We start from the raw sequence: 72,089 nt of genomic DNA, 5'->3' as shown, positions 1-72,089 counted from the left end.
TAATTATATATTTAATCTACAATGAAAACATCTTGTACTCATATTAAAAATATATATATCATGATATTAAATAATATTTACAATTAGTTCTTTAATTTACAATTTGAAAATGAAAGTTTACATGAAATTTAAAAAGACCCCCTGGCCCTTACCCCTCATGGGGGTTGTCTTCATGTCCCTCTAAATTAGGTTCACCCTGTTGTTGCTATCGTCTACGACGAATACGTCTTCGATCGGTGTCAGCAACATCGAGTCGTCTTGTTTGTTGAATCATACCTTATACGTTGACCAATGTTTGCTGACACATTGAACGTAAGTTGTTTTGCACTTGTTGAACATCGCCAATAAAATTATTCTGTAAAATAAAAAAAAATATTAAACAATATTCATATCATATATATGAGAAATGTCTGATTTTAAATCTCTTACCATGCAGTAATAGTAAGCGTCGTCAGGTGTGATAAATCGCCTCGTGATCGAATTGTGCCAGGGAAAGTAGTTGTCTGATACAGCTGGCCCATTAATTCTCCCTGTGCACAACGATCATGTCGTCCATGCCAGTAGGATTAATATTCCACATGGATTCGGCGCCAGTCTTGATCGTGCTTATCTCTCAAATCGATTTGGTGTAGTGCTGGGAGTGTATAGGACAACGAAGATATCGTTTATCGCAGACCGAACTATCTTTACACACGATTTGGATGATGCCACTCTACTATATGGAAGCATATAAGAGGGCTAACAGTCAACCAGATGTCTTCACCATCACGATAATAATCAGATAAGGATGACCAAATCTGTGTGTATGGCGTCCAAATAATCTAACCCCAAAAAAAAAGTATACATATAAAATGTTTTAAATATTCATTTATATACCCATTTACTACCTGATTGTGCATCAGCATGTCAAATATTTTTCTATACACGAGCAACATATTTGCTGACTGTTCAGAGGTAACTAATACACCACTATATCTAAAATTATAAAAAAAAATACAATTAATTTATATTTTTACATAAAATGGTAACAAAATAAATATATAAATGAAATAATACTTGGCACTAAGTGGACGATGATCTGGGGCCTGTAGTTGGACTTATGGTACTATAATTAGAAATCGATCATAAGCTCATACTTGTAATAGTATCAGTGGTCCTGCTATTTCCAACGCTTGTGCATTGGAAGCCCGACAAAGTTCTTTATATAACCATGCAAGACATGCACCACCGCACGAGTACGTACCAGCGTGCTTGAAATCAGACAATAGTGGGAGGAACATGAGATGCACCAGAGTATTTGACTTGTCAGCAAGTAAAAGTCCTCCAATAAGCTGTAAGATGTATGCTCGTGCGTACCTACATACGCTAATGTCGCCGGCATCGAGAGGTAATTCTGTAAACCGGGATGCCAACCAAGGGATACTCAAGCTTGATACCTTCAGATCCTCTGGTAGAACGCTTAAGAGCTCTTCACAAACATTCTTCCAGTCATACTGTAGTGAACCTGATAATGATTGCCCGTCTACTTATAACCCAAATTGTATGGCAAGCAGTGTAATCGTACATTCCCCACAAGGCAGGTGAAATGTGTGGGTTTCTAGTCTGTAACGCTTAACTAGAGCAGTAATAAAGTGCCAATCAAGCTGGATAAAACCAATTTGTGCAAATCCAAGAAAACTTGCCTGCTGAACATATGGAATAATGCGGTGATCAAATGAGATAGTATGTTGTGTAGTCGCCTCCTTTCTCCGATAACTCAACACTACAGTGGAAGAACTACCCCATACTATCTGTGAACGATGCGTATTTTGTTGGTATAATTGTACATGATTAGAAGGACCAGACTCCATTACCTAAAAAGTTCAAATTACATTACATAATAAAATCCATGACATCAAAGATACATAAAAAGGACATAAAAAGATATAATTACATAAAATAAATTTATTACATAAATTCATTATAAGTACATAAAGAATACGAGTACATAAAATATAAAATTATATGAAAAATATAAATATATAAAATATACAATTACATGAAAAATATAAGTACATAAAGAATACAAGTAAAAAAAAAAATACACCTAATGACCCAAAGACGACGAAGCACCCAGTGTACGTTGTGGACAAGTGCGTCTGTTATGTCATTCTCTCTTGCAAATTGTACATCACACTTTTTGGCTTGCTTCTCTCCAATCCATTTCATTATGAATGCGCGTACTTTTTAGCCGACCTTGTTCTCTTAGTAAGTCCGCATTTGCACAAACTTCTGTAAATGATAATTCTAGTCAATAATCTGGGTGTTGAATTGGATGGAAGCGGCCTTCATAACAACGCTTGAAATTGGACAATTTGTAGCATTCATCAATAAGTGGTAGGTATGTCATACGCATGTAATTACAAACTGTAATTATATGAGAGCATGGAATCTTGAATGATTGCCACTTATTGCAAGAACATGTTCCTTTTTTCAAGCTCAAAACTTAGGTGTATTTTTCTTTATAGGGAGAAATCATACTTATGCCAGTTTGTACTTTGAAAGTTTGACTTTCCCTGTCAATGGATGTCACCGTATGTGCCGATGCTCGTTTTTCCCACCTCTTCAGTTTTTTTGGGCATATTCTGTATATATATCCCCACGATTGAGTGCTTCACTGATTTCTTATCTCCGACATTCAAAATACAGTATTGTGCGATAGAATGTTAGCCTAACCAAAGAAGTAATTGGCAACATTCTAACACCTTTGAAAACACTGTTCATGCATTCAGCTACATTGCTTTTCATCCACCCATAGCGGTACCCACCGTCATGTGACTGTGTCCATTTTTCCAAGTCAATGTCTGAAAAAAAATTCAAGACATTCAGGGTGCAATTGTTTCAATTCTTTCATGCATCGAATGAACTTACGCCTTTAGTATTGATTTCCGGCCTTAAACACCAAATGTTTTAGTTTCTTTGATTTGTATTTTGTATTGAAATTACTGGCAACATGGCGAAGACAATATCGATGGTACGTGATGCGTTGATTTTTGTTGAATGGAAATATGGATGATATTCGTTGATGGATTGCATTGTGCACTCAAGTTTTCCCAACAAAATTCAAGTGTAAATTCCCCTGAGTTTCCTGGTAAGTCCAGGGTCGAACATAGGGACTTGTGAAAATAGTTGAGTTGGTGATTTTTATGAAAACTTGTGATAGCAAGTTAAACAAATAAATTGTGGGTTGTTGTTTGCATTGACGAAAATAAATAACGAATGTGGCAGAGTTTGAAAAGAGTTGGTAAACAGGAAATACGATGAATATGCGGTGAACGGGTTGAGAAAAGTTTTGGCTAACACTCCTTAGAATGCGTTCATGCTTTGCGATCATGCAACATGCATACAATAGTAAACCACCTCTCGGCATGAATGCTACGGCTTCTAAGGCTAGAATGCATGCGATAAATATGCGATAAGTCTACAGGGTTTACACATAAACCTCTATCTCTATTTATGCGATGACAACATGACATTCACACAAATATGCGACCACATAATATCACTTCCATTCCTAGGGTGCATGCGATGCAAGTTACAAACAGAGCTTATCTCTAAGTCCCTATCTCTTGTTTATGCAAGCCTAATCTTGCTCTTTCGAGACCAGATTCTAACCTAGCTCTCTTGAGACATTAGGTTCTTTCTTTAGATTCTCTCGAGTAACTCTAAAGAGTATTTTGCACAACATAAAATAAGACAATCGCAAGCAATGAACTTCCTAGGTCATGCTAGCTTAGTTCTTTTCAACCCATTCAACTAGTTTAGTTACTCATGCATATTAAGAGAGTGAGCATATGTAGAAATAGAACTTCCATTGAATAGATATAAGATGAAGTACAAAATAACAATGCAAGTATAGTAAAGGGCTTGGAGCAATCTCTTGTTGCCAGGCGGTTACACTGTTTCTACTCGTACTCTAAAGATATTTTCGTTCTCGTGAGAGTCGGCCGCTCTCTGCTCTTACGCCCCAAGGTTCTTTCTCGAGCTGCCCTGGGCAATCTCTAGCGTCACCACTCTTCTCTTGCTCCGCCGTAAAATGGAAAAGAAAACTATAAACTGAGGCGTGAACTTGTAATAGCGATGAAGTAAACGACTGCTTAACCCATTCTCTGAAGAATGCACTTGGTATTTATAGGGCATTAAAGGTGAAAGACGGCTTCTCTCTCCCGGTTGTACAAATGGGATAACTTTAATTCCTGACAAATGTGCCGGATAATTGTCACCGATAAAGCTGGATGTACTTTGTGACCGTTATCAGTTGTCAACTTAATTTGGATCCGACTGCCGTCAGCTTTCTGTCCCATCGATCTTAATTGTCCTTTCACCTGGATGCGCACACCATATTGCGTTGACCAAGTTACAGTGATTCTTCTTCGGAGAATTTGCGAGCACGATCAAAGCAAAGTCTTGCGGTGAAGTTGCGCTCGACCAATGTATTCCTATGATCGCAATATTCTGCACAAAAAATATAAAGATCAACTACTCTAATGCGTTGGACGCATGTGACCGTAATACATGGAGTTTATGCTTAATGGACGCAATTTAATATATTTCATCAACGCAATCCAACATTGTTTAAGAACTTACACTATGATAACGTGCATTTCTGCCCGTTATCAGTACGCTCTGGGTTCACTCCAACCAATTTTTTCATTATTAATTGCAGCAAGAATGCCCTTATGTCTATCAGAAATCAAGCAAATACCCTCTATTTGGATAACATATTCACGCCATGCCCACAAAAACCATGACCAACTGGACGAATTCTCACCTTCGACGATAGCAAAAGCAAGGGGAAATATATGTCCGTTTGCTTCAATAGATAAGGCTGTCAATAATTTCCCCTTATACTTTCCGTAGAGATGAGTTCCATCAATCTGGATTAATGGCCTACAATGGTTGAACCCTTCTCTTGCAGGACCAAAAGACCAAAAAACTCGTCCAAAAATAGTAGTACCTGTAATGAACAAGAGCACTCAACCAATAAGGAAACTCTGAATATGATTTCTCCCAATCACCAAACACAGCAATCAACGTTTTTCTCTTAGCTTGCCACACCAATCTATAATTGACATTATATGATAGCATAAATACTCTATATCTATATTGAATAGATAAACCTTAGAGTCATTCATGTCAAATTGTCAAGAATATATACATACCGGATTCCGTTGAAAGATTGATAATGACTTTAAAGTGGCGGCTATTTTCTTCCTCAACCAAAGCTCCAAATGCCCTAAGTAGGATCTCTCTCTAGATGGGATTTAAGAAAGTCTGAGTGCTTATTACTTTGGTATATTGGGGACCATAGCCTAAGGTCTCTTTATATACTAGTTCAATTAAGGTTCCCATTAAACCCTAATTAACTAGGAATGGATTTCTACCCATTAAGTTCATACTCAATAAGGAATCTAGGGCCTTAATTAATTAGATCACATAATAGGGCCCAATCTAATAAAATAACTCAATGTGATAAATTATTAATCCACATACATAGCCCATAATTTAATTAAACATATTATTATTTAAATATGTCTAACAATCTCCCACTTGGGCTATGTTTGTGTGCCTGATATAATTAGATCACATAAACCTTAAGCGCGCATAAATAGGTTATTTCAATAATAGAATTCCCCTGTCCATCTCCTATATTAGCACGGAATCAAGGCGGTTTTCGTCACTACCCTTGTAACTAAACCTTCCTTGATCACCAATTCCAATCATTTAATGACATAGATCAAGTATGGATGGATAGCATGGAAATTGCATGCAAAGTGATCTAGATCATGCCTGTTTCCAACTGGTCCAAATTCCTTAATGAGATCATTCTATAAAAAAAAACTTTATATTAAACTTCATACATGATAAACGAGTTCAGATAATAAAATATAAACCATCAACTTTATCCTATATAGAAAATAAACAAAATAAGGTCAAAGAACATCCTCAATAACAAACTCCCACTAAACCATGGAATCAGAAAAGTGGCTAACACCCATGTGAGCAACATGCTCATGAAAAAACTTAGGTGGTAAACCTTTAGTCAATGGATCTGCTACCATAGAGTTTGTTTCTATGTGTTCTATCGAAATTTGACCATTCTGAACTCTTTCTTTAACAACCAAAAACTTCACGTCTACATGCTTTGACTTCGTATTGCTTCTATTGTTGTTGGAATACATGATAGCCGACTTATTGTCACAAAATAATTTAGTGGTCTTTCTATGCCAACCACTATCCGCAACCCAGTGAAAAATTTTCGCAACCATATTCTATGATTGGATGCCTCATAACATGCTATAAACTCTGCAGCCATAGTAGAAGAAGCCATAAGTGTTTGTTTAACACTTTTCCAGGATACAACTCCTTCAGCCAACATGAAGATATAGCCTGAAGTGGATCGCAAAGTGTCTTGACATCCAGCATAATCAGAATCAGAATACCCAATGATCTTTAAAACATCTGATCTCCGATAAGTGAGCATATAATCTTTTGTTCTCTGTAAATACCTCATAACCCATTTGGCTGCTTTCCAATGATCCATCCCCGGGTTACTCAAATATCTGCCTAATACTCCAACTATGAACGCAATATCTGGACGCGTACATACTTGGGCATACATTAGACTTCCAATGGCCGATGCATAGGGAACCTTCTGCATCTTCTTAGTCTCGAGTGTGGTTTTGGGGCATTGACCTAAATGAAATTTATCATATTTAGCGATCGGGGTATCTCCTGGTGCACCATCTTTCATGCCAAATCTACTCAAGATCTTTTCAATGTAGTTCTTTTGTGACAATCTCAAAATACCTTGAGAACGATCTCGCAGTATTTCAATTCCTAATACAAAATAAGCATCACCAAGATCCTTCATCTCAAAATTTCTTTTGAGAAATCTCTTAGTGTCATGCAATAAACCTACATCATTACTAGCTATGAGTATGTCATCGACATATAACACCAAAAAGATTGATTTACTCCCACTGAACTTGTGATATAAACAATCTTCCACAATGTTCACCTCAAAACCAAATAAGGTTATCACTTCATAGAATTTGTGATACCATTGACGAGAGGCTTGCTTGAGACCGTAGATGGATTTCTTTAATTTGCGTACCATAGACTTTGAATTACCAGACACAAAGTTTTCTGGTTGCACCATATAAATCGTCTCATCAATGTTCCCATTAAGAAACGCAGTTTTTACATCCATCTAGTGTAGCTCTAAATCAAAGTGAGCTATTAGTGCCATAATTACCCAAAAAGAGTCTTTCGATGAAACCGGAGAGAAAGTCTGTAATCAATGCTTTCCTTTTGAGTAAAACCCTTTGTAACAAGACGAGCCTTATATCTTTCGAATTGCCATGTGAATCCTTTTTGGTTTAAATATCCATTTACAACCTATGGGTTTCACTCCTAATGGCAGTTCGACAAGTTCCCAAACGTCATCGTCTTTCATGGATTTTATTTCCTCTTCCATAGCACTTATCCACTTTTGAGAGTTAGAACTTTGTAAAGCTTGTTGGAAGTTAATTGGATCATCTTCCATTACGCCTACATCATCTTGATGTTCTTGAAGAAACACAATATAATCATCTGGAATTGCACTTCTTCTCTCTCTAGTAGATCTTTTTAATGGCACTACTTGAGGTTGTTGAGTTTGAACTTCAGGTTCAACAACGAGGACTTCGATGTTGTCTTGTTCTATAATTGGTTCAACAATGAAGTCAGGAATTGAAGCCTGAACATCATTTATAATCACATGAGGAAAAGAAACCAATTCCTATTCAAAGACAACTTTCCTTATATTATCTCCCCCCCTTCCAACTCAACATCCTCAAGGAATCTAGCATTTCCTGTCTCAAACAATGATCTAGAAGTGGGATCATAAAACTTGAAACCCCGAGAGTGCTCAGAATACCCAACAAAATAACAGCTAATAGCTCTTGAGTCCAATTTTCTTTCGTTAGGCCTATAAGGCCTAGCCTCAGCTGGACAACCCCAGATGTGAAGATGCTTAATACTAGGCTTCTTTCCTATCCATAGCTCATAAGGGGTTTTAACTACTGCTTTATTAGGTACCCTATTAAGGATATATGTTGCAGTCTTTAGTGCCTCACCCCAGAGGGATTCTAGTAGAGAAGAATGACTAATCATACTTCTTACCATATCGTTAAGTGTTCTATTTCGCCTCTCCGCTATACCATTCATGTTGGGTTTGCCCGGCATAGTGTATTGCGGGATGATTCCACATTCCTCTAGGTATTTGGCAAAGGGTCCTGGACGTTGTTCACCTGATCCATCATATCTACCGTAATATTCACCACCACGATCAGATTTGACAACTTTAATTTTCTTTCCAAGTTGAAGTTCGACTTCAGCTTTGAAAGACTTGAAAACGTCCAAGGATTTAGATTTCTCATGAATTAAATATAGGTACCCATATCTTGAATAGTCATCTATGAACGTAATAAAATATTGTTGTCCATTCCAAGAGGCCGTAGGGAATGGACCACAAATATCTGTATGTATTAGTTCTATGACGTTTGAGCATCTGTTGGCACCTAATTTTCTTATGTTTGTCTATTTTCCCTTAATACATTCCACACAAACGTTGAAGTTACTTAAATCAAGGGAATCGAGAATTCCATCTGCCACAAGTCTCTGAATTCTTTGTTTAGAGATGTGACCTAACGCTTGTGCCATAACATAGCAGAATTTTCATTTAAGTTACGCTTTGTACCACATGAATTAGATAACAGGATCTTGTTAAATAAAGCAAAAGAATCAAGCATATATAGATTATCAATTAAAGAACCGGTACCAATAAGCTTAGAATCTTGAAAAAGACTAATTTTATTATTTCCAAAAGAACAAAAAAAAAAAAACCAAATTTGTCCAAACTGGAAATAGAAACTAAATTCCGTCTAAATGACGGTACAACAAAAGTCTCATTCAGATCCAAATAACAACCAGTTTTTTAAAGTAGTCTAAAATTTCCAATAGCTTCAACTAGAACTACTTTGCCATCGCCCACATAGATGAATCTTTCAGCATCACTTGGCGGCCGGCTCCACAGGAAACCCTGCATTGATATACTTATGTGAGTAGTAGCACCAGAATCTACCCACCAAGTATCTGTAGGTACAAAAGCTAAATTAACATCAGAACAAACTAAAGTAAGAAGTTTACCCTTCTTTACACGCCACTTGGCGTATTTGGGACAATCTTTCTTGAAGTGACCTTTCCTTTTGCAGAAAAAACAAGGACTTTCAGTCGCTTGTTTCTTGTTTTTATTCTATTGAGATGTCCCTTCTGCAGCATCCACAATTTTTCTTTTCTTCTTATCACGAGAGCAAGTTGCCAAATGAGTACTTTCTGTCATTTCTCTCTTAATCCTATCTTTTTCTTACATACATTGTGAGATAAGCTCATTAATACTCCATTTATCCTTCTGAGTATTATAGCTTATCTTAAACTGAGTGAATTGTGTAGGAAGAGAGATAAGTACTAGATGCACGAGTAAATTTTCATTTATCTCGATATCAAGTGCCTTTAATTTACCTGCGAGATTGGACATTTCCATAATGTACTCCCTTATGTTTCCATTGCCTTTATACCTCATAAAAGTTAAAGAAGTCAAAAGACTACTTACTTCCCCTTTCTCATTTTTAGCAAAATATTTCTCAATTTGAGCAAGAAACTTATTGGCATTTTCACTTTATGTGATAGAGCCTCGAAAAGACTCCAGAATGGAGTGCTTAATGATCTTTAGACACATGCGATTTGACTATTCCCACTTCTCTATATTAGCCGTATTTGGCTGTTCCTCAGTAGAAGTAGGTTTATCGGTCCTTATTGCAAAGGTCCAAATCCATACACCCGAGAAGTATCTCTAAGCTTTCCTTCCAAATCTTGAAGTTCGATCCATTCAACTTAGGGATTGTACTCATATTTCCAGATATTTGAGTAAGACCAACTGAAACAATAAACAACAAAAGATATGCTCACAATTAAAATATAAAAAAATAATTTCATATATGTGGTGGGCCCCTTTAACAAGATACCTAACACAACATTGATGTCCAGCCTTTAGGCAAAAACACCAACGGTAAATGGTACTCTCAACGTAGTAATCAAAGTCTAACAATTAACTCTGTCAAAAAATAGCCTTTCTTTGGACTGACTATTTTTCACATGAGCAATCTTTATAATTGTCACATACTCATTACCACATGCATACTCACAATTTGGCCAAATAATTATCTTCCTTTGGGCCGATAATTATTCGCATAAATTCATGAATATGCACATCTTATATTTTAGAATTAAATTAATCTAGATAACATAGGCTACTTTGGTAACATATTATTTTGACTAACTCAATCTAAAATATAAGACACAATAATATAATAATATTATTGTACAAAAATAAAAGAGGAAGAACACCAAATAGTTTTTACCAATATTCACTTAATAATTGCATATACATAATACAATTAAAGCAACAAAACATGTGAATATCGATAAATATCATCAATCAAATTTAAAGTTAAATTCACCACATTATCAATCATATTTAAATTTAAACCATAGCATGATCAATTAATCTTGAATCCACAATATGATTATTCAAATCTTGACTTAAATGTAAAACTTTAGATTCAAATTCAAAAACCTTATTAATTTAAAAACTAGATTTAAATTCACTAAATTATCAATAATCAAGATCAAGAATTACCGTCAAAATCAAACAGGAAACGCCAACCAAAATTTCACAAAATTATTCTCTTTCTCTGCCGCAAATTTTAATCTCTAAACAACCGTCGACACGTATTCGTTTGCGGATTCCATTGACAATTAAATGATAAAGACTTACAAAAAAAATTGGTTGTTTCTACACTATGTGTTTTTTTTTTTTCTTTTGAAACCCACGAAATCAAAGAACACATGAACTTTAATTTTATTTTTCTTTATAGCCAATGAATCTTTATTACTTTTTTGAGAAAATCTACCAAATTCATTGAATGCTCCAACAATAACCCTTCGATTGCACATATGTCGCAATCTTCTGCCATCATAAAATTGCTGCTCAACCGGATTCCATTATTAACGAATTCAAAATCTTCAATCAAATTTAACCTTAAAACCCAGTTAATATCACAAAATTCATGCAATTAAAATCAAGTGAAATTCACCAAATTTATCCAATTAAGAATTAAAGAGAAAAGAGAGAAAATTTGAATGGGTTTTTAATGGTTCTCGACAGTTTTTGTATTTCAAAACTCATGAAACCATAGCCGACAATTGCTACAATGTCGATTGATCATGGGTTTTCGTGGTGTGAGGCTCGTGTCATGTGTTTCGGCACAATGAGGGATTCAATTTTTTTTTTAGAACTTTATTCTTTAATTCTTTAACCAAAATCAAAATTGAATCACGATCCTAATAGAAAACGAATATAAACCAACAATGTAACATGAAAAACATGCTCTGATACTACTTGATAGCATAAATACTCTATATCTATATTGAATAGATAAACCTTAGAATCATTCATGTCAAATTGTCAAGAATATATACATACCGGATTCCATTGAAGATTGATAATGACTTTAAAGTGGCGGCTATTGTCTTCCTCATCCAAAGCTTCAAATGCCCTAAGTAGGATCTCTCTCTAAATGGGATTGAAGACTGAGTGCTTATTACTTTGGTATATTGGGGACCATAGCCTAAGTCTCTTTATATACTAGTTCAATTAGGGTTCCCATTAAACCCTAATTAACTAGGAATGAGCTTCTACCCATTAAGTCCATACTCAATAAGGAATCTAGGGCCTTAATTAATTAGATCACAACCCAATCTAATAAAATAACCCAATGTGATAAATTATTAATCCACATACATAGCCCATACTTTAATTAAACATATTATTATTTAAATATTTCAATATGATTCAAATATTAATTATATGAATTTGATTCACATAGTTAAATTTAATATAAATGGGGTTTATATTAAATGTCTTTGATGAGAGAATTAAAACTATAGGTTATATTGTATATAATGCAATATTGACTATAGGTTGCATGTTATATGATATAATATATATATATATTGGTTTTTATTTATAAATTAAAATAATTTTTTGTTTTTTAAATTTTGATGGGAGGGAAACAACTTTATTCCCCTATTCTCTCTCAAATAACACGATGGTGGGCAGTTTCAAAGAGGTGGTTGTTTTTCTCTTTTTCTGTGTGTGAAAATATACATAGAAGATAAAGAGCTCTAAGTTTATGAAAATCATTCTTTTCCTCTCCTCTCTTCTCTCACAATTCCCTCTCAATCAAAATAGCCAGAATCCCACTCCACCTAGATTCTCATCCAAAGAATATCGAGGTAGCCATTAGTGGTGGTGTTCATCTGTTCAAGGGAATTTTACTTGAAGATCATATCTTCAAAGGTAATGATTCTGAACCATTCTATTTTCTTCTCTTTAATTAAGTTTATGCATGATGTAATTTTTAGATGCATAACGTATGTTTATTGTAAAATTTTAAATTATGTAAAATTTGGAAAAATTAGGATGACCTGCTTCTGCTGGGACCATTCACAGGGATCCTTCACACCCTTATATGGGAGAAGAATGGAAATGAGAAGAAAAGGGAATTATAGGAGAAACTAAAAAAAAGTAGCGACTGTCATTGGCAGTCATTAGTGGCGGTTAGTGGTCATTGGCCATGGTTGGTGGTAGTGACAATCATGAGAGGGATGTAGGGAGGAGGAAGGTTTGGAGGAGGGATGGAGAAACAAATATTAACCAGTTTTTCTTTTAATTATGATAATTTAAAAAATTAGGAAAAGGTATAATTTTTTTTCAATAAAAACATTTCAGTTTTCTGTTAGTGATTACCAAAAAACTCTTCCTTCAAAAAAAAAAATTGATGGAAGGACATAAGGTGCTACTAAAAAAAGTAAACTTTATGGGTATAATTGTTGAGTTTGTAAACTCAGTGATTATTTAAATGAACAAAAGGAGATATATCTTTTTCTTTTTAGAATTAGAGACACGATAAGGAAAAATTCATGTCATTATTTTTAGAATTTGGAGTTTTTTTTTAATTTATTTATATTGATTTGTAATATATGTTAGTACAATCTCTAATATATGTTCCTTTGATTCTTTCTCTCGAACATCACAAGAATTTTAAATCTTCTAAATCTCCTTGGAGCTTCAGCTTCGATGTCTTCAAAACTTTAGTTTAGATTATTTAGGCCAATAGATTTTATCTAAATCTTGCAAAATTTGGACTTAAAAGTAATTTAAACAAATTATTCAGCCAAAATAAAACAAAAATATTTTATTCAATCATCCATCTAGACTTATTTGAGAGATTAAATCCCAAATCTAATGAGATCTAAACTTACATCTCTAATTATTTGGATTCTGTATCTCAACTTACTTGCAGATTTTCTCAACTGATTCAAGGATTTTTCCTTATAAATAAAGGCCAATTTGACTTGGTTTGAAAACCAAATTTCAATAATTTTTTTCAAGGTTCCAAGTTTTAAATTTCTACATTTGCATTTTCTAATTAAATTTCGTTCTCTCAATCGACATCTCCTCTTTTTCATCTTTTTTTTTCTCCAATTGCAGGCTCACTTATTTTCTTCATTCATCAATTTCTTTTGGCCTTTTTTTTTTTTTTTTTGAAGCCCAGACTAGAGGTGTACACGGGTTGGGTTGGGTTAAGGGGATTATTTTGGACCAACCCAAATTGGCTACCCAAATGACCCGATCAAGGTCTCCAACCAACCCAACTTAAACCTTTCCCATACCTTATTTTCTCAGACATTCCCCTGTGCATCTTCTACAACCTCTCTTGTGGTTCCAAGACTAAAGACTATCTCCACAAACTAACACCAGTCCTGTCAAGATGCTTTGTCCTTACTTGCATGCATTCTAGTAAATTTCCCAGGAGGTCAACCAACTTTGGAGTTCCTATGATTGAGTCATCGAAAAGGAAGGAACAACATGTTGGTATAGATGGTAACTTTCAATTCTTTTAAACCTTTCTTAACTACACTTTCATGTCCTCAGGATCCCTCTCATTCGGATATGGTCTCGGTTCATTCATGTCCCCTTCCTAAACTCGGGTCATTATACTAACATTTTTTTCTTTCCCATTTTTCTTTCTTTCTTCCTTTGTTTTTTGCCTCCTTACTGCTACCTCCTATGCTATGAAACCATCAGAAGACGTTGCTTGAATCATCGGACATCGTTCATCAGAGATCGGAGACACCAACGGTGAAGCAATGGCAAGAACCGAAGGTGAATGGCCGACTTGCGAGGTTTTTCTAAGAGGATTGACGGTTCGCTGGTTCACTGATCAAGATTTGCCATCAGTGAGCATAGGTGTTGATTGCCATGATTGACGCCGTCCGTCACTGATGGTGACGGTGTGGAGTCGTTTGAGAAAAATAAAAGAGTCTGCCAGCATGAGAATAGGAGGGAGTGAGATGAGAGAGAGAGAATGTAAGGGAGAAATTTAAGAGGTGGCGACTGTGTGTAAAAGAAAGAAAGAAAGATGAAGAAAACTAGATTTGCTTTTTTTTTTTTTTTTTTCTTTTTTTCTTTTCTTTTATCGTTTTTATTTTTCTCCACATTTTTTTAAACCTACCTTTTTCCAATCTTTTCTTTTTTTTTTTTCTTTTTTACTTTCCTCCACGTTTTTTTAAAACCTACTTCTTTTTTTCCTTCTCTTTTTTTTTTCTTTTTTAATATGCCTCTTCTTTTTATTTTTTTCCTTCTCCCCTTTGTCTGAATTTATTCCAATAAAAAAATGTATACTAAAAAGATTTTTTTTTTTAACTTGCCCCCATTTTTTTACATTTTCAAAAATGCCTCGACGTCCACGCTAATACATATAAGATGATCATTTCTAATTAACCCTTATCATATCATGGCTTGGTTCACATAGGGATGCCTCCATAAAGGTCTAAACACCCTATTATGCCACTACTTAATCCTTATTATATCCTGGTTTGATTCACATAGGGACGACCCCCAAAAGGTCTAAACACCTTATTATGCCACTCCTTGATTCTTATTGTATTTTGGTTTAATTCACATAAGGATGACCCCAGAAAGGTCTAAACAACCCTATATATCATTCCTTAATCTTTGTTATCATGATTTAAGGATGGTGGTTAATTATAAGATCAACGCATACTCTGTTGATTGCACCTTTCGGTATATCCATCTACTTGGGCTCAAATATGATGAAGCCTTGTAGAGTTTATCATTTTTTTTTTGGTTTTTCATGCCTCATTTCTATTAGATTATGTAGTCAAGATTCATTATTTTGTGGTATTTTTTTTTTCTGCAAAATGATTATTTACTTTACCGAACAAATATTGTCTGGAAAGATACATTTTGTGATGCTTGCAGATAGAAGTCAACCAAAAAAAGATGAACTTAATTTCCGTGCGGAAAATCCATTAGATAGCCCTTTTGCAGACTATTAGCCAAGTCTAGACAACAACATGATCCTTCCTAAATTATCAACAGAAGTGCCCTTGACTCAGGGAGAAAGTGTGTGGGTCTTACAATCTTCTATTCATGACGAGGCTCTTAACCCCGACTGAGTGTTGACTTTTGGATGTCGTATAATTAAGGGCCATGCTCGTTGGAATGTCGTAAAGAAAGTCCCTGGAGAATTTGGCTTTATTGATTACTATTGGGAGTGGCTGGAGTTTATAGTCGGCCAAAAGGAGTGATTCCTTTATGATGTTCATTTACTTAGCAATGTGGTCTAAACCTTCTGTGAAGCTTGGTACCTTCAACCAACACTCTTTACACAATGACGTCATTTGGTCAATTTCTTTATGGGATTTTTTGTCATTTGGGGGTCTTCTAATTAAGGAGAGTTTTTATGAGGAAGTCATTCCTTCCCTCAAAGAGTTAACTGGCTTGCGAGACAATATAAGACATCTTTGGAAGACATGTGAACATCTCTTTCAGACGTATTATTCAATAGTTTACTCGTGGAGAAACGATGACACAGTGCCTTCTAAGAATGATTCCCAAGTAACCATTAGTTTTTAGATTTCATTTTTCGTTCCTAGGGGCTTGAAGATATTATAAACCTACTATCCAAAAGAAAAAGAAGGCCTCTCGCTCTCGATGTACTCAAAATCTTAATGGTATAAGAATCGAGTCTCGAGAATGTTGACTAGGTAAAATATGTTATTCGTAGAACTTAGGATAATAAACAACTTGAAGAATAAAACGTCTTTAGTTGCTTTTTTTATCATGTCGGTTGTGACTTTTTGCAAAAAAAAAAAAAGATCTTATCTTCGCCCTAGAGTTTTAAGAATTGTTCGGCTCGATGGCTGACAGGACTATCTATAGCCTTGTCATTCCAGTTCTAGCCAATATATATCATGACTTAAGATTGATAAGCATCAAACTCAATTAGACGCATGGACTTTCACTTCCCCATGCATTATATCTACGGTTGGCTAGCCCATTATTTTAACACGTACTACCACGTTCCTGTAGAGATTTGGGGTCCAAAGATGGCTAGCTTTACTTTGACAAGTACGAGGCACGAGAATTGATCCACAAAGGTGCAAATATTCAGTGGCACGTAAATATTTACAACCGTAATAGGCATGAGCGCATGGCAATGACCATGATTCCTCATTTCTACAGTCTTCTGATTTCTCAAGTATGTGATCATGTTAGTTAACGTCCTGATGTGGGAATATTTGGATTATAGAATCATATATCCCTTACTGATTTGGTCGAAAATTCGGTTTTTACCAAGACATTCATAATCATATAGGGGGAATACCACGTATCATCCCTCCATAAAAATGTGTTGTATCACTAGAGGGTGTGCATGAGGCATAGAACATTATCCCAAGTATTTTTGCCAGCTCGTGCATTAGAACCATGCAACCATGTGACACCACGATATAGAAATTGGTGGCTAATGAAGTATGAGACTTATTTTGAGGATATTAGACATCATTTGGTAAGTAGTACCATTCCTCCTCCATCGCAACCTAAGCTACCCAAGAACAAAGGGAGTAATTTAGTAGTAAACAGATTTGTTTAACTAAGGCTGCTCCAACCCTTGAGAAAAATGTTGTGATTCACGGAGAAGAGAGCCATTATAGCACAAGTGATCATCATTGTAAAAGATCCTCGAAGAAGGAAAAAACATTGGGTGATGGTTTTTTTTAAGAAGTTTCAAGTGCTTCGGCAACTCCTAACACCATTATACCAATGGTTCATATATCTTTTTGCTCTTTTTTTTTTTTTGTTCTTCTTTAGTGGATAATTTATTTATTTATTTATCTTTGTAGTCACCTTTGAATGATCATCTTGAAAAGCTTGCAGATCAATGTAATGATGAATCTTTAATTGGGCCTTATGCTTTGGATTCAACCATTGAGAAGGTCGGTACTTCTGAAGCACCGGTAATTAAACCAATCGAATAATCCGCACAACCTCCTGCCATTTATGAAGATATTCAACGTGGGAAGAGGATAGTGGATGTGGAAAACATCAAAGTTTTGAACCTTCAAACCAAAAAAGATGGTTGCTCCAAAGTGCTCTTAGTAGAGAAAATCCTACCCTCTCCCAGTCCCCTCAAGATTTCTAAGCTGCCCAAACGTACTTACAAGGAACCAATCGCTGTAGACCTTGAGCCATCTTTATATTTTGGCGATGCGAGGGTTTCAAACTTCTATCAGATAACTACTTTATCTATATGAGAGGATATTCACGATAAGATTGTTCGTATTCCTTTTGAACACATCCAAAGACTTAAACTTGAAGTGACCAAAGTATTTTTTGGAATTTCTATGATTCATGCAAACAACTTGGCTCCTCTTCAAAAGTTCGTGAGTAACTATCTTAGGAGAGTAGATAACTTCAACGAGGTACAATCTTTATATTCTGCCCAGATATCTTTTACAGACAAAGTTGCCAAATGTGCGAGAAAGCCTCCCATATGAAAGAAGCCTTGACCTCAATGGGCCACGTACGAGAAGAAAACCAAGTTATTCAAGAGTGGGCCAGACAATTATCTTTGGAGAGGAATGAATTAGAAACCAAACTACAAAATATAGATGTTGAATCTGAAAGACTATTAATTTTATCTCACGAGAAAAAAAAAGACCATAGACAAATGAAAACTTGAAGCTGCCAAGGTGCATGAAGAAATCAATACTCTTGAGAGTACCTCGATTATCACTGATGAAGCCACGAAAACTTTGGCTATAGTTTGTAAGAACATGGATGTTGCGTGTGAAGAGATCAAGAACTTCAAATGGAAACTTTGACTTTATCCCTTTCCTTTTTTTAATCATCATTTTTCATGTAAGTATAAAACTTTGATTCTATGAGAATGAAATTTTCTTTTGTTGTGACTGCACTTAAAATGTATTTTAAGCTGCCTACATATACTTTATAATGATAGAATCAAGTTATAATATAGTTCAATACAAAATGTGTGTATATATATACATAGTCGTTCATCTTTTAAGCTCATGTCGGCCATGAGCATCTTGTATACTTTGTTTGTATAGACTTCTATAACAAAGTAGGTTCTGTTCCATTTAGATGTGAACTTGTTTCCTATATGTATCATTATGATGATAGGTCTTCTTACAACAAGCACTAAAACACCACTTTGAAATGACTGAAGCTTTATATGTTTGTCAAAGGCCTTAGACATTTGTGCTCGATAATATTTCAATGCCTACTGAGCCTCTAGTCTTTTTTCGTCAAGTGTTTCTAACTCCTGGAGATTTGTTAGTCTCTCTTGAATTGCCATTGTTACTGATGAAATTTCTCTCTTTAATGGAAGAACAACTTCAACTTTGTGAGCCAAAGAGTTTGACATAACACCTATAGGAGTGCGATGAGTAGTTCGATAAGCCGATAATGCTTCACCAATCTTTTTCTGCCAATCTCTTTTTGTTTTGGAAACCACCTTCTCTAGTAGATTACACAAAGTTTTTTTAAATGCCTCCACCAATCCATTTGCTGCAACATTGTATATAGAAGACTTATGCTGTTTGAAGTTAAACTTCTCACATAACTTATCCATCAAAGTGTTAGCAAATTTTCTTCCATTCTGTCACGATACGATGAGGAATGTCGTCGGAGTGAATGATGTGTGTATGGACAAAGTTTACAATGTTTTCCTTTTTGGCTCCTCTTAATGATACAACTCCAAACCGTCCTTGAAAAATAATCAATCCCTGTAAGGATATAAAAGTGTCCTGCTGATGGCTTAGATGTTATAAGTCCAACTAGGTCGAGTCCCCGGGCTTCAAAAGGCCATGAAGCTACTGTTAGATGAAGAGGCTCCAGTGATTGATGTATAAAATTTGCATGGAACTGACAATCTTGGCTTTGCATATTGCATTGAGTCGTGGATCATAGTGGACCAATAGTAACCCATTCTTTTTAATTGATGTTAGGGCTTCGGTCCAAATTGATGAGCACCGTAGATACCTGATTGTACTTCTTCTAAGGCTTTTGTTGATTCTTATCTTCCTAAGCATTGAAGAAATAGGACTTCGTATGAGCATTGATAAAATGAATCATTGTAATAAATAAATCGCATAGTTCTTCTTCGTATCTCGGCTCTATGTCGAAGATTAATGGGAAGCTTTCCATGTTTAAGATAATCTATGATGGGGTTGTAACCAATCTTCTTCTTCAATCACATAAATAGTTATCATGTCGATTTCTTCATATTGACCTTCAATTGATGGCATAATCCACTTTTGGCAAAGATAAATGTTTATAGCCACATCATCTGAGATAATTAGAATAGTGGTTAAATTTTCTAGTGCATCTGCTCCCTTATTTTTTGATATCGGTATATGTTCCAGTATTACGCCATCAAACTTTACCAGCAATCTTCTAGCATAAATGAAGTAAGGCTTTAAATCCTCACGTTTCACATCGTATTAGTGTGGGAGCTGATTTATAATTAACTTCAAATTGTCGTATACTTCTATGTATGTTATCCCAATCTCTAAAGCCATCTGTAAGCCAATGATGAGTGCTTGGTATTTAGCAACATTATTTAAACAAAATCATTGAGTGTGAATCTATACAATAACATGTGATTCTCAGGAGAAATGATGAGAACGCCAATGCTGACTCCACTTCTTCGTATTGCGCCATCAAAGTACATGGTCTAAGGCTCTATACTTTCAACCCAAAATATTTCTTCATCAGGTAGGTCTTCATATAGTTTCCAATATGATGAAATCAGATGATCAACCAAGAAATTTGCCAATGCTTGACCTTTCACTACCTTCTGGTGTATATATACAATATTAAATTATTGAAATATAATTGCCCGTTTAGCAAGGCGTCTTCAGATGACTGGCCTAGAAGATATATTTGATAGGGTCGACCTTTGCCATCAAGTATATAGTGAAGGCTTGCATATAATGCCTCAACTTGTCTATCACAAAGAACAAAATGAGACACATTTTCTCAATTGGAGAATAATTCAGTCTAGCCCCAATCAAAATTCTGCTTAGATAGTAGAGTGTGCATTCTTTACCCTTTAATCTTTTCTTGTGCAAGTAGTGCTCCAAGAAATCTTTCTTGGATAGCAATATATAATATCAATGGTCTTCTAGTTGTAGCTGCACTCAAAACTAGAGGGTTAAGTAAATACTTCTTTATGCTATTGAATGCATTTTGACATGTTTGGTCCCAATCAAAGACTATATCCTTACTTATCAATCTCTGGAATGGTTGACGTCGACCTACAAGATTAGATATAAATTTTCTGATGTAGGCCAAATGACCATGAAGACTTCTTAACTCGTGCAGGTTTCTCGAACTTGGCATTTTCTAGATAGCATCGATTTTGATTCCTCAGTGCCTCATAAGAAACCTCAAAAAATTCTCTAAAGACACGCCGAACACACATTTAAGAGGGTTCATTCTTAATTGATATTTCCTTAAGCGATTAACGACAAGCTTTGGGTCTTTTAGATGGTCATGTCGCTTCCTAGACTTCACTACAAAATCATCGACATAACATTCAACATGTTTATGTAGCATATCATCGAAGATCCTTTGCATAACACGCTGGTATTAGAGGTGAGCATGGGTCGGGTGGACTCGATTTTGGACTAAAACCACTACCAACCATTGAACTCATCAGTTTCATTGGGTAGTTTCTGACGGTTTTGGAGATAGGGAAAACGCCGACCGTTGAGCACACAGTTGGGTCAATCAGATTTGATCGGGTTTTTTGGCGATGAGTTTGATGATAAGAACATTGATTTGAAGAGAAATAAAAAAGAATAGCGAGGGGAAGAAAAAGATGAGAGAATATAAGAAATGGAGAAGAAAACGAAGAAGATGAAGAAATGACAAGGAGGGGAATAAAATAAAGAGAGAGCAAGAAGGAGAGAAAGAAAATAAAATAAAATTAATTAATTAAAAAATTATAAAAATTATAAAATATATATTTTATTTATTTTTAATAGGTAATGATTACCTAATACCTATTATACCACAAGTATTGTTACCTATTAATAGGTAATCATTACCTATTAAACAACATTTTTTTAATTATATATGCACATGGACGATTTTTTGGATGGTTTCGGGCCGAGTCGGTCGGGGTAAGTCAGGGTTTGGTTCTTTAGGGGAAAAAAAGGTTCTGGCCAGATTGAAGAGAAAATCGGTTGGTTTTCTTTGGTTCAATCGATTTCAGCTGTTCGATTAAGTTTTTTGGTTATCTCTACTCACCCCTAGCTGATATGTAGCACCTGTGTTCTTTAATCCAAAAGGCATCACCATATAAAAATATATACCTTTCGGAGTTTGAAATAATGTTTTCTCTTTCATCTTCTAAAGCCATTCAGATTTGGTTATATCCTAAATGACCTATCTATGAAGGATAAAGTCTCATGCCCCGTAGTGCGATCCACCATGATTTCTATGATAGGCAAGGGAAAGTCATTTTTTGGGCACGCGCTATTCAAGTTGCGAAAATCAACACAAACATGCAGTCACTAGGCGATGGACAACCACTTTCGGATCAAGCCCATGCATTTCTTTATACAACCGAGCAAATACATCTTTATATGTCGAGAGTAAGTTCACATATTCCTTTTCTTCGTCCTTAGTAAGTTGTGCGCTCATGAAGGTTGGACGAAGCTCTTCTATCATGCCAAGATTGACTTCCTTTAGATCATCGATCGTTGATTGACCCCCATTCTCAAGTGATAATGGAGCTTCTTTCACATCTTTTTCAAGCATCGTAGGATTTGATGCTTCTTCTATTGTGACATGACAACAACTTGTCGCAACTTCTTTATCCTTTATGTCATTCTCTTTAGGTCAAGTGATAATCACATCATGTCCCTTTACTTTTAACAAATTCTTTGTATTTAAGGAAACAAGAAACTTTTTTTTTCATTCTTGATGGAACTGCACTGCGAATTTTTCATCTTGCATGCTTTGCCTGAGACTAATATGAGAGGTCACTTCTGGCTTTTTGTTGTGGTCTCATTTAATCTCTCAAAAGCTATGCCAATGTAGTTGGCATTGAACACACGCTATTTACCTTATTTGAGAACGTACTTAGCCTTTGAAAAGCTAAAAGTCAGGTAGAGCTAGAAATTGAATGTTGATTTTTATCTTCAACTACATGCGCACTTAGCCTTTGAAAATCAAAGAACGTACCATAGAAGAAGTAATGTGACTAAAGATAGAAGTTCTTTGACTTTTGTTTCTCTCGTCTTTTTTTTTTTTTTTTGGAATTGTTGCTCTCTTCTATGGTAATGTGACACGTGTCTGCAACTTTTTCTTTTCCTTTGTCAGTTATGCGAATTGACTTAGAGGACTTATATCCAAATCCAGATCTTGAACTAGGTATAAAATACCCTTGTTTTTTAAACTTATTTTGCGTCAGGAAAAGTTCGGGCATTCCGTCAAATATATTTAGGCTTTTAAGCTCTATACGCGCTGTAAAGTCATAACTTGCCCTTGCCAGCAACTTATATGCTTTTGGAACGAGCCCATCATTTATCTTTTTTTTTTTTTTTGAAGGATTGCTTTGACCTCTCATTTCTCAGTCTTTTTTAATCCTCCTCTATCCATCTTTGTAAGTAGTGCGGTGAAGCTTTCCTTCAAAATTCTGACATCTCCGAACGTCAGATTCTTGGAACATTCTACAAATGGTGATTCACCTTTCTTACGTCGAGAAAGAAGAACATAGCGTAAGATAGGAGGGTTTGAGACCTTTTCTTGTGGACTTATCGTTTTTTCATTCTTTGATGCCTCATTCTTGATCTGAGTGATCGGTTCATCATTCCTCTAGTTTTTTAGAGCATCCATCTTCACTTGACTTTGCTATTGTGATCGTTTGTTGCCCGGGCTTATAAATGTCTTTTTGTTGGGGTTGATGCCCTAAATCTCGTGAGTCTTTTAGTTTGTAATTGTACTGTACAAACCATTTATTTATCTAATAAAATAAGAAGTATTTTATTTGATAATTAATAGTATTAACCCACAAAACCAATAAACTAAGATCCAAAGTTATTTTCTGTAACTTAAACACGTATGTGGAAACATACAGGTGGATCATGTTTAAGAGATAACTTAAACGGTCTATAATAGATGTAGACTGGGTACCTTATCCTGGTGACACTACGAATACGACCCGTTTTGTAGTTGTTATAATTGTTATAAAGTGCTACAAATGATCTAATCTAGGTCATTCATGTGGAGACAGGAGAGGAGGGGGGTGTTCTATACAAAGAGTTTGTATAAGACTGAACTATAAAATGAATTGTCTCTCTATATAAAACTGTGATAGAAGAGACTTACATTTCACCAGGATGACCACAAATGACTTGACATGGATCCTGAGCGAGTTTTGAACTTCTGCCAATGTAAACGGTCCTTTGATCTATATGGGTGAGAGTGACCAATTTCATCGACTCAATATGCTTACCATTTTGAGGATTTTCTAGTTGGGGAGTTGGGAACACAACTTTACAAGAAAGGAATTTACTCTTTCTCTATAGTTAGAGCAAGTAGAGAAATTGCTCTCTTAAGGGTTGATTCCGGGGCTTGAACAATATAGCGCCACACTTTCTCCTGGCTAGAGAGGGGTTTGGTCATAGTTGGACTATGACTTATTATTCATTAGAGGGATCAGTGGTACTTAAGAAGTTAGATGTGACTATAGAGGCAAAACGATAATTTTGGCGCAATTATACTTACGAGCAATATGAAAGGTCAATGCATCATTGATTGGTTATTCCAATGTACACAGAAATATATATGTAGTGTGAAGAGGGTCCTTAGGGTCCAGAATCAAATTAATTTTAGATTAATTTAAATTGTTCAAATTAATTGAGAAAATTAATTATATATGATATAATTAATATAATGTATTTGATACATTATAATATAAAGTTTTATTTAAGAGAAAATAAATATTTGAATTTGATTCAAATATTAATTATATGAATGTGATTCATATATGAAAACCATCGATTATAATTATATGAATTTGATCCATATTGATTACTATATGTTAATTGAGAATGTTAAACTGTAGGTTATATTATATCTGATATAATATAAACTATGGGTTATATGCTATATTAGATATAACTAGTTTAATATATGATATATATAGTAAGGTAGTTATTATATGTATTTATATATTAAATTGTTTTAATTTTTTGAAAATTAGTTTTAGTAGTTTTTTAATTATTTTTTAAATTAATTAAAAGGAGGAAGTCATTTGATAACTCCCTCCTCTTAATCCTCTCTTTACATGGAAGTGGGGAAGTTGATTTCTAGGGATTCATCTTCCCCCTAATTCAACGCAAAACAGTGTGTTCTCTCCCAAACAATCCTTCTGCAAAAATCTCTCTTTCAAATTCTCCTTCTCCTTCTGTCAAAATTACTACAAGAAGCCCACAAAACTCTGTCTGATTCTTAACCTTGAGAATACTTTAGTTTCATTGTGGTGGAGTCTATTTTTCCGTTGATGTAATTTTTGGCGTGTTCGTGTTCCAAGGAACGTGGAGATCATTTGGAGAGGAATCATGAAGAATTATTGGTCTTCAAGGGTAAGTGTTCTCCAACCCTAAGTTTCTTATCATTTTTGTTGATTAAAGCATGTTGTATTAAAATGCGTATGAATTGTTTCCGTCCTCTGTAATTTTATATTTCTGTAAAAATAAAAGTTGGGCTATGATCCGCTTCTGCATCAGATGTTTGGCATCCTTCATTTTGGCTATAGGAATTTTTATCGTTATAACTTCATTGATATTATCGCTTTCTATATAAAACTTCGCATAAAAAAAGTGAGATTTAGCCTCTGAAAATGGCGTTGAGTCAACATCAACTTTCTTGATGCCCTATTGATAGAATTTAAAATATTGGTTGAGCGTGGAGGCTACTACTCCATTTTCATGAATCCAAGCACATTCTAATAACAGCCTGTAGGTGATCCTTGCATCAATCACGTGAAAAATGGTGTTGCTTGTAAATCTCCTATGGTGATTTCAAGACGAATTTTTCCTACCGCTCGATGTGCTCCTTGATTAAAGCCTTGAATCACCAATTTACTACTTATAGCTCCTCCACTGAAATGTCCAATTGATTCATGGTTGACTTTGGTAGTGTGTTGTGAGACATTATTGATGAGAATTTGACCAAGTTTTTGCTCTTAAGCATATACAGACACAAATAAGGGTCTAATATGAAGCTTAGACCCATGTTGCAGGTCTTCGTTAGTGAACGATATCAATATACAACATGAAGCACATGTATCTGTTTAGGATGAATAAGCAGTTGGAATTCCATCATCTTTTAATATCTCGATTAGTGTATCCTTGGTCTCCCACGGGAGTGACAATAAATCACTTATGCTAAAAAAAAGGTAGTTCCTCCAACTTGGTTGTTGCTTCGTAGAATTTGAAGGGGTACTGTCATCTTCAGTCGTAGTGACAACATGACACAAAACAGTTTCAGCTGGAAACTCTCTGGAAAGAACTCTTTCAAGGTTATTGGTTGTCGAGGTTAAGAAAGCTCCTAACTTCCTTCGATAATTGGTTGAAGTCTTTTCATATTCTTCCTTGTTTTTCTTCTTTGAGTCTTACTCTTCCTTTTATAGTCTCGATACGAACGAGATTCCTTTTTAACAAAGTTTTGTTTATGCTTCTTTCGACGAGTTACTAAAGTCCATCCTTCCTCTTCATCTTTCACTTTCTCTTCTTTTTCTTGGGAGTCAACTTTCTGGTGATCGGTCTTTTGTGAGGTCTCCGATGAAGAATAGGTAATAACAGACGAGATCCAAATTGGATTAAACTCCCTGTTGCAGATAGTCGAATATTAAGATGAATCATTACTGTGGCATGATTTGTTTGCGCTACATCGTCGAGGTCCAACTCAATCTTTTTCTCCTGAGCTAACTTCAAAATTAGCTCCTTCAATACAAAACACTTTTCTACTAGATGACTAATAACTCGATGAAATTTGCAGTAATTGAGGTCATTTACTCTCTCCATTTCTACGGTCGTTTATATTTAGGAAGTTCAATAAGTTGTTTCTTCAGTAGTTGCTCTAACATATAAGGCAGATCTGAGTCTGGAAAAGGGTAGACTTTTTCTTGTCTCTCTTTCAATGTTGGACGTCTTTTATCACCCCTATCTTGGCGCTTTTCAATCTTTTTCTCTGTGGAGTTAAACTTGAAATAGGTTGTGTTGATGACCACAACTTTTTTAGTAGTAACCTTCAGTATCTTCTGGATGCTCTTCATTTATTTCTTTTCTTCTTTACTTCTGGGACCAAAAAATCATTGCTTCCTCTATTAGCAACTCTTAGTTCCACATTATGAGCTATGTTGCTAACTCTTCAAAGGTGTGGGGTTTTATCCCTTGCAGGATACATAGAAGTTCTCAATACATTCCATGTGTGCATATTTTTGCTGCTAGCAGTTCAATTAATCTATCTTTGCAATCACTACGTAATGCTCTCTAGCGATTGATGTAGTCAATGACCAACTCATCTTTTTGTTTTTGTGGCGGTAAGCTCTATCATACTGACGATACACCTAGTACTGTAGAAGCAGTTGAGGAATTTCCTTTCAATCTACTCCCAACTATCAATAGTTTCAGGCTCAAGGTCGGTGTACCAGTTGAAAGCATTTCTCTTAGGAGTTCGAACGGACTGCTTGATCATAAAATCTCCTCGTGTGCTATTGTTTTCACATGTTTCGATGAAATGAGCAACATATTGCTTTGGGTTGCCCTTTCCATCAAACTTTTGGAACTTAGGTGGTTAGTATCCATTTGACATTCTTAGATTTTTAATCCTCTTTGTATATGGCTTGATATACAAGAGGGAAGTTGGAGTATAGGTCCACCATATTGAGCCTTAATGGAATTTGCAATCATCTCATACAATTACTAAACAGACAACGAAGCAATTAGGGTTGATTTTGTGGTTGACTTCCTTACAAAACCATCTTTCCTTTGTTATTATTCTTAAATACAAGTATATGATTTGATTCAGTAGCGTCACGATCCTCGATGTGATTCTTGAGAGATGCAATCTCGTAATCTCTATCTTCAACTGCTTTCATCAACAAGTTAACTTTCTTTTCAAGCTCAGCCATCCTTTCTTCACTCGACGTTGGTTATCGTGACTGACATTATATTTGGATCTGATGTCTCATCACTTGATTGTAGAAGATGAAGTATGCTTATTGAGTGCAAGACTTTCTTTGATGACAATTTCGCCTTTTGGTTGCTTTGAGACCTGTTCCCATATATTCCTCATGATCTCAAAGGGTGGCAGCTCTTTAGATTGTTGAATGCCCTTGGAACGATTGGGAGTAATTGGTCTTTCGTAGACATCACTTGACGTTTTGGAAGCGTTAACTTTAGATGTCATTTAATCTTATATGAGAGAAAGAGATGAAAAGTAGAGAGGTCCCATTGTGCGTGCCAATCTATTCGACTAGATTTAGGAGGAATTTAATTCATAAAATTCAACCCTTGTATTTGTATTGATTTGTAGTATATGTAGGTACAATTTGTAATATATGCTCTTTTGATTCTTTCTCTTGAATGTTGCAAGAATTTTAAATCTTCTCAATCTTATTGGAGCTTAAGCTTCAAAGTCTTCAAAACTTTATAGCTTGAGAGCTTCAATCTTCAGAGCTTTAGCGCTCGAGAACTTGGAAGCTTCAATCTTTGAAGTTTGAGAACTTAAGAGTTTCAATCTTCAGAACTTGAGAGCTTGGGAGCTTTGATCTTCCGAGCTTGAGAGCTTCAAGATCTTCAGTTTTCAGTTATTCAGATCTTCAATCTTCAGAGCTTCTAATTTTGAGAACTTATATCCATAACTTTTCATTCCCTCGAAATGAAGTGTAAGGTTCCTATTTATAGAGCTTCCATAGGCCTTAAGTGGACTTGGGCCTGGTTGGTCTATGGACTTGACCTTGGGCCAAATTAATTTGGTTTTGGGCTCGAGTGGCTTTTGGACCAACTTAATCCTTTTTTTTTTCCACAATTGAACCTGAAACCAAATATCAATATTTAATTAGATCAAATTAATTAATTTGATCCAACAACCAAGATGAAAACACATAGCATCAAGATTCACCAACTTTCTTTTTTCAATTTTAATTTGGGATACATGTCAATTTTTAATTAACCCAAAAATTGTTAAGTCATAATTTCATCATTAATTTTGAGAAATAACATGGTAATTTGTGATTGGTCAAAATTTCTCATATAACCGTTTCAAACTCTTATTTTGATCCAACTTAAACAACACTACTTTTTTTGGGGGATAAATTTTATCCTTATTTTAATTTCATTAGTGAATCAAAATCAACATACCATCTCAATCATTTTCATATGTGACCAAATTTTTGTTAAAAGTTTTAATTACTCTCTCTAATAATTTTTTACATTCAAAACATCATCAATAAACGTATTCTGTAATAAATTACACACAACACAACGTTCAGGAGATCGTTTGCATGAGAAGTACGACCAACTATACAACCTAGTAGTTATTTAATTATACACTTAATTACCTTTCAACGAAGTATACTAACTTTGGTTTACCAAGAAAAGGGAAAAAAAGAAAAAACAAGGATGACTCTCTACTTTTGTATTATGAATTTATGTACTTGGCATTGGCATGAGAAATTTGGCCATAAATATAAAAGGGCACATTTTTGCGTACAAGAAGGAAAATAGCGGCTTTCCCTTCACTCGTTTTTATTAGTGGAACCAGAAAATTCTGAATTCCAATTTGGGGTTCTATGAAATGGGTGTGTTTGCGGCAATGGATAACCTCATCTCCTTCCATATTTCTCATCAGAGGACCTGCAATCGCCATATCTTTACATGAAGATATGTACGAGAAAATGAAGATGGAAGTGGAGAAATGGAAGAAAAGGAAGATTTGGGCTGTCTTTAATTCCAATTTCTGCAAGAGGGTTGGCGATTCTTTTACCAATAAAACGACTATGGAGTTTTGGGTCATCGGCATTGAGGCTTCTCGACGGCGAGAGGAGAGGCGTTATGGCCCTATGGCTGGGATTCTACTGGTTGATCGGCGATCGACTGATTGCGTCTTGTACATGATCCGAAAGGTACTGGGGAATCCCTTTTAAGCATTGCTTGTTTTGAATATGACAGTATTTAGATTATGGGGTTCTGTTTTGATGTTCTAAAACTTGTGGGTGAGAGATATGAACTTAAGAAATCGTGGGTGGGGATTATATTTAGAATTGGAAAATTGGATTCATGGTTCTGATTTGATTAAAGCTTTGTTAACTGGAATTTAGTGTGATGTCATTGTTGGTTTTGTTGTTTATAAGATCTTTTAGAATATTAGAGACCCACCTTAATGACGATTATTATGTAGATTTCTCATATGAGTATCTTAAACAATTTTAACCTTGATTGTAGCTTCTGGGAATGGTTAGAGTTGCATACTTTGAGTCCTTGATCGTGTAAGCTTTGTTGGAACGACATGAAATATTAAACTTTCTTGCTGTGAGATCTAAAAACTAGAATGTAAATCACAAGGATCAGAGAAGAAAAAGAAAAAAAGGAAAGAAAAATACAATGCAACTTTTGAATGTGCATAAGAAAGTTAAAGATCAATAAATTTGTACAGATACCAGTGATAGGATCTTTCATTTCAACTTTTGAGAGTAAAATGTTGTATGAAAATGGTGAAATAATATGTACCTTTTGTTTCCAATTGACATCTTTCTTCGATGAAGACGTGTGATGAAGATATTTTTATGTCTCGAGTATCATTACTGGTGTTAATACAGAGTTCAAGCATAAGAAATAAATAAATGCTTGAAACAATTTACGTAGAAAGTGAATTGAAGTTCAAGATTATTTGACCTTCAGTCAGGTTGTCACTTGTCAAGTCTTATGTAATGGAGTGTAAAAGCGATGGTGCTTCTGATCCTTAGTTCTTTTTTTTTTTTTTTTTTTAACAAGAGACAAAATTATAATCCCTATCCATAGACATTCTACTATTATTTAATGAATTATAGATAAACAGGTTATAGAAACTTGATATGTGTGGTTATTGACAATACTGTATATATTCAGCTTCTACTATGTCACAATTCACCTATTTCAAATTTAGTCCACTTGTACTAATCTCCATATGATCGCTGAAAATAACATATCTTGTTACAATTTTTTTTCCCTTCAAATATGTACATGCTAGTATCTACTCTGTGACTTTGATCCTTCTCAATTTCAGTGCTTCTTTCATTTATCTTAATGATGTCACTGCTTAACTTAAAGAGTCAAAAAGATTCAAGTTGTAGAATCTTTGAGTACTGAAATTAGTTGCTGGGTTAACCTCTAAGGTAAAATTTACTGTTATGTGATTCATTTTTAAAGCTTTGTTGAAAATAAAAGTAAATTGTCAACTTGATGTTGCATACCATCAGGTTTTCAGGTTATGGACTTTTGATTCACAGAGGATATCAGGAAGTGTGCAGAATTGAGTATAGAAGGACCCAGCTACTGGTTAGTTTCCAAAATTTGATGTTTCGTATGGATTATATTCATCACCTATCTTGTACTTTTTAGTAATCAAATAAGCAAATATGTAATTTGTCTCTTCATGATAATGCTATTATCAGGATAGTATGAGTGTTTGACTTGTATTATCAGAACTTCTACCGATTATCTACCATAGTGATTGAGAGTTGGATTCTTATTAAAAAAAAAAAAAAGAAAAGGAAGTTGGATTATGAGCCGGCTAAGCTTTATGTAAAATAAAATTATACTAGTGGCTAACCACAGGTGAATGAAGAAAGATCTAAATATGCTTACTCTTACTCTTGTGACTTTACTTGACTTTGGGGCATATGATCTATTTAGGTTTGAATTTAGTTGCAACAAGTAAAAGAAATAAAGAACTTTGGGGACATGGGTTCCGAACTTGTGGCAACCTTCCTAGGATGTTAAAAATTCTACAAGTTTTGTAATAGATACTTATTTTAGTGGAGATGGTTGTCTCCCAAGGCTTTGGTCTGGAGAATTTATCCCCTCTAAGTGGTTGATCCATACTACCTTGGATTATATTAGTTCTTAATGTTGCCCTGTGCCAGAGGGATAATGAAAAACAAAATCAAATCAATATTGCAAGTGCTTAGTGGGTAATACTAAAGACTATCATGACCAGTAATATTTAGGAAATATATTTTTTTTTTCTTTTTTCTTTTTGCCCTTTCCTAAGTAAGAAACCAAGCTTTCATTAGAAAGATTAAAGAATAACAAGGGCATATTAAAAAAAAACAAGTCTACAGAACTAACTACAAGAAAAATGAATGAAGATTACTTTCTGTATCTTTCTAGAACATATGGAGGTCTTCATTTTTTCAGTGGCCATTATTGTTGATCTTATTCTTATTGCTATCAAGTTTTTTAGTCAGTTTCTATTTTATTCTTGGTGCTTCGTTATTGTCAATTTAATGCTATTTAAAAAAAAGAAAAGAAAAAGAAAAAGAAAAAGTTGAACTGGGGATTATGATCTTCTTTTCCTAATCAAGTTTTTGTTTTTAATGTTTTCTCTCTGTTATTTTGAAGCCGAACAGGGAAAAACTTAGATGAAGAACTTCTCTTCTTGGTAATAATCTTATCTCTATTGTATTGTTCTTCAAGAGGTTAAGTAGCATTTACCACTAGGAGACAAACCTATTAATTGTTTTCTACCAAACAATAATGGCACCAGATTGGCTCCTATATTTGCACCAAAGGAATCACTTCTTTTTTGTATATAATACAAATGATGCAACGGTTACTAAAATATTCATGCCATTAACCATGTGGATTTCATTGAAGTACTAAATTACAGAATTTGTTGAAACACTTTCCTTAAAATGGCTTTTTTATACTTCTACTTCCATTCTCTCCTCCCGTGGGTTTTACCTTGAATATCTTAACTATTAAACTGTGATTTGTGGTCGATAAATTCTGAAGAGTCATGTATTTAGTTGGACTATTTTTAAACTCTTAATTGATTAATAATTTAATTTAGATTTAGGTTTTTTGTTTACATTTGATACCCATTGAGTTAGAAGCAAAGTAGTGAATAGAACTCCCGAGTCCTGACTGTTTATGCTTACTACAATTTGTGATCTCTCTCTATCTTGTTGAAGTTGGAGATATTAATAAAACTTTACTTCTATTAATGCCCTTGCCAGAACTTCAAACATTAAGAAGCCTTGGCTTTAATACTGTGCATTGAAATTTATTATCTACACCACTTCGCTACAAATACTTGGTAAGGAAGTATCCTTCTCAAATGGGACAAGTAAATATGCTAAAAGTTCTCAAGCATAAATGCTCTTGCTAATCTTTTGAAATACATACCATATCATGTATTTCATCATATTGCCATCATTGTGATTGTTTCTATACTTTTGCTTTTACTATTGAATATTTGAGTTTTATATTTTAAAAAAAAAATTATATAGGCAACATCTATGTTACGTATTACTATCATTGTTTCAAAATTTAATTTATTGTTTTAATGCTTTGTTTTTTAGTATCTCGGCTTCGAGAAAAACTTAAATGATAGCTTCTTTTCTTGGTAATCAATATCATCTGTTTAGGAATGCTCTTAAAGAGGCTAACTTCCATCTACTTGTACAACTCAGGGTCTTTAATTTAAGTAATCAAAATCACCCTAGTGGTAATGGTAACAGATATTCCAACTTCTGCATTTTAGAAATTGCTATTATCACTTCATTTTCTAACATTGTAACGTTTACTAAATTTCGACGTGATTATCCACGCAGGTTAGCATTTTGTAATTAATTATGCAGACTCTGTTTAACACTTACCTAAAGACAGCTTAACCATGTGATTTCCCTACAGTTTGCTTTCCTCTCCCTTCATTTAAGAACTTGACAAATTTTCCCAAAAGGATACTCTACTTGCTTTTATTTATTTTTACGAAACCATCTCTGCAGCATACAGATTTCCAGTTGAGCATCTATGTTTACTTGTACTGATGTGCATCTATGCATTAATTTTACTATAATTTCATCTGTTTTTGAAATTGCACAATCTTACAATTCAAATTGTTTCAATTAATTATTGGCAAAGCACTAGATCAGACTTTACCTGATGAATCAATTTACTGCAAAACCTCTCTTTTCATATAAATTGAGGAAATCTATAGAAACCTTTACTCACATCTTTTATTTCTGGCATGGGTTCAAAACCTCAGGAAACCACTCAATATCTGGAGCATGCTGGTGATGCAAAGGATTGTGGGGGTGATGACCTAGAGAGCTGTGCTCGTAGCCCCGAGGATTTCTCCTTGAGTGTCGATCAACTCAATCAAGACTTCAACAAATCTCTCGTTCTTAAAAATTCATCCTCTATTGAATTGAAGGACAGTTCTAATCTGACTATGAAGCAATCGGAAGTTCCTGACAAGGTATACTTCTTCTCCAACTTGTAAATACCATAAGGACTTTTTTCCATAAATGATTTTGGTAGTCTTATTTTCATCTTGTTATTTTTTTCCCTTATCAGGAAGATTGTGATGTCTTTCCTTTCCATAAATAAATCTTTTAGCCTGTTAAGGAAAACTCTACACATAATTTAGGCATATTTAGGTGAATGCTAATATATTTCCTATTTCTTGTGGGGTGGTTCTGGAAAAATTCCAAAAGAAGGAAACTAAAAGAAGGTATGCTGTGGAAATGGGAACAGCTGCGAATGAAAATGATGCATATTTGGATCTCAAACTGTCACCTCCAGGGGTCTACTCAAGGGGTAAATTGTCGAATGAATCGAAATCATCATCCCCAAGATCTCAAGACTCATGCATATCTGCAGAGGTCGAGTCAAATGTAAACTCGGAGAATAATAACCTTCGAGTTGAAAGTTCACCGTTGATTGTGATGGGATGTACTTTTTGCCTGCTTTATGTGATGGTGACAGATGCAGATCCCAGATGCCCTAAATGCAAAAATCCTGGCTTGCTCGACGTTTTCCGTGGTAATCAGGTGAAGAGATCAAGAAAGAACTAGTTTCCTTTCAAGTAGTTTACTTGGTGGTTGGTTTCAAATGCTCCAGTATGCTCTTGAACTGATGCACCCTCTGCTTTTTTCTTGAACTGATGCTGCTGCTGTTGCTGCATGCACCACCATCTTTTCACTTGGGGAGTCAGAATAGCATCTTTAATAAAAACAAAATACAATTTATGGTTCTTTTTGCTCTGTAGTTTGGCTGTTTTGCCCTTCTTTTGAAGAAGGCCAATTCATATGGGATATGGTCTTCAAAACAGCGCTTTATACATCACATTAAGTTACTGTGACCCTCTTGTTAAAGACAGTACACTTTTTCCTTCGTTTGGAGAGTTTATTTCTTTTTCTGTGCCATTTACTCTGTTGAAGACATTTTTGCACATTTTTTTTTTTGTTAAATGAGAAGAATAAGCAGGGAAAACTCTTGTCTTTGGTGGCGTGCCCAAAGCGGTAAGGCAGGGGACGACAAATCGCAGGTGCCGTGACCCACAAATCGTCGCCACAGGAGCGGAGCGGAGCTCGTCAATGAGGACACTCTTCACTAGAAGAAGGAATTCAGCTATTGACTTAGTGAGTTTTTTTCAGTCTTACCTGTGTCTTAAACTTTTTACCATATTTGCTGTTTTCTTGAACCAAATAATGCCTTGTTTTCAGGGAGTTTTGAGAAGTTACCAACATAGGTTCCTGTAGGAGGGTAGTTTAGAACAAAGCCTGTCCCATATTATTATTATTATTTTATAATTTTTAGCAAATTTAATTTCTGGGTTAAGGATATTTTGTAGTGGTATATGAAGTAAATGCACTGGTAAGGAGAATGAAGAGGCTGCCAAAAATATGAAAATGAATTTATTATGATCGCTTGTTCTGTAAATAAGTGTCAACTAAATTAAGATCATAGAACATTTAATCAATATTTGATTATTGTTTTGCGTATGATTACAGGTTAATTGGTTATTAATTATTAATTAAAGGTATATTTATTTATGTTAATAAAAAAAAGTTTTTACATCTTCATTTCAGGAAGTAAAGCTATTTTCTTTTGATGGTAATTTTATATAAAATGTTAAATTCATTTTAGGTTCAATTTATTATGAGTAAGCTAGATTATGGTTGTTATATGATTGGGCCTCAAAATCTTTAAATATAGCAGAAAATAGGTCATCTTTTTAAATGACCTGAAGTATTCAATATTTAAATATGAAAGTAATATATAATAATTCCTAAAATAAATAACTATGTATATATGAATGAAAATTGAAAATCTTTACTTGTAAGATTAAAATTATTTAAATAAATTAACTATGTATATACGAATGAGTATTAACATGGAAATATTCTTAATTTCTTGTAGTTTTGTTTTTCTTCATTTTATTAATTATTGTTCTTGCCTTTTTTTTTTCTTGATATGTTTTATGCTTGTGCTTTTGACTTGTTGAGGCTAATTGAATTTGTGCACATTATTTAGTTCTAAATTTTATTCTTAAATGAGTTTCTATTATTATTTAAAATCTAAACATATATATTTGTATTAGCCCATTTGTGGATATTAGAATAAAATGACAACCAAAATTGTATGTTATAATTTTTGGACTTGTCCACACTATTTAGTTCTAAATTATATTTTTAAATGAATTTAAATATTTTTTTAAAAAAATAAACATACGTGTGTGTATCAAATTATCAACCCATTTGTGTATATTGTAATAAAAAGGACAAGCAAAATTTTGTTTATAATTTTAATCTAAATTGTTTAAATTGTAAATTTAGAGTAAGTCAAAACTCATAATTTAATCCTTATGATTTTAAAAGTTAGTATTTAGTCTCTAAAGTTTGATAAAGTCTCATAAATAGCTTTATGAATTGATAAAATTAGGGATGTTAAAAAAATTATGATGACCCAAAAAAATTCGATCAATCCAATCCAATTCATAATGGTTTGGGTTGGGTTATCAACTTATTTGTAGGGGTGTACATAGTCCGGGTTGGGCATGTTGGGAGAATTTTGTGGACCAACTTGAAAATTCGGGTTGGCTAAAAATGAACCCTATTAGTTCATTTTTTGAGAGTCAACCCAACCTAACCCAAATTTTTTGGGTTGGGTTGGGTTGAGTCACTAATTCTGAGACACGATCGCTTACCAAATGGCAAACGCTACACGATCGCCTATCAATACTATACGATAATCTACTAAATGCTCGATTGTTTACCAAATGCTACACGATTGCTGAGTTCGGCTACACGATCGTTAAGTAATAAAATGCTATACGATCGCCTACCCATTGTTATACAATCGTTTACCAAATGCTACACGATCGCTTACCAAATGCTACCGATCGTTGAGTAACAAAATGTTATATTATCGCCTACCCAATGCAATACGATCGCCTATAAAATGCTATACAATCGCTTATACGATCGCCTATCCAATGTTATATGATCGCTTATCAAATGCTACACGGTCGCTTACCAAATGCTACACGATCGCTGAGTAATAAAATGCTATATTATCGCCTACCCAATGCAATACGATCGCCTATACAATCGCTTATACGATCGCCTACCAAATGCTACACGATCGCTTACCAAATGCTACACGATCGCTTACCAAATGCTACATGACCGCTGAGTAACAAAATGCTATACGATCGCCTACCTAATGCTTTACAATCGCTTACCAAATGTTACACAATCGCTTACCAAAGGCGGTCTGCCGGTCTCGTGTCTCGGTCTGCCGGTTTTATGTTTTATTTCATTATATATATATATGTATATATATTCGGGTTGGGTCGGGTCGACCCAATCCTGAAATGAGGTAACCCGAGATCCAACCCGAATTTAATATTTTTAAAAAAATTTAACCCAACCCAACCCTACCCTTGTGATTTGGGTTAGGTAGTCCGGGTTGGTTGGGTTAATGGGTTTTTTTGAATACCCCTACTTATTTGAATCAGATTCAAATAGATAAAAAACTTATGGGTTGGGTTAATTTATGGGTTCATCTAAAATAACCAAACCAACTCGAACCAACTCAAATTTATTATTAATTTTAAAAAATATGTTATTTTTATTCATGATACAATTATTTTTACATATATTTATTTTCATGTCATTTTATTTCATGATTGTTTTAGTTAATTTATTCTCCAATCCCTAAAATATTTTTTTAGCACTCCAGAAGAACACTTTTCTAATATAAATTGAAATTGAATTATTAATCTTAACTCAACATATAATAATTAAATGCAATTTTACGTATTAATATATTACTTATTTTTAGAGCAAACATTTAAATAAATGACTCAACTAATCCAACCCAAATGTTTTATGGTTGGGTTCGGTTCGTTCATTATTTAATAAGAGTTGAAGGAATTTACAATCCGAACAATTGAGTTGGGTCTAAAAAATGCTTCAACCCGAATCAACTCAACCCACGAACACCCCTAGATAAAATCCTTAACAAGCTAAAGACAAAAAGAATATAGTAGGTACTACGATAAAAAATCTTAGCACGCCAGAGACGAAAAGAGCATCTTCAATCTCAGTTCGTCTTACTACCCTTATTTTGAAATGAATATAGTAAAATGATAAGGTATCGTGATTAGTTATTCGACCAAATTTTTATAAATTTGAATTAGGGCTTAATAATCACATTTAGGTAACCATTAAAAAGAGTCAACTAAGCATGTGCAACAACATAGAGAGCTCAATTTTTATATGCCATAGAGCTTGGTTGGTAGGGAACAATAAACCTTATGATACTTGGAAATTGATTAAAAGGAACTTATGCTTGGGGAACACATAATCAACAAATGGAGGGTGTAATTTAAAACATAAGAATCTTTTAATTCAAAGACCATAAGATTTTCATCAATTATTTTTTGAATAATTGTTATTCCCTATCCATTATTTTATGTGTCATTCATGTACATACACCTATCATATGATTAGCAAGAGGAATCTTCTTCTTCTTCTTTTTTTTTTTTGAAAATTCAATGAACTTTTTGGCAGTCTTTGTTATATTATGCTCATGATCTATCCATGTTTGTGTTGTAATCATATCTTTGTATTTTTTAAAAGTTTTGATCTTGTCTTTATACCTCGATGTATCATTAATCTTAATTATGTTTATTGGTAGTTGATCACGTTGAATATGTTTATTGTTAGTTGATCATGTTGAATATAATGAAAAATTGATATGACACTTTTGTTAATTGAAATGACATTGATGTAGTCAACCGTTTATTAACAAGCCCATCATACATATTAAATTTAACATGTACTCATTTCTTATGAATTAGAGATTCAATTTAGTACGAGAGTAAAATATATTCACGTAAAAATTACTTGTAAAAATCTTAAGTGGCATGTTAGATCATTTGAAATATTTCATATTAAATCAACTAATATTTATCAAATAATTATACTATTTTTTTAGCTCGTGGACTCCTTCCTTTTAAGTTGGAGATTCAAGTTCTCATACCCCACTTGTTATATTAAAAATAATACTATTTCAAGCAATGTTTGGTTAATTCTAAAAGAAACCTTTTGTTGATTAAGCAATGACATAGACTACATATATGATTATACTTATGAGTATGAAGTGATATGCTAGATAATTTGAAATTAGATTAACTCATATTTATGGAATAAGTACATTAATTATATAATTTTCACAATAATTAATTTGTATTCATTCCTTTTAAGTTAGAACGTTTAAATCCTCATACCATATTTTTTTTTTAAAAAAAGAAAGAAATAATAATAACAATGAGTATACAACTTCTGGCAATGTTTTGTTCTAAAAAAAAGTAGGTAATGACATTAGAGTAAAAAATATAAGGTTAAAAAATACTTTTAGACTCTAAACTTTCATAAAAATAATAACTTAGTGCTTGAACTTTAGTTTGTAATGATTTAGTTTTGTACTTTTAATTTTATAGTAATTTAATCCATAAATTTTACTGTGTAACTGTCTTTGTACTTCAAAATTTGTAACGATTTAGTCCACTATAGAAATTTGTGTTAAGATTTAATGAGATCTTTTGTATAAATGAGACTCAATATTTTTATATAATATAAACTCAACATCATAAAAAATATAAATTGACATCTAATTTTGATAATTTTTTTTTATGATAGGGACTAAATTGTTACAATTTTGAAAGTACAATGATCAAATTATTATATTACTAAAGTTTAGAGACTAAATTGTTATCAAATTAAAAATATAGAGACCAAATTATTACAAACCAAAGTTCAAGGACTGCATTATTATTTTCATGAAAAGGTTAGGGATGAAAAGTGTTTTTCAACCTATTTTTATAAAATTTTTTTCATGGGGGAGTACATTATATATATAAACATATCATTATAGAGAGGCTCAAAATCAATTAAGAGAATTGCTCGAGAAGAAGAAAAATGGGGAGGAAGATGAAACTGCTACCTTCTCTTTTCAAGAACAGAGAATCAATGGACCGGCCATGGCAATGGCCGATATGCGGAAGTTCCAAAACTCCTTCATTCAGAGCCGGCGACGGAGAAATTTTCACTACTGTCAACTCAATGTTCCTAGAAAATTTTCTCTCCGATCAAATCCAAACTCCCGATTCTTGGTTCGCGAACTCATGGCTGTTCGACTCCGCTAGGTTTTCGACCGATTTCGAAGACGATTTGGAGGTGGTGATTCGAGGCGCAAAATCAGAGCGGCTGATCTTCGAGCCTGGCGAGACGAATTCGATTTTAGAGAAATCAAGAATCGAAGAAGCTGGAAGCAAGTGTGAACCGATTGGATTGGAAGGAAGTGTGGTTCTATTAGCGATGGAATCGGAAGATCCGTACCTGGATTTTCGAAGATCGATGGAGGAGATGGTGGAGAGCCATGGAATTAGAGATTGGGAATGGTTGGAAGCGTTGTTGAATTGGTACTTGAGAATGAATAGGATCAAGAATCATGGATATATTTTAGGTGCTTTTGTTGATTTGCTGGTTGATCTTGGCGGCGGCGGCGGCGATGGTTCTATGGATTCGACTTCCATTTTTTCCGATGAATTGATCGTCCAGCACCATGATCGGGAGAGATGCGTTGTTTAAATAATTTTTTCTGTTCATACTTTTTTTTTCTTCTTAAATTACACTTCATAATTTTCAATTTGTATATAGCTCACTAGCAATCGCAAGAGGTAGAAGACTTACTCACTTCTAAGATAATTTTAATCATTTCAAACAAAATTAGATCGTTCAATTTTCATCATTGCAATCATCGAATTTAAAAAGAAATATTAAGGTTCGTTTTGTAATTTTTATTTTTGAAAATTAAGTTTATTAACACTTATTCTCCCTCCAAATTAAGTAAAAAAAAAAAAAAAAAAAATAGCTTTCAAAATTTTGTTTATAAAATTTGGTTAAGAATAATAAAATTGCAAATCATGGTAAGAAAGGTTGGTGATATAGAATTAATTTAAAAACAAAATGGTTATCAAATAGCACCAAAACCTTAAACTTTCATAATTGTATCAAGTTGAATTAAACCCTCCATCATATTTGATTTGGATATACTTATCAAAAATCAGAGTTTAAATTGATATATTTATGAAAGTTTAGATTTTAAATTATTACACTTAAAGAGTTTAAATTGAGATAACTTCCAAAATTCAAAATACAAATTGATACATCCCCAAAGTTTAAGGTTATATTGATATTTGCCCTTCTTTTTCTTAGTGTTAAATCTAATATATTTCTTGAATTTGTGATTCAATATTATAAATATGAAAAAAGAAATGGTATTTATATTGGTTAGCACTTTTAAGATGAATTATTAAGTGTATAGCACCATTTTAAAAGAATTGCATATATAACAAAAATTATAGATTCATGTTAGCAATGATCTATTATGACTGTAATAGTTGGATCTAAGTGTTTATTAAGCAAGCCCAAAAGAATGAGGATGAAGCCCAAAAGGTTGTTCAAAGATGAGATGGCCCAAATGTAGGCTTGGGCCCTGTGCGTAGCAGTCGACTATATGGGCTGCACGATGGACATAGGCTGAATCATGGTTATGGGATTCCGATGTTCGACCAGAGAAATTGTTTCCAAATGCATTCTAATGATAAATGAATAAAATAAATAAATATAATTGTTTTCAAATAAGAAAAATGAATATTTTTATTTACAAATATATCAAAATATCACTATCTATCGTGATAGACTCTGATAAACCAACCTATCATTGATAGACAGTAACATTTTGTTATACTTGAAAATACTTTCACCAGTTTTATCATTTAAAAAAGTTACCCAAATAAAAATGTTGTACCTATTTAGTTTCAAACTTTATTAAGTTTCTACAATTTTATATTAATTATAGTAAGTCATTATTATTAAAAATATTACTTAAATTTTAATATAACGAACGAATGATAATTTGACATGATATGAAACAACATAATAAGTCAACTAAATAAAATAAAAGTAAGCACGAAAACTTTAATTGACAACTTTGTTGAATATTTTGTTATCACTAAAACAATGATTATCGTTTTTAAACCGAAAATGTACGTATATAATATTTTATAGGTTATTATTTGTTTCATTTTATTCGTAATGAAAATGTCTTTTTTTAGAGAAGTATTTTTTTTTTAATTACCTCATTCTTCCTTAGCCCTTTCCACCCAGAATAAAGTATAATTTAGATTAAATCATGATGACACTCTCAAAGTTTCTTGAGCCTCCCTAGTTGAACCAATTTCTAAAATTTCATACTAGGAATAAAGTAATCATATTATAGTATAAAGTTTCATTTTCTTGTTTCAATTTGCTTGAGTGTAGTACCCACTCCCTTGTATTTGAAGCCATTAACACTTTCAAAGTTAAAAGAAAGTTTTTTTTTTTTTTTTTTTTTTTTTTTTTTTTTTTTTTCACATCTCTCCTCATTTTTTTATCCTCTTGTGTGTTGTTGAAGATACAACTTGATTTTTTTTGGGTATAAAAGCTACAGTATCCTTTAGTATTACAATGAGGCAAAGTAAAAGCAAAATACTTGAATATTCAAGAAATACCATTTGAAATCACTATTCACAAATTTGCCATTTTGAAACTAAAAAAAAATTCGATGCAAATTAAATTTTAAATAAAGGTTTAAATACTAATTTGGTCTTTGTATTTTTTATTTTTATTTATTTTGGTCCCTCTACTTTCAAAATATTCATTTTGGTCCTATAATTTCAATTTTGATTCATTCGGGTCATTGTACTTTCAAATTTGATTCATTTTGATCTTTAAATTTTAAAAAAATGATCACTTTTATCCTTTAAAAGTGAAAATGAAGGATAACACATTTTTCAAAAAAATAAGAACAAAGGTTAAAAAATTCAAATACTAAAATGAATATTTTTAAAGTATAGTGATCAAAATGGACCAAAGTTAAAAATATATAGAAATTAAATATTTATGTATAAAAACAATGGATGAAGAAGGGCATAATCTTGATTTAGAAGGAAAATATAGTGTCAAAATCAACGGCCTCCAATTTGAAACAAAGGGGAAAAAAAAGTCTTAAAGAATAAAGACAACTTTATAGGATGGATGAAAGAGTGAGAAGAGAATGTTTGTTTCCATTCCATATGGATTGCCAATTTAATTGTTTTTTTTTTCTTTTTTTCTTTTTCCTCTTTCTCTTTTTTCTTTCCCTTTTTCTTTTTTTTTTTTTTCTTTTTAAATTTGATATTGTTGTGATCTATGTTTTCCAATCAATCCCAAAAGAGACATTAAAATATTCTTCCTCTGTCTTTAAAAAACAGTAAAAATAAGAGGGAAAAAAAAAAAAAAAAAAAAAAAAAAAGGAAACAAACTCCACAGTTCCCAATCACTTCAAAATGGACAGATAGTCCTACTCTCTTTTCACTTTAAGTCCTTTTATTATTATTATTAACAGAGACTGCCCTCTCTTTCTTTCTCATTTCCCTTTATCTTTTTATTTTTTTTCAACCTTTTTATTTTTTGTTTTTATTTTTTCATCACATAACTTGTTTTTGATCTTATTCTTAACAAAAGTTTAAGACACCTACTTTTGATTATCCCCTTATATACTTTTTATGTGAGAGAAACAAAGTTAGCATATCACATGGTAACCACTTTTTCTTTTTTCTTTTTTTTTTTTCTTTTTTCTTTTTTTCACTTATTATTAAAGACAACAAATTTCCCTCATAAACAAGAAAGGTACAAAACATACTGTCCTTATATACTCAACTAGTTTCTTCCACTTCCTTCTCCATCCTTTAAATATAACCCTTTCTCCTCTTCCTTCTTCTTCATATCATTACAATCCTAGGTCTCATTTTTCTTTTGCTCATCATCCAACTTATACCACTACAACAAAAAAACAAGAGACTAGCTAGTTGTGTGAAAATGAGAGCTGGAATTTGCACTATACAACTTCAAGCTCTTAGCATTGAGGCCGAAGCGACGGTGAAGCAAGCAATCGGCCTTGCACGACGACGAGGTCATGCTCATGTGACTCCGCTCCATGTTGCTAGTGCTATGCTTGCTTCGTCCTCCGGCCTCCTTCGGAGAGCTTGTCTTCATTGTCACTCTCACCCTCTACAATGCAAAGCTCTTGAGCTTTGCTTCAATGTTGCCCTCAACCGTCTCCCGACGTCGACACCAAGCCCACTCTTTGGCCCTCAATATCCAAATCCTTGCCTTTCCAACGCGTTGGTTGCTGCCTTTAAACGAGCTCAGGCACACCAACGTCGTGGCTCGATCGAAAACCAGCAGCAGCAGCAACAACAACAACCCATTTTAGCCTTGAAGATTGAGTTGGAACAACTCATAATCTCTATCTTGGATGATCCAAGTGTTAGTAGAGTTATGAGAGAAGCTGGTTTCTCTAGTACACAAGTCAAAAACAGAGTTGAGAAAGCTGTTTCCTTGGAGGTAAGTGACTCGTAATTATAAACACGTTATTATTACGAAGTGCAATAATTAGTTATAGTTTAAGTTGCACCTAATCTCATGCATCACTTTCTTTCACACACAAAAAGAATAATATAATTCATATTTATTAGATGAAAACGTTTTATTAGACAACTGTCTGGACTGTATAAAAATAGATCTTCGCCCAGACAACATCCGAGTTTTTCTTTTTTTGTTTTACTAAAAACAATTTTATTGTTTATTTACACAGGAATACAACAATGAAAGACACTACTTTTGTGAGAAAAAGTGGAACTTGCTGCCCAACAACACTTCAATCCACAAGTTTCACTTTCAAGATTCAAACCTAGATCAAACCACCAAGACAGTACTTCCAAATCTTGCCATAAATCCCTCACAGTCCTTAGCTTTTAGCCAAATTACAATAATGCCCCCCACAAAAGCATTTGAAAACAAGAATGAAGAAGAAATAACAAGTGTACTAGAAGAGCTATCAAACAGAATGAGCAGCAAAATGAGAAGAGTTAGCAACACAGTGATCGTTGGAGAGAGTTTAGGGACAGTTGAAACATTGGTAAGAGGAGTAATGGAAAGATTTGAGAAAGGAGAAGTTCCCAAAGAGTTAAGGTGTGTAGAATTCTTAAGCCTTCCTCTGTTTTCATTGAGGAATCTTTCAAAAGAAGAGGTAGAACAGAAGGTTTTGGAGTTGAGATGCATTGTGAAAAGTTGTTTGGGGAAAAGGGTAATTTTCTATTTGGGAGATCTCAAATGGGTATCAGAGTTTTGGTCAAATTATGGAGAACAAAGAAGGTTTTATAGCCATGTGGAACAGATAATAATGGAGATAAAAAGATTGGTAAATGGTGAAACTTATGGAAAATTTTGGGTTTTGGGTATTGCAACTTTTCAGATATATATGAAATGTAAAGCTGGTCATCCTTCTTTGGATTCACTTTGGTCACTTCATCCACTTACTGTTCCTGTTGGAAGTTTGAGTCTAAGTCTCAACTTTGAAAGGTAATTTTTTGTTTCATTTTTTTTTTTACTGTTTTTTTTTTTCTCTTTAAAGATGAAATAAATCTTATATGTGTTTTTTTGTTTAATCTGAACTATTTCAGCAAAGAATGTAATTTTCCAACAACTTCTGCCACGGCTTTCCCTTTATGTCTAGAACAGTACAAGGAGGATGCAAGAAAAAGTGGTGTCATTACCAATCAACAGGTTTGTATTTACAAAATTATGAAAGCTCCTTCGGTAATAATTTTGTTTTTAGTTTTAATATTTTGAAAATGAAGTATATTATTTCTTATTTTCTTGCCATAATATTGTAAAAAAGTTGAATTTTTATTCAGATTTCTAAAAAAAGAAAGATTTGAAACACTATTTTTTTTAGTTTTCAAAAACTTAGTTTGGTTTTTTAAAACATTAATAAAATATAGAATTAAAAAAAAAATAGAGGTGAAAGAAGTGTTTATACTTATAGACTTTCATTTTCGAAAACTACAAAACTAAAAACTAAAGCCGCATTTGATAACTATTTTGTTTTTTGTTTTTGTTTTTTAATATTAAGCCTATAGACACTATTTATATTTCTAAGTTTCTTTCTTTGTTATCACTTTTAACAATAGTTTAAAAAACCAAACCAAATTTTAAAAACTAATTTTTTTACTTTATTTTTTAAATTTGACTAAGAATTCAATTATTGTATTTAACAAAGATGCAAAGTACTGTAAGAATGTTGATAATATGGGCTTAATTTTTAAAAACAAAAACAAAAAATCAAATGATTATCAAATAAGAACTAAATGGTTATTAAATAGAACTTAAAGTTTTTAGCTTTTTTTTTCTCTATTAATGGGGTCTAATGTTTTTTTTTTCAATGTCTTGTTTTTTTCTTCTTTAAATAGGGTGATGAATATGAGCATATGTTACCAAATTCAAGTGAGAAAGAAGGAGTGAAGTTTGTTGAGAAGTCTCCAAATCACTACAATTTTCTTGGTCTCAAACAGTCTCCAAAAGAGTACCAATTCTGGGGTTCTTCATCGTCGGACGACGAACATTCCAAACAAAACGTCATCGTTTCGAAACCAGATCTCCTTTCAAATCCCAATTCAAGCCCCAACTCTGCTTCATCAAGTGAAGTAGAAATGGAAGAAGAAGATCAAGAAGAAGAAGATTATTTGAAAGCTTTCAAACTTATTTCTGATTCACTTTCAAAAACCATTCCAAACTGTCCAAAACACAAAGCTGATGAAATCTCAGCCACAATCCTGAAGAACAAGAAGAAGAACAAGAACAAGAAACATTTTCATCAACAAAGTTGTTGTTGCCTTTCCTTCATTGGAAATGATGATCAAAACCAAGCCAAGGAAAAAACAGCAAGAGAATTAGCCAAACTCTTATTTGGGTCACAATCAAAACTCATTTCCATTGGTTTAAGCAACTTCAAACAAGATATTGATGAAGAAAAATCAATGAGTTGCAAGAAAAGGGGAAGAAATGAAATGGGTTGGAATTATTTAGAGAGATTTGCAGAGGCAGTGAATGAAAATCCTCATAGAATGTTCTTCATTGAAGATATTGAACAAATTGATTATTGTTCATTAAAGGGATTGAAAGAAGCAATTGAAAAAGGAAGAGTAAAGTTTTCAGATGGGGAATTTTGTTCTTTAAAAGATGCAATCATCATCTTCAATTCCCAAAAACAGATTGTTAAACAAGAACAACAACAACAAGAAGACAACACAAGTACATTTGTTTCTTTGGATTTGAACATTGCCATTGAAGATACAAATGGAGACAGAATTATCAGATCAATCATGGAAGATTGTGTTGATGCCAAAATTTTATTTTCATAATTATTAGTTAGTTTTTAATTTTGAGTGATACCTTTTTTTTTTAAAAAATCTTGTTTGTGAGACGGGAGTTGGTAGTATTTTTAGTTTTAGTTTTAGGATATGAATGTAAATGTGTAAAATATTAAATGCATATCTCTCTTGGGATTTTCAATTATGTGTCAGATTTGATGTATAATTTTAAATTAATGATTTCCCTTTATAAAGCAATTTTTGGTTCAGTATGATCATCATCAAATAATCATCTCTCTCTCTCTCTCTCTATATAATTTTGTTAAAGAAAAGAAATGTGTTATATTTGATCAAAAACTTTATTGCAAATGATGAAGTGTAGTGTAGTGTAGCATAGGGTGACACTTGATTGTTTTTGCATGGGAAGCATGCCTAAAAACAAAAAACCAATGAAATATAATCGGTTAGTATAATTTATATCGTCGTTGGGATAGAAATTATAAAACGTATTTTGAATTTATATTACGTAGTTATTGTAAAGGCTTTATAGATATGAGTATAAATTTTGAACGTGAAAATACTTTTTTATTCGTTAGTAGGAATCTTTTATTAACTATTATTAAGTTTCTGATCGAAGAAGAGGGAATTGTAAAAAGGATGAGAGAAAAATATAACATTCTTTCGAAAATTTAAATACCTATTAAATATATTAGGTGACTAGCTAGTGAGAAGATAAGTGTCTCATTGAAATATATATATATATATTATATTATATTATATTAACTTAGGAGAGAAAGAAGAGTCTCAAGAATGGTGCAATTTGATATAGATATAAGATGTGTTTGAGAGCGATTTTGATATATCAAAATCACTATCAAACATGTTTTTTTTTTTTTTTTTTTTTTTTTTTAACAATATGTGCCATGGAAAAATCGAATCTTTAACCTCAAAAATCGGTAGTAATTAAACTTATACCAATTAAACTATGTTTGTGTTGGTGATCTCGAATATGTCTTTATTCATACAAAATCAACTTAATGTTTGACTTTAACATTAAATCGAACATGACTTTTATTTTGCTTTTATCATTTTTTATATCATTAAAATTGATTTTAAATGATTAAGAGTATGTTTTTATAATACTTTAACAATTTTAGCCATTTTTATATCATTAAAATTAAACTAATTACTCTTCTTTAACAAATTTCAAACCTATCAACCAAATCATGGTTAATACAAATTACCTAGGTTGAACCAAATTAATCCATTTTTTTTCTGTGCGTACAATTATTTTTCCTTTTAATATAACTAATGGAAACACGAAGATTCAAATTTCTAACCTAAAAAAAAAAGAAGTTGATGTCAATTACTCTTGAACTAAGCATATTTCGACCCTCAAAATTTAAACATATAAGTTATGTAAACACATGCGAAAAACATCCTTAAAATAGTAAAAGTGATTATATGACAAAGACGCAAAATCCCGATGGATCACAAAATTATGTGTATATCTTGTCTTAGACAAGTATCTTGTTTTTATTTATAGAAACATGTCATAAAAAATATATAAGATACATAAATATTTGACCAAGTTTGAATGTGACAATATTGGTCTCACTATCATTGATATATTTGTCCATATATAATAGCCATTCTTATGCTCCTATATCTTACAAAATTATTGCTTATTAGTATTGGTGAGTAGACTCTAGCATAGATTAAATGCCTATCATTTGATTTCTCAAAATGGAATTTGCAGTTGCCCTATTAAGTATTATATATGTTTTGAGATAGTAATCATGAGATTGATTTTTTTAGTCTAAAAAGGATGTTGCTATGTTTCTTCCATTGTTGGTGATCATCTCATCCTAATCACAAGTTTTCAATAATTTTAGTTTTATGAACTTTTTACTCATAAAAAATTTAAATTTGTAAGATATATATTAATTCTTAAATTTAATACGTAACAATTTAATCATTATATTTTAAATTTCATTATAATTTAATTTATACTTCGAAAAATCCCTAATCAATTAGAAGATTTACATAATTAAAAAAATTCTTTAGCAATATTTTTTACAATAATGACTAAATTGCTACCTCATTAGAGTAATTGTATTGGGTAGTACTTTTAGAGATAATAATTAAGTGTATACCAATATTTTAAAAAATTGTAAATATAGTAAAGTCATTAGGGACAGATTCTATTTTTGATAGACTCCGAAAGCAAAATCTAAATTTTAATATATTTTTCTAACCTTTTATAGCTTTTTTTTTTTTTCTGCTATAAAGATGACAACTAATTCTCATACATATATGCACTATAATTTTACCCCAACCTTAATGTAATAATGATCATTTGAACCCTACCCACTTTGAGGCTGTGAAATTACAATAATAAATTTTGTGATGAATTATTTAATTAGGTTATATGATCTAAATAATAAATTATATATATCTATCTAAATATCTTTCAGTTAGTTACCAACCATCCTTTTTCCTTTTCTCAAGTCTTCCTTTGATCTATCATTTTCTCAACTGTTACTTCTCCAAAAAAAAAAAAAAAAAAAAAAAATTATAATTTGAAGAAGAATTCAAACCTTCTATCATGATAATATCCTTATCATAAAATCAACTTTCTAATAAGCTTTTATCACATTCCAATTCTTTAAAAAAGTTAAATGAAACAAGACAAAGAGATGGACTTGATATATATATAGATATAGTACATGTGATATATTATCAAAATAGCATATGTGGAAAATCAAGTTAAAAAAAAAAAAAAAAAAAACTAAAAAAGACCATGCATACTCTCGAGGTCAGAGTTTCAAATTCCTCCCAAAACCTAATTTAGTGTTATAATTTTTCACAATAATAATTTATTTACATAAGAGACTTATTATAGTTTGTGTTATTATTTTTAGGGCAAATACCTAAACTTTGAGATTGTATCAATTAAAACCTAAACTAATAATTTAAATTGATATAATTATTAGTTTAATGTTTAAATTGATACAATTCAAAAGTTTAGAGATATAAATTGATATTTGTAATAAGACCCTAAAATTTAGAAGCAAGTTGAGAGTATAAAATATTAAAAGGGGAGACATGAAAAGCTACTATTGACTACAACTTTTAATTTTCTTTTTTATTTTTTGAAAATGGAAAAAGAAAGGGAAAATAAATAATTAATGAAAAATATAAAAATTTGTCTTTATTTAGTTTCAATTTTGAAATCTCTCATAACTTTGAAAAGTAGTGGCGCGGATGATTAGGAGTCTAAAAGTACACAAAATTGTTGAAAAGAATTAAGAAGCACTCATAAAGATATTCTTACTTTACAATCGGAAAAGGAATAATATATATTATGAGTATTTTACTCTTAATTTTTCACTATTTTATTTTGTTTAATACTTTTTATTTTGTTGGCTTTTGAGTTTCCATAATAATGTACTAACCATTTTAATCACGAGTTAAATTTCTTGTTAAATTAAGATTAGGGTATAAAATATTTTTTTAGTTCATAGGATCTCGACTTAGGTTTTATTTTTATGATTATTTAGGCTTCTTTGGTATTTTTGGATTTTGGACGTTGAAAATTACGGTCTCATTTGGTAATCATTTGATTTTTTTGTTTTGTTTTTAAAAATTAAGTTTATAGACACTATTTCTACCTCTAGATTCTTCATTTGTTATTTACTTTTTATCAATGATTTAAAAAAACCAAACCAAAATACGAAAATAAAAGAAAATAGCTTTTAAAAACTTGTTTTTGTTTCTGGAATTTGGTGAAGAATTCAAATCATTATAAAAAAAATGACGAGGAAATAAACTTAATTTTCAAATACCAAAGACAAAAAATGAAAACCCCATTTGATAACCATTTGTTTTTCAAAATTAAGCATATTTCATCCACATTTCTTATAATGATTTGCATATTTCTTAAGTACAATAGTTGAATTTTTAGCCAAATTTCAAAAACAAAAACAACTTTTTAAAAGCTACTTTTTTTAGTTCTCAAATTTTGACTTAATTTTTTAAATAATTGATGAAAAATAGATAATAAAGGAAAAAACTTGGAGGTGGAAGTAATGTCCTAAACTTAATTTTTTAAAAACAAAATGGTTACCAAACGGGGCCGAAATTACCAAACGAACCTTAATCATATTTCTTTTCAATTTCTTACAATTGTTTGTATCTTTAAGTAGAAGAGTTGAACTCTTAATCAAACCCCAAAAACGTGACTAAAACTTTTAAAACTAATTTTGTTTTATTTTTCAAAACTTTGCTTGATTTTTGAAAACATCAATAAAAAGCAAATCACAAAGTAAGAAATTTAGGAGTGAAATGAGTGTTGTTTATAGGCTTAAGTTTAAAAAAATAAAGACAAAAAACAAATGGTTTCCAAATAATACTTAGTTTTTGTTTAGTCCTTAAAGTTTTAAAAAGTGATATGTTGGATCTCCAAAATATAAATTTGATTTATAATTGGTCCTTGGAGTTGAATTGATTTTTTAGTAGCCTTTAATTATAAAAACCAACTCATTAAAAAAAAATGCATATCCAATGAATTATAGTAAGCATACTTAAATTGTCACATTATAATTAAACACATTAATCAAAATTCAAACAACCCAACATTTATTTTATTACAAGATAGATGAAATAAATAAAATTAAATTAAAAAAAAAAAAACAAAAGAAAAAGAAGAGTTTGCCCCCTTCAAAAACTTTAGAAAGTTTGATTGTTTTGAAAGTTTTAATATGCCTTCCTCTGCCTACAAGAAACCCAACTAAAAAGCACTTAATCAAAGTGAGAAAAAGCTAATTAAGGTTTATATATATATAAATATTTTATTATAATTTATAAATAAACATTCATTACATAAAACCTTGTGAAATAATGGCTTATTCCTCAATCCTCATGCTATATATATATATATATATATAAATTAACATTTTAAAGAAAAAGATTTTCAAAAATCTAAAAAGAGACAGAAACCTCGAGCTATGTTCCCATTTAGAGAGAATAAAGGACACAAAACCTCTCTCTCTCTGGCTTTTGTTTTTGTTTTTCTTTTCTCTCTTTTATATTTAAACTAAAATATCGTTTCAAAAATTGGACTATTTTCGAATAAAAAAAAATGAGTTAATTTATTTATAAATATGATAAAATGCTATTATCTATTCGTAATAGTTCGCAGACAATAGCAGTCTATCGTTAATAGATAGTTATATTTTACTATATTTGAAAATATTTTCAACAATTTTACTATTTAAAACAGTTACCCTTTCGAATTCATGTTCAACAATAATTTTAAGATTATTAAAAATAATTTTATCATATATAAAATGACTCAAACATTTTTTTTAATTACTCAAAATTAATTTAATATTTTTAGATGTAATTGTCATATAATCAACATTAGCTTCAAAGAGTGATTTTTCAAAATGACAAAAGTGATTCTAATCATAGGGAAATTTGTACGGATGACCCATTTTTTGGGTCTAAAATGTCAATTGACCCATTTTTTAAAAAATAATATCAGTTGACTCTCTGCTGACATCATCGCCATACCAAATTATGTAAATTTTCCTTACACCAGCCTCACGAGGTAAATCTCGCTCTCTTCTGATTAAACACTCTCGCTCTTACTCGAAATTTCCTAGTTTGATGTGATTGCTCGTCAGTGTACGAATGATTTGACAATTTTTACGACAGAAGTCTCAAATCAATAATACCTAAACACAATACAATGGTGATTTCTTTAAACTCTAAACTCCATTTTAACGGTGACTACTTCTCTGGTTTTCGACGGTGTTTTGTTGAATGGAGATTTTTTGAACGGAGATTTCCAAGACGAGGCTTTTTCAGAATGGAACAGTTTTTTAGAAAGGTGTTTCATTATTTTGAGTCTATTTAATTATTTTTGCTGTGTTATTTCTGGAAAGGTAGCATTATAAAATTTTGTATTGGGAGAGTGAGAGCGAGAGATAGAACGAGAGTGAGAAAGAGCAAGAGTAAGAGAGAGAGCAAGATTAAGAGAGAGCGAGATTACGAAAGAAAGCGAGATTAAGAGAGAGAGCGAGATTAAGAGAGAGCAAGAGTACACTTCAATTGCTTGTACAACTTAATGAAAAATGTTCTCTTGCTTTCTAAGATGATAGAAAAGTGTCTACTTATTCGATATGGAGGTGATTGGGATGAAAATGAAAGTTCGTATATTGAGGGACAGTTGAGAGGAATCATTGTGCCTCATACATTGAAGTATGAAGAACTTAAATCTCACATTTATAGGGTTACAACTGTCAGTTCTTCAGAGTTTGATCTTATACTGAAAGTTAAATATAAGCTTGAATATGAAGCCCCTCCATAATACATAAGAAATGATGATGATGTTCGCTTCCTTTTTTTTTTCGAGAAGAACTTAGTAGACTTCAGTTATCTGTAACGCTGAAATCGAATGAGGACGAAAATATTAGAATGAGGTTTGGAAATGTGAGTTATGATGATACGACTGTGGAGAGACAATACAAGGAATCATATCAGTTTCATCAGGAAGATGATGATATTCTATTGTCTACCAACACTATACAATCAACATTATCACTAGACAACGACCGAACTAATCCAACAAGATTGAATTCAAAATTGGGCGGTACTTCATTTGTTGGTAATGAGAGATCATCTAGATTCGATTATATGGATTAGTCATCTAGAACAAAGTTGTGGTCCTTTAATGGATGTGAATGAGCAACCAACAGATTGAATGAAATGAATCGTGATCATGGATATGTGAGTCGTTGTATAGCAGCTTCAGTGGTTCCACCATCTGTGTCTTCAAGTCATAAGACAAAGTTGATTATGCCTGGTACCTCTTCATCTGGGACAGAGGACGTTAAAGTTGGTCAACTATTTTTTAGCAAAAAGGACTTGAAAATGAGATTATCTATTCTGTCCATCAACAAAAATTTTGAATTTAGGTTCAAGAAGTCAACCAAATCTCTGTTCACTGTCAAATGTATTGAGGAGACATGTAAGTGGAGCCTTTGTGCAGTGAAAATGGAAGGGTCTGATATATTCAAGATCACAAAGTACTGTAGTCCGCACACATGTTCCATTGGAATTCTGAATCACGACCATAGACAAGCAACTCCTACGGTTGTTGGTCATTTGATTAAAGATAAGTTCATAGGAATATGACGTATTTATAAACTGGAGAGATATGGCGTGAACATAAGTTATGATAAAGCGTGGCGTGCAAGGGATGCCGTGTATGATCTCACTAGAGGTATTCCAGAATACTCATACTCCATACTACATGCTTATGAAGAAGCGTTAAAAATAGAGAATCTGGGTACAGTCTTTGAGATCGAACTTTAAGATGAGGTGTATTTCAAGTATATTTTTATGGCATTAGGGCCTTATATTAGAGGTTTCGTAAGTTGTCGGCCTGTGATGATTGTTGATGGGTCGCACTTGAAAGGAAAATACAAAGGCACCATGTTGGTTGTGGTTTCTATGGACGGGAGCATTCAATTATACCTACTAGCATGTGCAATAGTGGACAATGAAACCGATCGATCATGGAAATGGTTTATGTCAAACTTGAAATGCAGTATCGGAGAACTCGATAATCTAGTGTTTGTGTCTGATCGGATGGTATCTATCAACAATGTTATTCGTGCATTTTTTTCCACGACCTTTCATGGATTGTGCACATGGCACATAGAACAAAATCTTGTTACAAACTTTAAGGATAACACGGTTGTTGGTATATTTAGAGATGCAACAAGCGCATTTCGCATGACAGAGTTCCAGACAAAATGGGACGAACTCCATAGTTTTCGAGACGGTGCTGTCATGAAATATCCGGAAGACATCGGTCTTCAAAGGTGGGCACGGGTTTACCAAATAGAACAAAGATATGATAACATGACATCCAACAGTGTAGAGTGTTTCAATTCGTTAACTAAAGAGTATTGACTATTGGCCATAGTATGCTTGATTGAACACGTTAGAGGAATGCTCTAATCATGGTTCTACAAATGGAGGAATTACTGGGCATCTCGAATGACATTGCACTCTAACTACTGTGAAAACCGATTGACAAGTGAGGTCGGGGTAGCATTGATTCTTGGAACATAGGCCATTCTCGTGAGCCTATTGATTGTTATCGGGTCCACGTGCGAGATAATCGATTGAACGGTATTGTCAATCTTCACACGAAGGAATGCACGTGTAAGGAATTCGACTCACTTGGTATCCCGCATTTGCATGCAATTGTTGCTGCCAAGGAATGAAATATACCCATCCAAAGTCTTTGCAATCGATTTTATACCGTGGACTCTTTAATGACTGCGTATGCGGAGCCTATAAAACCACTTAGCCACATATCTGAATGGAAGAGACCTCCTGGATATGTAGAAAAGACTATCCTTCCTCCGATGTTTGTGGCACAAGCCAAGCAACGAAGAGTGAGAAGAATACTATCCAGAGGAGAATTTCGCAGACAAATGAAATGTGGTCGATGTGAGAATTATGAGCATAATCGCCAAAATTGTAGCGAATCGCTTACAACCGTGTGACGTGTTGAAAATTCTAGAAACCGTGACACAAACACCTCTCATCTAGTTTAGTTTATAACTAACTTGTAACATTTCATTTGTTATAAATACCATTGATCAGTTTTTCATACGTCATACTTGTAACATACTTCATACTTTTTCATACTTGTAACATACTTCATAATTTTTCATACTTGTAACATACTTATAACATACTTCATATTTTTTCATACTTCATACTTGTAACACTTCATACTTCATATTTTCATCTTGTAACACTTCATACTTTCATCTTGTAAACAAAAAACAATAACAAGCTGAAGTATATCTATAATAGCAATCTTCATACTCTCTCAATCTTCATACTTGTGACAAAAAATAATAACTTCATACTCTCTCAAAATCTCGCTCTCTCTCTCAAAATCTCACTCTCTCAATGTTTGAACTTTGAACCTTGAACTTTGATATAATGTTCTATATACCATTGATATAATGAAAAGAGTAGTAGCTCAATTATACATGTTTTGATAAAATGTATAATATTGAACTTTGAACTTTCGACTTTGATTAAATTATTTTATACATGTTTTACATACATAAAAAATACATGTTTTACATACATAAAAAATACATGTTTTTACATACATAAAAAATACACTCTGCACAATAAATTATATCAAAATTTATCGTTACACCAATTGGCAAGATGGTGAACTTGTGCATGCACATGTCAGGTCGGGTATAAAATTTTGCTTTCTTAAAATAAAATAAAGTATTTATGGTCTGCAAAAAAAAAAAAAAAAAATTACTATGTCAGTAAAAGTACAAGATATCCAACTGTAAAGAAGACAAGACTAGAAAACTTACATCGCACTCGACCTAGAACTCAGGGAAATCAATTCATTGAAGAATTGCTTGGCGAGTGGTTTAAAGGAGTTCTCTCGAACCTCGTTGTCAGTATTCTCGTCTGAGATTCAACCCATCATTTCTGTAACGATATTGTGCGGAACGTCATGTGCTACGTTGTATGCGACAATTGCTCTGGATAGTGACATAGCTACACCTGGGAGAGGATGCTTAACCACACTTTTCTTATTTACTTGAGCTGAAGGTGTATTATTTATCAACAACTTTCCTCTTACGACTAGTTCTTTGAGATTCCTACATAAACAAATAACAAAAAGTTACTTATCAAGAAATATAAAAATATAAAGAAAGATTACTGATCAATAAATTATTCACCGTAACTTCTTCTGTGGTCGTAACAATCCCAGAAGTGTCGGCCTCTGGGATGTCTGACATGTCGGTCTCTGTATGTAGCATGGTGAGTAAAGCAGACATGTCGGGTTCTGTTTGTGGGACGTTGGCCTTCATAGGTTCGACATCAGTTGGTGATATTGTAGTGGTATCAGGCTCTAGAGAGGGGATAGAAGTAGGTGAAGTGGTGGTATTTTGAGGCTCCACAGGGGGATGAGAGTATCAGAGACAGTCGTATTATTAGTATCGGGATCCCGAGATGGGATGGGTGACCTTGTCGTCTCCTCATTCACCGTGGAACCCTTCAATTAGTAAAGTAAAATAATGGATTCACGAACACATAAAAACTAAAAACATAAAGACATAAAATGATAGTAAATGCAAACCTTGCACATAGACTGCAACAGTGACAGGATGGCCGACAATTGTCCTTTCATGTCTGTCATGTTTTCCTCCATATTGGATACACAACTATCTAAACTCGATATACGACCATCCAACCTTGATAGTGAGCTATCAATGGTCTACAGGTAAGAATAAATAGAATCATCGGGATTGGCCCCCTTCCTACAGGCAACACACTCAGGACACTCCTCATCCATAGATCACTCTCTACGAGAGTCCGCAAGATGGACATCAGGTGGGTTCAATTCGTCCTCATCGCCTACATCCCCTACCACGTCATGGAACATATCATCACTAGGTGTGTATGTCCCTCCTTCCACCCTTCCACATTCAGCATCCTCGTGCTCAGAATGCTCGTGTTCATCCCCTCCCTCCACCCTTCCACATTCATCATTATCATCTCCACGATGATCATCATCGTCACTTTCACTTTCAGAACTACCCCCATCACTAGTCGACCTATTGCCACTTTCAGCACTATTATCATTCACACCTAGATCAAATATAGGTCGTCTGTCCACTGGGGTATCTCGAAACTCCCTCTCAACGTCTGTCATGACAGTACCCTCTTTAACCTTTATCTGCATTAACAACCCAGTAAACTGGTTAGTGTCAATTTAACAACCAGATAAACATATTATGCATAAAGTAAACGTACATTATTAGACTCGAATATCTTTCTCTCAAGTGCTTTGAAGGACACTGAGTGGGAGCATGACCATTGTAATATGTGGGGTAAAGCTACCTTGCTCCTTCGCTCCGCAATGTTCCCAGTTATCGATGCAGCTAGGATCTCGTACGTCCATACCTAAATAAAATTTAACATATATTAAGAACAATAGTAATGTTAAAACAAACAACACAATTACTACGTTAAGCAAATTTACCTGGAACGCTTGTGGAAATCCACACAAAGAGTACTTCACAACGTAATTTTTATTTTCTTTCACCTTTTTCTTGTATAGACTGCTCTTATCATTCAACGGAGTCTTTAGGACATCTTGTGTCCTCTCCCAAATAATGGTACCCAATCAAGACTATTGTAGTACTCTAAATTTTGAACGTCCTTAAAATGTTTGAGATCCACTGCATTTTTCTGTTTGTTCTTTCCCATAATTGCAACCTCAGTATAGTAGACTATCGCGATCTTCACAGCATCCTCATCATTTTCAAACTCCAACTCCTTGTATTTTTCTTCAAGTAGACGGACATGTAAGGTGTCCTTCGTCACTCGATTACCAAAATACTTGATTGCAAGTTCATACGAGGACTGCTCATTCTGATCAACTCGTATTGGGGATCGCCACAAACCAGTCATCAACAAAAAAAAACATCCTTCGAAAAAGTGACGACCTTTCCACAAACAGAGAATGACATTAGTCAGATCTCGTCCTCTTCACTTCTTTCAGCAACATATGATGGATAATTGGGTTGTTAAACACCATGTCAACATCTACAAATCGCCCAATGTTCTCTTGAACATGTCTAACTGCTTTGGGGTAAGCTTCTCCTTCACAATCTGGTTTGCATTAGCAATGTGGGCCCAACTCGTTACTTGACCAGAAAATCGGTCGGTTATGGGTATTCTAAAACATGTTACCATCTTAAATCACTCCTGCATGAAATAAAGATCAATCAATAAACTCCTTCAGAAAAAAATTATAAAAAAAAAACATTCTAGTTTAGAATACATCGAAAACCAGAAAAACAAACCAAAAAAAAAAAAAAAAAAAACCTATAGGTTCACAGTATTTCTAAACCCCAAAACGATCCACCCTTTCTGGTGTCGCTTTCTCTAGTATCGCTCTACCGATTTCACTCTCACTTATCTTGCTCACAAGCTCTTTCTACTCATCTTCAACCACAGAACACATCGAAAAAAAACCCATAGGTTTACAGTATTCTAAACCCAGAGCAACCCACAAAACCCTATTATCGATCAGTTTAAGATATTTTTAGGCACAAATTGAACGATTTACCGATCAGATTCGATTTGTCGACGACAGTGGAATCGTTTGCAAGCCGAAATGATGGATTCTAAAGAGTTTTTAGTTTATGAGTGATACGAAGCCGTTAGCCTTGGGAAATTTGAATGAAGAGTTTTTAGTTTTGGTTGGTTTTCAGTAAAAAGGTAAAAAGACGAAGAGATAAGGACAATTTACGTAATTTGGTATGGCGATGATGTTAGCAGAGGGTCGATTGACATTATTTTTTAAAAATGGGTCATTTGACATTTTGGACCCAAAAAATAGGTAATCCATACAAATTTTTCCTACTCATAATCACTTTAGAATCACTCTCAAAATAGTTAATTTATTGTTAATTTTTTTTAAAAATAAGCTCTATTAGTATTCACTTCATCAGTTGTGAAAATATATTCATGTATTGCCTTTGATTCTTTCAAAAAATTATTATTATTTGTATTAATAGTAGTAGAGTAATTACTTTAAAAGGTAAAATTACTTAAAATATTTTTAAATATAACAAAATATCACTTTCTAAGTGTCTATTAATATTTATCATTGTCTATCATTGATAAACAATAACATTTTGTTATATTTATAAAAGTTGGCTATTTTTTTTATATTAAAAAAAACCTTAATTATTATTTGACTCATTTCAGATTTAGAAAAAGTAACATTGAATAATTATACAATATTTTAACCACTATATTTATCTATAATTCTATTTTTGGTTAAACACCTGATCAATGACAAGTCAAACTCTACAACTCATAAAAAAAGTTCATGAAAAATGTCATATTAATGAGGTTGAAATTACCACCTTCTTCAAAGATTATATAATTACATGTCACATCAAAAGGGAAAAAAAACATTTGGTACCAAATAGTATTTATTTAATAAATATAATGTATATGTATGGACCAATTTGACTATTTTGTACCATTTTAATTTGTCCTAAAGCCAAGTCTGTAATTTTACCTGGCACAAAATTATTACTAATTTACTAATTATCTCATGGATCACAATAAACCAAAGACTTTTCCCCCTAACCTCTAAGTTACACACATTCTAGAAATCATAAAACTCATACATCACCTTAACTATATGTAAATTCATTAGTTTATATACACTTTGACTAATATCATAAGACAATCTATTTGATCATATATTTTAGTGTCAAGAAAAGTAAGATATTAAGTTCTAAACATGTGACCTCCGTGTATTGAACTCATTCCATCTAAAATCCCTTTTGAAATTATTTTTGCAATCTTAAAAAGTTATTTTAAGAGAATCTTTACTGTCTAGGCTATTTGGTAAAACAAACTTATTTATTAATCTATCCAAAATCACTTTTAAATTTGTTCTAACATGCAAAAGTTATTCGATGAAGCTTTTAGATTTTAACTTTCTTAAAAAATTGTTATCCTTTACCAATCTTAAATTTTCATTCAATTAATTTATTTTCTCACATTTATTCCAAATTTTAATTTATTCAATTTCTTATAACAGTTATTTTTTTTTAAATCTTTTATAAAAAAATCAAATTAAACACAATTAGTTGTAATTCAAATTATATATTTTTTCAAATAATTATATTATAATAAATCATGAATATAAAAAATAATTGAAATGATAATCTATTTTGTACATATAATTAAATTACACAAATTTATTATTAATTTACTAAACATCGTAATTAATTTTTTCTAATTTCAAACACTATTTTACTTCTTCCGGCTGATTTTTTTAAAAGCGCAATCATCAATATTTATTTTAAAAATCACCGCAATCCCAAACTAAACCTAAGTATTTTATCAAACCAATATATTTTTTTTTATTTATCATTAGGTCAACCTATGATGATTATTTAGCATGTGAATTTATACATTCCATCGTAGGAGTTTGCATGTTGGTTACAAACCGCTAATTATTCTTATAATATCTTTTAAGCCCTATATGGTTAATTTTAAAAATTAAACAAAGTATATACTAATGGAAATAAAAGCCTAGCACATGTTGATGCAACATATAATATCCTAAAGTTTTTCTATTTGTTGGGTAAACCAAAGATTGTATAAATTCACTTTTATTTGTTATGACAGTACCCTCTTTAACCTTTACTGCATTAACAACCCAGTAAACTGGTTAGTGTCAATTTAACAATTAGATAAACATATTATGCATAGAGTAAACGTACATTGTTAGACTCGAATATCTTTCTCTCGAGTACTTTGAAGGACACTGAGTGGGAGTATGACCATCGTAATATGCAGGACAAAGCCACCTTGCTCCTTTGCTTCGCAATGTTCCCAACTATCGATGCAGCTAGGATCTCGTACGTCCATACCTAAATAAAATTTAACATATATTAAGAACAATAGTAATGTTAAATCAAACATCACGATTATTATGTTAAGCAAATTTACCTGGAATGCTTGTGGAAATCCATGCAAAGAGTACTTCACAACGTAATTTTTATTTCCTTTTACCTTCATCTTATATAGACTGCTTTTATCATTTAATGCAGTCTTTAGGGCATCCAGTGTCCTCTCCCAAATAATGGTACCCCAATCAAGTCTTTAAAACATTTAAGGTCCAGTGCATTTTTTTGTTTGTACTTTCCCATCATTGCAATCTCAGTATAGTACACTACTGTGATCTTCACAACATTCTCATCATTTTCAAACTCCAACTCCTTGTATTCTTTTTTAAGTAGACGGATATGTAAGGTGTCCTTCGTCACTCGATTACCGAAATACCTGATTGCAAGTTCATACGAGGACTGCTCAATCTGATCAACTCGTGTTGGGGATCGCCACAAACAGTCATCAACAAAAAAATCATCCTTCGAAAAAATGACGACGTTTTCACAAACGGAGAATGACATTGAGTCAGATCTCGTCCTCTTCACTTCTTTCAGCAACATATGATGGATAATTGGGCAGTTAAACACCATGTCAATGTCTACAAATCACCCAAAAACTGTTCTTTTGAACATGTCTAACTGCCATGGGGTAAGCTTCTCCTTCACAATCTTGTTTGCATTAGTAATATGGGCCAAGCTCGTTACTTGACCAGGAAATCGGTCGGTTATGGATATTCTGAAACGTGCTGCCATCTTAAATCACTCTTACATGAAATAAAGATTCAATCAGTATACTCATTCAGAAAAAAATTGTAAAAAAACATTATGTTTAAATCTCGCTGGCTTCGCTCTCGCTAGCATCGCACTCTCTGGTGTCGCTCTCTATGGTGTCGCCCTCTCCGGTATCGCTATCTCCGGTATCGCTCTCTCTGATGTCGCTCTCTCTAGTAACTCTCACTTATCTCGCCCACATTCTCTCTTTTTACTCGTCTTCAACCACAGAACACATCGAAAACTAGAAAAACAAACAAAAAAATCATAGGTTCACAGTATTTTTAAACCCTAGAACGACCCACCCTTTCTGGTGTCGCTCTCTCTAGTATCGCTCTACCAATTTCACTCTCACTTATCTCACTCCAAACTCTTTCTACTCGTCTTTAACCACAGAACACATCGAAACCCAAAAAACCATAGGTTCACAGTATTTCTAAACCCAGAACGACCCACAAAGCTCCATTACCGATCAGTTTAAGACATTTTCAAGCATAGATTGAAAGATTTACCGATCAGATTCGATTTGTCGGTGGCAGTGGAATCGTTTGCAAACCGAAATGATGATTCTAAAGAGTTTTTAGTTTATGAGCGATATGAAGCAATTAGCCTTGGGAAATTTGAATGAAGAGTTTTTAGTTTTGGTTGGTTTTCAGTAAAAAAGTGAGAAGACAAAGAGGTAAGGGCAATTTATATAATTTGGTATGACGATGATATCAGTAGAGGATCAATTGACATTATTTTTTTAAAATGTGTCATTTGACATTTTGGACACAAAAAATGGGCCATCCGTACTAATTTCCCCTAATCATAATCACTTTAGAATCACTCTCAAAATAGTTAATTTATTGTTAATTTTATTTTTTAAAAAATAAGCTCTATTAGTATTCATTTCATAAGTTGTGAAAATATATTCATGTAGTGCCTTTAATTCTTTCAAAAAAATCATCATTATTATTAGTAGTAGTAGAGTAATTACTTTAAAAGGAAAAATTACTTAAAATATTTTTAAATAGAGCAAAATATCACTTTTTGGGTGTCTATTAATGTTTATCATTGTCTATCATTTATAAACAATGATATTTTGTTATATTTATAAAAATTTCCTATTTTTTTATATTTAAAAACAACTTTAATTATTATTTAACTAATTTCAGATTTAGAAAAAGTAACATTGAATAATTATACAATATTTTAACCACTATATTTATCTATAATTCTATTTTTGGTTAAACACCTGATCATTGACAAGTCAAACTCTACAACTCATACAAAAAAGTTCATGAAAAATGTCATATTAATGAGGTTGAAATTTCCACCTTCTTCAAAGATTATATAATTACATGTCACATCAAAAGGAAAAAAAAAAAAAACAGTTGGTACCAAATAGTATTTATTTAATAAATATAATGTATATGTATGGACCAAATTGACTATTTTGTACTATTTTAATTTGTCCTAAAGCCAAGTCTGTATTTTTACCTGTCACAAAATTATTACTAATTTACTAATTACCTCATGGACCACAATAAACCAAAGACCTTTCCCCCTAACCTCTAAGTTACACACATTCTAGAAATCATAAAACTCATGGATCAGTTTAACTATATGCAACTTCACGTTCGACTAATATCATAGGACAATCTATTTAATCCTACAACATTTTTGTGTCAAGAAAACTCGTAAAATATTAAGTTCTAAGCATATGACCTCCATGTATTGAACTCATTCACTCTAAAAACCCGTTTGGAATTACTTTTACAATCTTAAAAAGCTATTTCAGGTGAATTTTTACTGTCTAGGCTATTTGGTAAAACAACCTATTAATGAATCTATCCAAAATCAATTTTAAATTTGTTCTAACGTGCAAAAGTTATTCGATGAAGCTTTTAGATTTTAACTTTCCCAAAGGTTTGTTATCATTTACCAATCTTAAATTTTCATTAGTTGCAATTCAAATCATATATATTTTCAAATAATTATATTATAATAAATCATGAATATAAAAATAATTGAAATGATAATCTATTTTGTACATATAATTAAAGCACACAAATTTATTATTAATTTACTAAACATCGTAACTAATTTTTTCTAATTTCAAACACTATTTTACTTTTTCTCACGACTGATTTTTTTTTAAAAGCACAATCAATAACAATTATTTTAAAAATCATAGCAACCTCAAACTACTTAAGTACTTTATTAAATCGATACTTTTTTATTTATCCATTAGATCGACCCATGATTATTATTTAACATGTGAGTTTATACATTCCATCGTAGGAGTTTGCATGTTGGCTACAAACCGCTAATTATTCTTATAATATCTTTTAAGCCCTATATGGTTAATTTTACAAATTAAACAAAGTATATACTAATGGAAATAAAAGGCCAAGCACATGTTGATGCAACTTATAATATCCCAAAGTTTTTCTATTTATTGGGTAAACCAAGATTGTATAAATTCATGAGACAAAAACATTATCTTAAAGGATTGGTGACAAAAATAGACAGAAAAGTAGAGACAGTAAAATTGGAAATGAACACATGGGCGGTTTTATTAGTAAAAAAAAGTTGAAAATTTTGACACCAAACCCAATGAAATGGGACCATGTCCTATACAAAATAATTGCATTATTGTCTTCTTCTTAGAGAAAATGTTTAAAATATGTTGGGGTATGTTTATCCAACTTGGTTTATTTGTCTAGTATTATTCATAAAAAATGAAAAATAATACTCTCGTAAACACTTGTAGTCTCTAAACTTTTATAAAAAAAAAATAGAAACAATGTTTCGTTAAAACAATATATTAGTCTCTATACTTTGAGTTTTGTTCAATTTTTCATAAATCTTAAAATCAGTTTCTACTGTTAGTTTTTTTTTAAAAAAAATATTTAGTCTCTTTGAGTCTATTTTAGTATTTTTTTTTTCTTGTACGAAAATTATTATAATATTTAACCAATTTCAATAATAATTAATTTTGAATGACTAAATTTAAGATTTATTGAAATTACAAGATACTAAAATTGGACTATTCAAAGTACATGGAACCAGAATAAAACAAAACTACAATTAGTATAAAGACCAAAATGATATTTTAACTTAATAGTTTTTTTATTTTAAAATTTCCAACAATTTATAAATTCTTAATGTGTGAAAACTTTCAACAAAATTATAAGACGGATTTTATTATGTAATTACATCGTAATTTTATAGTTTATAAACATGCATTTCATCTCTAATGTAGATTATCAATCTAAGTATTGAGGTAAGAAATTTTATTAAATCTTAGACAACAAAAAAAACAAAATCAAAACAACTTTTAAGGAGTAATAACTAAAGTCTTGATTGGTAATTATTTGATTTTTGATTTTTAATTTTTGAAAATTAAGCTTATAAACACCTCTTCTAGACTTCCATCTCTAGATTTCTTACTTTGTTATTTAATTTCTACTCATGTTTTAAAAAATCAAACCAAAATTTGAAAACTAAAAAAAAAATAGTTTTAAAAAACATATTCTTATTTTTTAAATTTGAATAAAAATTCAACTCTCGTACTTAAGAAATATGCAAATCATTGTAAAAAAATAAGATTAATTTTCAAAAACAAAAATAAAAAATGAAAATAGTTACTAAACAGATAAAAAAAAAGTATAAATACTAAAATAATATTGACTAAAATTCAATGATCGAACGCTAAAGTGAAGTTAGTTCGATAATAATTAACTAACACTCTTTCGTTAAAGCCGAAAATTTGATCCTTTTTATCTTCCCATTAAAAAAAAAAAAAACATTAACTAAGAAATTAGATCCAAATGGTGATTTTCTTTAGTTATCTTTTGGTTTGTTAATGTTTGAGAGGAATGATTTCGGCATCGATCCCGAGGAGGGCAAAGAATTCTTTTGGAGAAATGATGGGATCGATCGATCGGATCCTTTGGATCTTAAAAATATAGAATCTAGAAAATGATCATTACAGAGTTTACAAAAATTAAAAAGAAAAATAGAAAAGAAAAAGAAATAAAGAAATAAAGAAATAAAGAAATTTTAGACTAAGAGAGAAAGAGAGAGAGAGAGAAATGTATATGTTTGGTTCTATTCTTTTGAGAATGTCCTTAAAAGCATTCAAAATGCAAATAATTTCCAAACCCCATTGCTTTTTCTAGCTTTTCTCTGCATTTTTGTCTCACAACACACATAGACAACCCATCTTCATCCACATCATTCAACTACATACAAACAACTCTCAACCGTTGCATAGCTTCCATCGACAAATTTTACTCATAATTTTATATTGTTAGTACGGATAAACATTAAAACCAACTAGACCAAACTGAATTGAATCAAATATTCGATTTTGACTAAAGCTTCAATTCGATCCGTTCGGTTATTTGAAAACCTAATCCAAAATTGAACCAAACGATTTATATAAAACCAGATAACTATATTATATATTATGTATAAATTCAAATATAAAAAGCAAATTGAATATATATTGTTCGGTTTGGTTCGATTTGGCTATCAAACCGAACCGTAAAGATCTCCTAACTGATAGATATATAGAAAGAAACTGCACCGATCATTCTAATAAATGATTATTACATAGAAATATGTAGATTTTTTAATGGATGAAAAAATTGAAAAGAAAAAAAGAGTTTAAATGGGAATGGGAGAGACAAAGTTTGAACATAGGGTTGAGCTTTTGCAGTGACTTTAGGAGAAAGAAAGTAAAGCAAAATTGTGGCAGCGTTTTTTATAAACGCCAACCATCATACAATTTAAAGCACTCTCTTTTTTGCTTTTATGTATGTGAAACTTTACATGAAAGTAAGGGATTTCTTGGATCTCCCACCCCCCTTCTCCTTCATAATCACTGAATTATTAACTATCACTCTTCCTCTAAACCCTAATAAATCTAAACCCATCTTTAATATCGATATCAATAGATATTTTTCCATACGTACAAAAAAAAAAAAGAGAGTTAAATTACATGTTTCATATTTGAATTATCATGTTTCTGTCTAATATGTTTTTAAAATCTTAATTCTGTGTCTAATAAGTTCATAGAATGTTAGTTTAATTTAAAGGATAAGTGTGTTTTGAATAAATAATTCAAGTACCTTGTAATTAGGAAGGAGGGTAGTTTAGTGACTTAGTGGAGTTAATTAGGGAAATTTTTTTAAGGTTAGTGGACTAATTAGTGGGTTTAGTGGTTGGTTATTTATTTCTTTTCCTATAAATACATTTAGTTTTCTCATTTCAATCAACATAACACAAATTCAAAACTTTCCCATTTCTCTTCTCTCTCTAAAAAGAGAACTTCAACCCTAAAAAATCATTAAAAAAAGATTTAAACTTTAAATAACCTATATATACCTTATTTTCAGTATCTATACATTTATATTAAAACCAACGACAAATCGATAACAGTTTTCTTATGTTTTGATGACGTACTTTTTACGTCAAAGTGAACTTAGTTAAATAATAATTAACATAATATTACTCTTTAGAGGTCGACGAAATTCGAGGATAGGTAGCTGGATAGGTATGTTTTAAAGGCAAAAAGCGAGAAAAAGAGAGAAATAGGTTGGTTTAAAGGAAGAAAAAGAAAGAAAGAAGTAAGAGAGAGTGTTGGGAAAGACTAGTCAAAAGAAGGATGAAGTATGAAAGTTAACAAGAATAAATTTATGAGTGATCCAATGCTACCATCATGTTGTTTTCAATCATTGTTTGGTCGCTATCTTTTCTTCATCATACTTTTCTTTTTTTTGTTTTTCTTCTTTCTTTTTGAAAAATAAAATAACATCAAATAAAAAAGAAGAAAAAAAAGTGAACATTAACATTGAAAAGATTCTCGGGTACTCTCATAGTACCATTTTTACACTACTCAATGAGCATATGTGAGAAAATAGGATACCCTAACCTATATCATAATTCTACACTATTCTTTTATACATACATACATATATATATATATATATATATATATATATATATATATTTTGGTTCCGTCTTAAAATTTTTATGTCTGTGTTTATTTGGTATCTGATTTTAAAAAATGTTTAGCTAATTAGGTCTATGAACTTTTAATTTTGTGTCTAATCGATTTTTTAAATTTATAACAGTATCTAATAGATTATTAAACTTTCAATTTTGGGTTTGATTTTAATTTTTATATCAAATATAGATAAACTAACTTTTAAATAATTTGAAAATTGAAGGATTTATGAGACGTTTTTAAAGTTTAAGAACATATCAGATTCAGTCAAATCATCTAAAACTATTTTTTAGATAGGAAAGAAGGGATAATTTGACACATAAAACCAAACCAAATACCTTCATTACTTATATATTCCAATGAGAAAATTCCAAAATTGAATATTTCACAAGAGACATTCCCATGATCTTCAACCATGAATAATTTGCCAAGTCAATATTCTCTAAAAAGAGATCTTATATTTTGAATAAATTATAGAACATTTTCCCCCAAAAAAAAGTCTTTGAAAATCATTGTAGTGAAGGAAGGTAGCAATGAGCTTTTATCATTGGTTTATTGTTTCAAAGCTTGGTGTAATTTGTTGTCTTCTTCTTTTGTATTTGAGATTCCCACAACCCTAAGACTTCAAATTTTTCAACAACTATTGATGGATAGGGAAAAATATATCTCAAGTGTTTTTTTCTTTCAACTTTCTTATTTGGATGGATTTCATGGTCCCAATAGGAAGAGTCATCATTCAATCCCTTTCTTTTACATTATCATATCATATTTTTGGTCCCCTACTCACCCTTGGATCAAATACAAATATATGCTACACAATATTTATGTCTATTACGCGTGATGTTATATATATTTCATTGTTAAGTATCTATGGTTTTTGCATCGATATGCGTGATGTAAGACTAGTTGTCATTCGAGAATGTTAACTCATTTACTTAATATGGGGAAATTTATGAACTTCTTTCTTTATTCAATATTATGTGTAATAGATCGCTCTTTATTGGTTCTTGATGCAGAGATATTCTTTGTTGCCATGCATCACTTTTTTCCCCCTTCTTTTAATTACTTTAACTAGAATAAGTAACTTAAAAAAAAATTACTATTCTAAAAGTAGATGGTTCAATCATCGGTCAGGTTTTGTAAACTCTCCTATTAAGGTGGTAGTATCATGTGTGTCCTTTGTCCATAGATTCTTGTTGAAACTCCATTTCCTATGGGCTCCTTTGGTAGTGGGCTTACGTTTTCTAAGTCCATTTATATTCTTGAAAAATGTTGGGTCAAAATATCATTTTTGGTCTTATATTTTGATCATTCATTCAATTTTACTCTCTACATTTTCAATAAATATTAAATTGACTCCTTCAAGGTATAATTTTTTTTTATCAAAATTACTTATTTGATAATAATGATTTTCATGTAAGAAAATAGACTGTGCATTTATTTTCAAAATTTATAGTAGACAAAGGTTAAACAAGTTTTTTTTTTTTTTTTTTTTTTTTTTTTTTTTTTTTTTAAAAAAAAATAATAATAAATAACAAACTAGTAGTATGAATTAAATTTAAGATCTATTAAAAGTTTTTTAAAAAAAATTGAACGTTTCATTTGAAAATACATAAGTTAAATTGAACAAATGATAAAGTATAAATATCAAAATAGTATTTTAAAGCAAAATATTATTATTCACACGATAGAAGATAATCAATATTTTTTTTCAGTTTCATTAACGCAATCAAATGTGTTCGCATGAGGTTTCTGGAGAAACTTGTTTCGTGAAGTGGAACTTGTGTTGATATTAATTTAATGCGATGTGGTTTGATCTTTAGTACTTAATCCTCGGATTCTCTCTTAATGGAATACGTACGCTTGACGTGAAGAAACGGAGCACATGACACGTATTCTTGAAGTTGAAGTCTTGGAAGAGTCCTCTTGTATCAACTTCAGGAGTCTAGGAGTCTTCTGATTGTTGAGATTCTCTCTGGGAGAATGTAGAATTGTTGACCTCCACAAATGAAGAGAGCTACTCTATAGAGTTCTCTAGTGGGCTTCGTGGGCTTGGGTTTGGTTAGTTAATGGGCTTGACCCTTAGACCAAATTAGTTAGATTTGGGCCTATTTTGGAATTTGGACCAAAATAAGCCCATTTTTGGGCTCAACTAGACTTTAGCCCAAATTATAATATCAAATTGGACCAAATAAATTTTACTCAATTCAATAGTCATGATGAAAATAAGAGGGCTCACGGAATCTGTCAACTTATGTCTTTAGTTTCAATTTGGGACACATGTCAATTTTTAAATAGTCCAAATTTGATAATTTGTAATTTTTTTCATTAATTTGGGAAATGACATGGCAATTTATGATTGGTCCAAGTTTTCTCATTCAACAAATGCCCATTTTCAAGATTTATGCACACATATGGATAGATGAATTTAGAAAAAGATAAAGTTGGAATCAAAATCTAAATCTATTTGCTCTTGAATTTGACCACATTTGATGTATCAGTTAAACCATGTTTTAGTGTACATAAGTTTGACTCGAATCTTATATGACTCACACTTTTGAAATTATATTAACCTATCAAAATATGAATTTAGGTCTAAATTTTGATTTCCTTTCTTTGACATAAACTCCAATTTGAATTTTAGTAGAATTTGTGTTACTTAATTCAAGGTTGAATTTGGAGTGAAATAGAACCTCTACCCAAGATGTTTGAATGTGGAATAGAACGTGAAAATAAGATTTCAATTTCACTAAATTTTTCTGGCTATGCCCCAAATCTAAATTTGAGATAATTGGAGGTCTGGTTCACAATTTAACTTAAACTTGAAAATGAAAGTTAAGTTGGATGATTTGAATTTGATATAAAATATGGAATTTTCCGAAATTTGAATTTCTCATAAATTTGAGATTTTATCCTCCATTTAATTTAAATTTAGGATAAAATTTAGAATTTGACCAAACTTTAATTTAAAATAAACTTGGGACATTATCCAAAAATTTAATTTGACTTAGGATAAAAATCTACACTTGGATGAGTTGAATTTAGGATAACATTTAAAATATGAATAAAATTTTAATTTAAGAAAAAAAATTTCAAATTTTATCTCAAAATTAATTTGATTTGAAAATAAAAGATTGAAAATTTGAATTTAGTATGAAATTTAGAATATGACCTAGTTTTAAACTAGGGAGGTGTCATACCTAAACTTATGATTTTAATTTGATTAGGAGATAAAAGAGAATCGTTTGAACTTAAAATAAGATTTTGGACGAAACTTAGAATATGCCTCAAAATTTTAATTTGAGATTTAAAATAAATTTGCACCCAATATCTATCTCCAATCTCCTCA

The 72,089-nt window shown here is 32.2% G+C and overlaps 3 protein-coding genes and 1 long non-coding RNA gene across 4 annotated transcripts; all 4 read left to right on the top strand.

Moving 5' to 3' along the window:
- The first annotated feature begins 31,096 nt into the window (after window positions 1–31,096).
- Window positions 31,097–35,027, top strand: LOC120076204 (protein GL2-INTERACTING REPRESSOR 2-like). The gene is made up of 4 exons (XM_090312995.1): window positions 31,097–31,152; window positions 32,218–32,257; window positions 33,866–34,078; window positions 34,317–35,027. Exons 3-4 carry the CDS (start codon window positions 34,052–34,054, stop codon window positions 34,674–34,676), a joined length of 387 nt encoding a protein of 128 aa, XP_090169121.1. The 5' UTR covers window positions 31,097–31,152; window positions 32,218–32,257; window positions 33,866–34,051; the 3' UTR covers window positions 34,677–35,027.
- Window positions 35,028–35,103: 76 nt separating this feature from the next.
- Window positions 35,104–35,529, top strand: LOC150036709 (uncharacterized). Its single transcript, XR_016529233.1, has 2 exons — window positions 35,104–35,243; window positions 35,328–35,529. It is a non-coding gene; the product is annotated as an uncharacterized LOC150036709 (long non-coding RNA).
- Window positions 35,530–39,953: 4,424 nt separating this feature from the next.
- Window positions 39,954–40,901, top strand: LOC120076559 (transcription repressor OFP13-like). Its single transcript, XM_039030425.2, has one exon. The coding sequence runs from the start codon at window positions 40,092–40,094 to the stop codon at window positions 40,761–40,763; it is 672 nt and encodes a 223-aa protein (XP_038886353.1). The 5' UTR covers window positions 39,954–40,091; the 3' UTR covers window positions 40,764–40,901.
- A 2,978-nt stretch (window positions 40,902–43,879) lies between these two features.
- Window positions 43,880–47,612, top strand: LOC120075105 (protein SMAX1-LIKE 3-like). The gene is made up of 4 exons (XM_039028276.2): window positions 43,880–44,603; window positions 44,854–45,620; window positions 45,722–45,824; window positions 46,511–47,612. Exons 1-4 carry the CDS (start codon window positions 44,076–44,078, stop codon window positions 47,459–47,461), a joined length of 2,349 nt encoding a protein of 782 aa, XP_038884204.1. The 5' UTR covers window positions 43,880–44,075; the 3' UTR covers window positions 47,462–47,612.
- The last annotated feature ends 24,477 nt before the right edge of the window (window positions 47,613–72,089 follow it).

This window comes from Benincasa hispida, chromosome 4, assembly GCF_027475165.1.
Source record: "Benincasa hispida cultivar pf3 chromosome 4, pf3_genome.v1.1, whole genome shotgun sequence".
In the NCBI taxonomy this organism is placed as follows: domain Eukaryota; kingdom Viridiplantae; phylum Streptophyta; class Magnoliopsida; order Cucurbitales; family Cucurbitaceae; genus Benincasa; species Benincasa hispida.
This window is presented reverse-complemented; position numbering and strand designations above follow the sequence as displayed.

What these genes read in the sequence shown, in the direction of transcription:
- LOC120076204 (XM_090312995.1), top strand. Translation starts at nt 34,052, where the DNA reads ATGAAGCAATCGGAAGTTCCTGACAAG. An exon ending in AATCGGAAGTTCCTGACAAG is followed by an intron (nt 34,079 to 34,316) that starts GTATACTTCTTC and finishes AAATTCCAAAAG; the next exon opens with AAGGAAACTAAAAGAAGGTA.
- LOC120076559 (XM_039030425.2), top strand. Translation starts at nt 40,092, where the DNA reads ATGGGGAGGAAGATGAAACTGCTACCTTCTCTTTTCAAGAACAGAGAA.
- LOC120075105 (XM_039028276.2), top strand. Translation starts at nt 44,076, where the DNA reads ATGAGAGCTGGAATTTGCACTATACAACTTCAAGCTCTTAGCATTGAG. An exon ending in AGAAAGCTGTTTCCTTGGAG is followed by an intron (nt 44,604 to 44,853) that starts GTAAGTGACTCG and finishes TTATTTACACAG; the next exon opens with GAATACAACAATGAAAGACA. An exon ending in GTGTCATTACCAATCAACAG is followed by an intron (nt 45,825 to 46,510) that starts GTTTGTATTTAC and finishes TTCTTTAAATAG; the next exon opens with GGTGATGAATATGAGCATAT.